The sequence below is a fragment of the Eretmochelys imbricata genome, chromosome 10 (genome assembly GCF_965152235.1).
Source record: "Eretmochelys imbricata isolate rEreImb1 chromosome 10, rEreImb1.hap1, whole genome shotgun sequence".
Classification (NCBI taxonomy): domain Eukaryota; kingdom Metazoa; phylum Chordata; order Testudines; family Cheloniidae; genus Eretmochelys; species Eretmochelys imbricata.
In genome coordinates this window covers 62,749,838-62,821,926 of record NC_135581.1, presented here as the reverse complement: position 1 = coordinate 62,821,926, position 72,089 = coordinate 62,749,838, and the positions used below count along the sequence as shown (strand labels likewise).

At 44.2% G+C, this 72,089-nt stretch overlaps 1 protein-coding gene across 5 annotated transcripts; it reads right to left on the bottom strand.

Annotated features, from left to right (window-relative positions):
* Positions 1-13,645: 13,645 nt before the first annotated feature.
* Positions 13,646-47,337, bottom strand: LOC144271036 (tropomodulin-2). 5 transcript variants are annotated; one of them, XM_077828095.1, is made up of 10 exons: positions 47,212-47,337; positions 43,207-43,363; positions 27,648-27,770; positions 24,052-24,131; positions 21,187-21,193; positions 18,108-18,238; positions 16,410-16,517; positions 16,012-16,155; positions 15,544-15,688; positions 13,646-13,731 (listed from the first exon to the last, which is right to left on the bottom strand). In XM_077828095.1, the coding sequence occupies exons 1-10, from the start codon at positions 47,335-47,337 to the stop codon at positions 13,697-13,699; spliced, it is 1,056 nt and encodes a 351-aa protein (XP_077684221.1). In that variant the 3' UTR covers positions 13,646-13,696. The 5 variants fall into 5 exon arrangements, with proteins under 5 accessions (XP_077684221.1, XP_077684220.1, XP_077684218.1 ...); XM_077828094.1 differs by lacking the exon at positions 21,187-21,193 and adding an exon at positions 19,777-19,789 and having other exon boundaries at positions 18,108-18,252; positions 24,072-24,131; XM_077828092.1 differs by lacking the exon at positions 21,187-21,193 and having other exon boundaries at positions 24,045-24,131.
* Between the last annotated feature and the right edge of the window lie 24,752 nt (positions 47,338-72,089).

Genomic DNA, 72,089 nt, shown 5'->3' with positions numbered 1-72,089 from the left:
ATTTGTTGGCTTCTCTTGCTTTCTGGTACACCTGCTACAGTTCCTTAGCTTTCTCGCAGCACTGCTGCTGGTCTTTCTTGTAGCCCTTCTCCTCCATGCCCCAAGCGTTCTTCTCATAGATATCAACATTTCTATAGCTGGATCGGCACTGTGCTTGCACAGCTTCTTCTCCCCACAGACCTAGGAGATCCAAAAACTCCTGCGTAGTCCAGGCAGGAGTGTGTCCGCAGCATGTAGTCAGCATGGTCAGCTAGGCAGTTGCTAGGTGTGCTCTAGAGCTGCTAAAGAAGCTCTGCAAGCCAGGCAACCAGAAAATAGAATTTCAGAAATTTTTGCAGGGCTTTAAAGGGGAGGGGCGTGTACCTGGCTGCAGGGCGGCAGAGTGCAAAACGGTGACCAGTGCGGTCAAGGTGGGGCCTTGTGAGACACCTCCTGGAGGCCACTAAAGATGATGTAAGTAACGCAGTGTCTACACTAACAATGCATCGACCCAACTATGTTGACCTAAATGCTACACCCCTAGCAGAGGTGGAGTTAAGTCGGTGTAGTGGGTGAGTTACAGCAGCAGGAATGAAATTTTAGGGTGGATGCTTACAGAGTTAGGTTGACATAGCTTCCTTGCATTGCCCTAACTCTGTAGTGTACAGCAGGCCCAACATGCGCCTTTGCACAGAACTTCCCACCCGCAGAATGCTTCATTCCCAGCGACATCCATACTCACAGCTCCCCAGTGACTTTTAATGAAGGGCCAACTGCAGCGCAAAGCAGCGAGAGGATTGTTCCCTCTGGATCCATGAGTGGAGGGAACACACCAACTCTGGATCTCTCCCTGTCTTTGTAGCTGTCTCCTTGCAGCTGCTCCCGTTCCTGGGATCCTGCCTTGGGAGAGGACAAAGTGGCTGTGGGAGGGACAGCACTGAACACACTCATTCACCCCGTTGACTTGGCAGGGGATCTGCTCCAGGCCAGGGGCTGTCCTTACGGCTGCATGGAGAGTTCCTCCATGATTAGCCCCCCCCCATTTACAGAGGATTTGAGGAGCAGTGACTCGCAGGGGAAGCTCTTTAACTGGGATGATGGTTAAACCTGGCCTCATGTGGAAAGCCTGTCCCCTATGTAGTGCCTCTCTTTAAACCCCAGGGCCTGCCCTCTTTTCTTTGTTGTGCTGATTGCAAACAAGCCAGCGAGCAATCTGGACGAGGCTTCCCTTGCACTGTGAATGAGGTGGAAATATTAAGAGCCTGGGAAAATGGAGGGAGAGGAATCCAGCCGTTAATTAAAAGCTCTGAAGTCTGAACAATACAAAGATACCAAGTTAAAAGCTCTGTTGTCATGACGACGTCGCCCCCAGATGCTCTCGGATGAGTCACGCTCCCTTTACTGTTCTACTTATGTTCAAAAGCTGCTTGCATATGTATGTGATGGGAGCTCATCTCCCAGCTCAGCTGTGTACAGTGGGCACAGGCTTCACTGAACCAGAGGGAGAAAAAGAAAAAATATGGCTGAGATCTGGAATAATTCTACTGGAAACAAACAGGTGGCTGGTAACTGAATTTAGTCTAACAGGGTAAGGTACCGGGCAACTCAATCTAGCGGCGAGAGCAGGGAATAGGGTTTCAGCGAGCTGGCTTTTATTCCCAGATTTCTATCTGTGACTTACTGTGTGAATTGGAGCAAATTTATTAAACCTCTCTATGCCGCAGTTTCCCCCTCTGTACTAAGGAAGGGTACGGTCGGTACTCACCTTTGTGACACGCTTTGAAATCTTTAATGAAGAGTGCAACACAAAGTGCAAAGGATTAGTATTTATTAACGATCTAGGCATGCCTGGAATCGTGTGACCCGATGCCTGTATCAGCCAAACACATGGCCAAAAGGGGGAGTATCGCAGGGAGTCGCCTCCTCTTCTAGGGCATTTAAAAAATAAAACGGTCTTTGATCTTACAAGGATGTAGCCCTCATCAGAGGCTGTGGCCTAGGCATCGATGACCAGCTGGAGTTGGTGGTTTCCATCCATTTCTTCAAACCAGTCCTTAATCCCCAGAAAATCCACTCAGTTGTTACTGCTTCATTCAATAGCTGGACTGGATACAGGAAAGGCGAGAGGGAATATTTCCAGCCTAGGATACTCACTCTATTTATTGCACCTGTTTAGAAAAGAGCATGCTGAGTTTAAAACAGGGTCCCCATTTCTGACCCATGTCTCCCCCCACCCCTCATTAATTCATAATGACACATTCTGTAATCCTGCCCTGGCTTCTGCTTTGTCCCGCAGAATGAACGACCAGCCCCCACCTACCAAACCCCACTCCCAGCTGCCCCGAGGAATCATTTCTTGAGACTCCAGAGAACTGTAGATTGCTTGGGGCTAGACTGGACACCAACCCCAGCATTTGTTTCAAGGCTGGCCCTTCTTGGCTCAGGCCTGCTGTTCACTAAATGTGCCGAGCTGATTCCTTCCCAGTTTCCCTTTCCAATAAGGAGACGTTAATTAATGCTAGGTGACAGTGAAACTCCAAGGGGATTCCATATGCATGAATCCCACACTTGAAAACCCCAGGGGCTCATCACCATTTATCCTGTGACAATGAATAGCAGAGAACAAGCAGTGATTTGGTGCTTGCTTGGGTTTCCCCTTGCAGTTAATGAACATGGTAAGATTCACACACAGCCTGGTAACAGGAAATCGTGCACGCTCCTCTGCTCTAGCAGCAGGAAGGGTTTATTTTGAACCCTTAAGAAGAGGTGCAGTAGGCCAGGGCACTATTAACACCCCCACCCCCCCCGGCTAAGGGACCTGATCCAACACCCTTTGTAATCAATTGAAAGGCTCCCACTGACTTCAGTAGTCATTAGATCACCATCCTCTATGCAGGTGCCCAGAACTGCAGGTTGGGTGGGGAATTCCATCTGCCCCAAACTCTGCTGTGTCTTGGGGATGAGATTTTTACCCTCCGGATCCCATCCAGCAGTTAAATCTGATTTGGACAAAAACTCCCTTTGGCTTCAGTGGGAGATTTGCCTAGTTTAGGATGGCAGGATCAGCCTGTCAAAAGAGTCAAACTTTTCTTGCAAATTCATTAGCAAGCTGAGCCCTCACTTACCAAATTCCAGCTAGGATGGAATGTTTAAACTCACATTAAACATCCTGAAAAGAGGAACAGTTGGTTGTTCGACAAAAACCTAAGTGAGAAGGATACTACCAGCATTGCTGTGGCCCAAATGGTCAGAACTGTAGATGTATGCACATATCCGGATTTCTAAGCACAATTACAGCGAGGGAATGGGTAATGGTCGTAATTATGTATGCAAAGCATCATTTAGATGGATCAGCTGACCGTTGATTTTTGAATGGCAGCTAACTGGACATTTGCCTTTGCAGCGATTGTGTGCACGGAATCAGGGACTGAGCAGTTTTGTAAGTTGTGGTCCTATAATTGCAAACTATGGGCCTGATCCTGTCTTCCTTGGGTACCTGAAACTCTGAGGCCTCAATCCGGCAAAGCAGTAAGCACTCAAGTGGGAGTTTAACATTAAGCTTATGGATATTCCCCCTGAAGTCAGTGGAACTACGTATGATGTTAACACTAAGCATGTGCAGGATTGTGCCCCAACTGACTTTAGGGGAGTGCAGGATCATGCCCTCTAACTCCTGATCAAGGACAGTGTTTGTATTACACAGCTATTAAAACAACTTTCACTGACTTACTCATTTAATTAAGAAGTCAGAGTGAGAGGTGCAAAAGAATGAGACTCCCATGTTGTTAGAGACAACCTACGATTTTTCACATGCACGCTCCACTAAAATTGCAGTCTACCATGCAAACATCTGCTTAGAGACTAAGCACAATTGTGAACTTTCCATTAATAGCTGTCAAACTGCTTTTAATATTATGGCTATAACATACGGACACCAATACATGATGACATTTGCATTAAAACTTTTCACCATTTTGGTTTTCATGAACCTGCATATTGCACTGTAGAAATAATCTTTCAAAAGATGTACCCTCCCAGTCTCTGTGATGGCCACGTGTAATGGGGAGGGACGTGTAGCATAACCTCCCATTGCCTTTCTTTCTAGATTTTTGCTGGACGTTGGGTACTTTTGTCTGACTTGCTTACGTATATCAGACTTTCATTTTCTTCTATGATCCACTGCATCAGTTCTTCCACATTAGTGCAGATTAGAGATGCAAACATGACATGGGGGGCAAATTCAGAGCTGGGGTAACAGGGTACAATTCCATTGACTTCATTGGAGTGCTGCTTAAGTCACCAGAATGCAATCTGGTCCAGGGTCTCCCCCAGCACAGGTACTGTGTCACTCGAAATGCATGACAGAGCCAATGGGTCAAAAGGAAAGCTTATTACTGTTGTTACCCTCAATTGCACTTCTTAATACACCCTACATCCAACAAAGCCACACAGCAATAATCGTTGAGTAAATTATTTAGAAGGTGATTATTTTTCAGAGGATCCCCCTTACTTTCTAAAGTTTGGGCTGTTCCTGGTCCCATACTCTATATACTGGACAGTATGAAGCTAAAGAAATGTTAAAACAAAAAACCAGCAGGCAAATTAGAAAATATACAGGAATGTATTAAAGTGCTAGTATGCCCTCTAGTGGACAAAGGTAGATACCAACAGGTCTTTGTCTGGTAACAGTGAGGAGGAAATCCCTCCAAAGTGGGTTCCTGCAGACCTGTGTTGTTATCCCTCTGTTTCACCCAGCAGCGTGGAGGTTTAGTGAAATGGTTGAAATGCCCATTAGACTTCCAATAAACCCTAATCAGTGTGCGAAATGAGCCCCCAGAGTGTGCAGCTGCCGCCTTGGGTATGGACTATCAGGAAATGCTAACAGTGGCTTACTGGATAAGGACCACTCAGTCATTTCCTAGCTCTGTACCCTCGTTATCCTGCAGCTCCGAATGCTGTCTCACATTCATGTTCTGTGCAGATGGGAACAGGACGGAGTTAACAGCAGATAACTTCGTATCTTTGTTCATTTATACAGCACTCACCTGTACAGCTTGACTCGCACTCCAAAGGGCATACGAGTGGGGGCCAGAGCCTGTAGTGATGCAAGATCTAATTTGCACGATTTGAAATGTAGCTTTTGGATTCTACACCATTCAGTATGTTGAAGGGCTTTCCATACCAACTGAAATCAGCAAAGACCAGAGAGACAAATGATCTGTGCAATTGCTTTAGCCTAGTTGCCCTTTCTTGCTCACCAGAGTCTCTCTCTAATGTCAGACTTGATTAAATCAGGCAGCTGGCTCTAAGAGGCAGCCAGACCCTCATTAAGGGAGTCCCTCACCACATCCTGCTTTTGTTTGTGCTCATCTGCTTTACTAGAATGGGGAAGCATAGCATGAATATTTTAAAGCATTTCATTGTGACTTGGATCCTTCCGAGCACAACTCTGCTTTAAAAATGCCACTCAGGCAGGAATGAGATGGAGGTGGGGGGTGTTGTTTTTGGGGGTTTGCTGCTGCAGAAAAAAAACAAGTGTTAGCTCAGCCTCCTCTGTTTCAGCTGTAGTGGATGTTCATCAGTTTCTAAATGGATGTTAGGGTGAAGAAGAAGCCTGTTACGACAGAGAGATTTACTGATTTCTGTGCGGAGATACTGGCTCCTAGTGGCATTGTGTTAATTAAAGATACAAATATTAGAATATTTATAGGAATGTTACATTCCCTCTCTCTGCCCCATCCCCCAACAAGCAGCAATGAGAGCTGCTTTTTGGATACCAGCCTTCAGAGGGGTTGGCTGCAACTTGTCCCTGGGAATGGAAGTGGTGCCCCGGATGCATATGGAGAAATTGAGACACACACACAGACAAAGAAATTGACCAGAGCTACTTTAAATGTCACAGAAGCCTTGGCAGAGTCATATCCCTGCCACTGGAATGCTGGATTCAAGCTACACCAAACATTTTCATGTCAATACAAATTGATAAAATTTGTCTTTTTGATCGTTACACAAAAAGACGTGGGTGGGGAGCCCTTACTGCTGTGAATGACAGCAGAGGGAGGCGAAGGTCCACAGGTAAATTCAGCTTGCTGCATTCATGCTGCCATGAATTTCACTCACATGGGAAGGATTCTGCACCTTTTGTAGGGGCAAAACTCCCACTTGATTTTACTTTGGCCTGTAATCACTGGTGCTCAGGCCCCATATAGGACAGAGCTTAGAGTCAACAGGAATGAGGGCCAAGCAATCAAGACACATGCTCAAAGATTATGTGGAAATAGCTTTTTGTAAGTGAAGAATCATCTGCTGTTTTTACATTACTCTTTAATTTTGAAAAGCCAGAGGAGCAGGATGAGAAGTTGACTCCTAAAATGGAAACTCAGACTGAGAGCATGGGCTAGAATAACCTTTGGCCCCAGTCTTGTAGCCCATTCACAGCCAAAACTCCCCTGACTTCAAAAGGAGTCATGTGGTGAAAAGGATGCAGGACCAAGCACTACTCTCCAAAGAGCCCTTTGCTTTTGTGTGAAAGAGCCAAAGGCAGAAAGCAATAATCCTCTGACCTTTATAACCTCTTTTACTCAAAGATCTCAAAGCACTTGTCTCACCAATTTCTTCTCGCAACTCACTCTCCCTTGTGTTAGCTGTTTGCAGCAGCTGTCTCATTAGCACTGTTTTCTGCCATTAACAAGCGCTCCTCCCATAATTTCTTGTGAAGTTCATCAAAAGACACAGTAGCTGTTCTGTGAGATGACCAAAAGCAAAGGAGAAGCAGTGAAAGTAGGAGTGGGAATAAATGCAGAAATTAGAAGGCCAGTGAAGATTTTTCATGTCTGTCTCCTCACAGCCTGTGTCTGGGCAAGTGGGTGGGAGTAACGTTAATTGGTCAAGGGTAAAACTTGGCCTTCAAGCAAAGCTGCAACAAAAGGGTGATGGCAACTGTGCTGAAGCTTGGAGGTGACGGCATCTCCTAAAGCCCCTTACACTCATCTACAGGCATTCAGTGTTTCCCCTGCATCTGTCAACACAGCCCTGCACGTGACCTGCCCTATGAACTGAGAATCCCGAGCTGGGATACTTCCCCTTGCACTACCTTGGAGAGCTGGCAGGTTGTTCCGCCTCTCAAGGCTTGCCTGTGAGAAGTCCACAAAGAATCCAAAACCCAACTGGTCCAATTCAAAACGAGGGTTACTCAGAATAGAAAGAGATCAGATGACAACAGAATAAATGGCTAGTGACTTATCTAGGCAGACACTGCCAAAGCTTAGGCCAGGTGGGTCCATTTGGGTCTAGGTACAGAGACTAGGAAATAGCTTGTTTCTAGAGAGCACTTCACCGCTTCCTTCTGACGCATTCAGCCAGCATGGGGACAACTTCAATTTCTCGCTTTCCCCCTTTCCTCTAGGAGGTTCCTAACACCCCCACAAGACTCCCATGGCACGCAGCCCTTTCATCTTCTCCCTTAAGCTTATGTTATTGCTGCCACTCCAAGCCACTGAGGTATCACTAAGGAGACTGAGAGACCTGGGGGTGACCCATGTGACCCCATTGTTCACATGCTCTGACAACCAGCCCTAGTGAGCAGTATCAACCCCCACCCCGGGACTCGCGTGGGGATGGGAATGCTCCCTGTGCTGGCTCCTGGCTGCTTGCACTCCCTCGTTCCCTTCCCTCACAACACAGAAAAGCAGCATTTCTGCCTTGCATGCTTGCAAGAGTGGGGAGCAGGAATTGGATTTGTCTTAGCATTTTAAACTGGGGCACCCAAGCTGCACTGGCTGCCTGTCAGGTACCCAAGGGCTGCACTCAGTTTGCAATAAAGGGACAAACCGCAGCTGCCCTCATCCTTATTATACAAGTAAATCTAGCCTATCATCCCACTATTGCAGGCAAAATAAAATCTACTGGTGGTTTAACGGAGGGAGGATCAGTGAATGTTTAGTTATTAACGTCATGTGGGGCGAGTTGCTGAGCCTGTTGTGACACGAACTCAAAAAGGCTTGCTACAGCTAGCATGCATGTGATTTATTTAGTCCAGAGATTGAGTAAAAGCTTTGGCTGGAAATCTGAGCCCAAACAGTTGGAAAGTGTTTTTGAGATTTTTTTTTTCTATTGAGAAAGTATCTGTAGCACAGTACATGCTCTGGTTCAGTCAGAGCTATTTCAGTACTGTAGGGCATTCCTGGAGTGGGTTCCTCGAATGTGGGACTTGCTCCCACCTTGCTCTGCCTGATCTTGGATCTGATAGCCTTCCGGGCATGCTGCACTCCCCACTGGGCTGTGGGGGGTGGCATTGGCTAGGAGGCTGGAGGGTTTTTCTGGGTAGTTATTTATGTAAGGGCAGTCCTTGATATTGTATTGTGTATTTTAAGATATGGGGAAGGCCCCTAGGGCCAGATTTACACAGTCCTTTATTTGCCAAAAGCTGCAGCTTGGTTTCTAGTGGGATTTACAGAAGCACCTGAGCAGATGCAGTGCCTAACTCCCACTGCCCGTAGAACGCTGAATGAATGCCTGTAGAGGTCTGTACACACTGGAAGAAACCAGTGTAAAAGAATAGAGGCAAATTCTGTCAGGGGGCCGCACAGATGACCACTGAAAGATCACACTCAGTGGGGAGTCATAGGGCAGATGTATTGCACCCAAGAACCCGTGGAGAGCCCATTTTGCAGGCTCTCCATAAAATGAGCTATGGAGGGATACTCCAAGGCGAAGTATGGCACACTGTACGGTTTTGATGCAAGCTCCAGATTTGGCAACAGCAGCCATGTGTTAACAACCACACACGCACATCAGCAATAACCCGTATGAGGCTGTTACTGGCCAGTGTCACCACATATAATTGCTGTGACTACAAAGAGCTATTTGCTGTATAAAAATATTCTACAGAAGAAAATAATGTGGTCGTCGTCGTCACTGTCCCTTGACCAGAGAGAGGCTCTATTGCTAATCTGATAAATGATTGATTAATCTCGTAAGGGATACGAGAGCTGCTTCTTAGATTTTAGAAAGCTCTTTTTGACTGTTCTGTTGGATCAGTTTTCATCCCTGCTGAGACATATTGGGAAACTTCGATCACTAACACATCTGCAGAGGCCAGTGAAGTCTGCAATGAGAACAACTGAGATGTGTTTTAAAATCCCAAAGCCAAGAATGTGAATGGGATTTTAGATCTTGCACAACACTAAAATGAGGGAAATCCATCCAGGGCCAACCTGAGTTCACAACTAAAACTTCTAACAATCTAGCCACCTTTTAGCTCAGATGAGATCTTGTACCAGCATGTTATTATGAATTGGACTTCTTTCTTTGAACCAATACTTACCACTGTTGTGTACAAACCTACTGTTATAATTCACTGCTTGGTTACAAGCTATTGGGATCATAAATGCAGACTATTGAAGCTGAGGTTATAGAAAACATTAGTTGTGCTTCTACAAAAGAGTCCCTCTTTTTCCTGCCTCCTCTGTTTTTTGTGATGTACTTAATCTGGGACCCATGTCATTTTAGAAAGGTCAGTAACTCACGTTTTGGCCTTGGAATAGCTCTGGGGTAACATTTTCAAAAGTGCTTAAGTGGCTAAGGAGCCTACGGCTCATTTTTAAAAGTGACGTAGGCACTTTTAAAAAGATATTTAGATGCCTAAAGATGCAGATAAGCCCCTTGTAGGATTTTCAAAAGCATCTACATGCCTACTTCTCAAGAGCAAGTGAAAGCCGTGAGGGTGAGGAAAGTTGCTTACTCCAGGACAATACATCGACAGCCACTTAGCACAGCTGCAAGTAAACACAGAAAGCCAATCTCCTTATGAAGGTTTATTTATAAAAGCCAAGATGTTTGGGAGTCACGGCTACATATGCTGGTGATTCCCATTCCCTTGTGTAAAATGCACCACACTGTGCACATGCAACCATTTATATTCCAGATCAAACATTTTCTTCTAGTGTTTAACACAGACACTTTACGCTCCTTAGTGCACTCTACAACACGCACAAATGTTAGGATATGCACATGTTGAGTTTTTCCATGAAAAATGTTATAAAAAATACAAACAAAACCCAAACTATCAACACGAGAAGCAATGGGCAAATGAGCCCAGCTCCTCCCAGTTGTTCGTTTTGTTTAAAAAGGGAGGCCTCTATTTATACCCTGGTGTCAGAGCTAATTGATTGGGAACATGACATCTGCTTGGAATTGTACTTAAAAATGACCTAGTCAAATATTAATCCCCTTAATACTAGTAGAAGGGATTTTAATTGACCAACTGCTTCTGTATAAGATTAATATTTAGATCACTGATAACTGCACTAGATTAGCTATAACTATAGTGAATACACCCTTATATTTTCATACATTGTTTGTCACTATGTTCACTATAAAATGTTTAAAGCTAGATCATGGCCAACCCTCATGTGGATGTGCAAGAAGGGGAGGTCCCCCCATGACTCCTATGCAGTCACTTGTCGCCACTGCAGTCCCTGTGCTTTCCTGAGGCCAAGGACTGTTCCCTACAAGTGCCCCCTGGGGAGCAAACCCTCCAAAAGAGATAAAAAGGGGCAGAAGGGAGGCTCAGCTATGACCCCAAGCCAGCTGGAAGGCCAGAGAAGGGATGTCATGCACTGGATGCACCCCCTGTGTATACCGGAAAGCTCTAGTATACACAATGCCTCCCCAATCCCTTTCCTACCCCACACCCAGAGTTGTGTGTCCCGAGGCCACCCCCAGCCTGCGCACCATCTGGCTCTTAATAGGAGAAACTCTCAAGTGCCTGAAGAGTCTTACTCTTAGAAAACAGCTATATGTTCACGGTGCCGGCAGTCATGGACGATGGAAGGAAGGCGAGACTACCCGCACCTCCCAAAGCCTGTTTCCTTGTTTAGCCTACCAAGTGGAATGTTACAAACCGTTGATGACATGAATGTGGCCACCTCACAATGGCTCTGCTCAAATAGACACAGGGGGACATGCTGCCATACATCACAAAGCAATCCTACCAATCCACCCATTCTAGAACTGCTGCATGCAAATACAGTGTCATTTACACTTTGAGTGGAGGATCAGACTATAAATACATCACGCTTGTTTTTGTTCTGAACGCACTAGATCCCATTAAAAAACATCACTGGTTTAAAAAAAATCATTAAAATGTAAAAAAAACCAGCCAGATGTACTTGGGAACCCCCGATCCTTCCTTCCCCCCCCCAAAAAAAAACAAAAACAAAAACAAAAACAAACCCGAAGAAGGGAATAGGGAAAAGGTCAGAGTCAGAACAGATTTCTTTTCAGGCTGAAGATTGTCCATATCAGAAATCTTTGGCTTTGGGGATAAGGATAATTGAATCAAATTTCTTCCCCCCATCTGGGGCCTGATGTTGCAAACCCACAATCATGCGAGAGCAGTTGTGACGCATGCAAGTAGCCCCATTGGCTTTAAGGACTGCTCGCATAATGGTATGCACGATATCGGACCATGTGAAGGAATTCAGTCTCCCTTTTTTTTTTTTAAGACTATGTGGGTCAATGTCCATTCTTACAGCAAATTCTGCCTGGGGATGGGGAAAACTCTCTGGTAATTCCACAGGGTCCTCTCATAGAATTTCTTTCCCATTCTTCCCTTGAGGAGGAGGAGTTTCTAACCCTGTACTGGAGGAGGGAGGGGGCCTTGAAAGCCCCCCAGAACCCTAAACCGCTCAGGGAAGATGGTTGTACTGCAGATACCACTCTTAGGCCCTGATTTAGCAAAGCACTTATGCTTATCTGGAAGTCACTAGGACTTAAGCATGTGCTTAAGTGCTTTATACAACCAGGGCCATAGTGCAGAGACCCAGCCCTCCCCCACGGCACCCCTCAGGAGCAGTGCTCCCCCACTGCACCCCTCAGGAGCATTGGTCCCACCCGTTTTACAAGAGGCATAGATGGCACAGAGGGTGAATTTATACTGTCTGAAGCAGCACTGACTCGTAGACAGATTTCTGTTCAGGAATCTGCCAGGTTCATGGGGGAATATCCCACACACCCTGACTGCTCCCCTGACTCCATCCCCTCCTGATTTACAGATCCCAGCCCAATGTCTTCTGCAGGCTCAAAGATGCCAGAGCACCATTCGTTCCCTTTCCATATTCCCCTGGCAAGAACTCTTTTGCCAGCACAAATGATGGGGGGGGGGTAGGCCGGAAAGAGGGCAGAGAGGCTAATGTTTCAAGGGTACCACAGGTTGTTGGCCCCAGTTAAACACCTTTAGCTTTCTGAAAGAATTAGTATAGCTAAACCCGTTAATAGCATACTTCCTTAATTCTTGCATTACATTTAAATATGATCAAAGTGAACCCCTGGCTATTTAACAGACTCAGATGTTGGCAAAGACAATATATATATATATATATTATGGCTAGAACTTAATGTCTGATACTATAAAACTATACACAATACAATGAAATTATATTGCCAACTAAACGCTTCACACAATCTTTTCACAATACCCCACTGACTTGTTCTAATGCTGTTGCATGTTGGGTTTAATTGCTGCTGTACAAGTATCTTCCATGAGTTCAGCACAATGTACAGAATTCTGGGTTAACGCCCTGCTTCAGCAAATCATTGGAACACGTGCTTACGTCCGCCCTTATTCAGCAAAGTGCTTAAGTACTATTGCTAAAGTCCCATTGGAATCAGGCTTAAGCACTTTGCTTCACAGAGAATTAGTGTTGATTCAGATGCTAAAAATGTAAACTAGGCGATTGGTACATGTTACTCTTCTCCGTCCATCTCCGGGCAGAACTGCTGCGGCCCTGGATTAAATATTTTACTCACTCTTTATCTAACAGGTCCTGAGAACAATTCTGTCATTTATACTAATAAATGCACATAAATTAAAAAACAGTCAACAGTGTGGTTCAAACCAAAAAGAGCTCTGCTCAGTATACTGAGATTAATGAGATTTATAGCTGTAAACCTGGCATTCTGTTTTTTTTTAAAAAATCCTCAATGGATTAGAAAAACAACAAAGTGACATTGTTAAGGTATTCTAGGTTTGGCAACACTAATATTTTTACTTTACATCATGGAATAAGAATACATGTCAGTGTAATATTGATGACGTGATCGACCTAACTTAAAACACATGTAAACAATAGGCTTTGACAATACTTACAAATGCATCCCACAGCTGGATCCACACAGGCAGAACCCTGCTGCAGTCAGCGGGGATCTGTACAAGTGCAGAGTTCCAACAGCACAGATCTGAATGCAGAATTGGGGCCTAAGGGTGTGATCCCGCAAACCGGTATTGGCATAAGTAGTCTCTACTCACCTGAGCAGCCCATTGACTTCAATGGAATTACACAAGTGAGGATTATTCACATGCTTAAGGCATTGCAGGACAGGGTGGTAAAGGCCCATTTTATATAAAGAATCCTTTATCAATGTAAAAGATTCAATGTGATTCCAGCTGATGCTCAGTAAGACATATTTCACCCCTAAGTTGTGGATATCAGCGTCATATATTCCAATAACACAATCATATTTTCATAAACATTAAATATGAAAGTAAACAATTTTAATGATTAAAGGGGACATTAACGGAAATGAGCAACCTTCATTACAATGATTTTCCAGTGTCTTCCCTTCTGACCAGTGGATGTTGTGAGATTGCTGTTGTGTCGGCTGCCTTCAATATGTCGGCTGCCTTCAATACCTCTTCGCATCCTCCAAGGCATGGCTACTGCCGGTCTGCTTCCACTCGCTTTTTACGAACTATGCCAGTAAAATCAAAAACCATCTCTCAGAGTTAACTTACTAAGCACCCAAGCACATGTCTCAATGTGACACTATTTGGGACTAGAAAACTGGGTTATTCGTACTTCCCTTCTCAAGGACCCAGTTAAGGAAAGTGCATAGTACCCTTAATTCTCACTCAAATCAATGGGAAGGTTGGCCCATCAGTATCTTCTAGGAGGTACAGGATTGTGTCCAGAGATTTCACAGATTCATAGTTTAAGGGTAAAAGGGGCCTACATCATCTAGTCTGAGTAACCATGTAACCACAGGCCACAGAATTTCACCCAGTTATCCCTGTATTGAACTCCAAACCTTGAGTTTGGCTAAAGCATATCTTCCAGAAAGGCATCCAGTCTTGATATGAAAACTTTAAGCAATGGAGAATCCACCATTCCCCTTGGTATTTTGTTCCAATGGTTAAATTTAGGTTATCAGTATGGCTTGTATAACCTGTTTTTTTTTGTTTGTTTGTTTTTTTTAAAGGCCATATTGCTCCAACTAAATTGATACAGGTACTGTGGGTGTGTGGGAGTGCTAGATCCTTCTCACTGGATTCATTTAAGTGTGATGTAGCCAAAAATCAACAGCTGTTCCATATGGTAACACTATATGAAAATATGCATGGTTAAGTCATTTGATGTCTTTGTGAGAAACATATCTGTATGAAAGAATCAGACTTTTTATGATATACTTTCACATGGTACTGATTACTAACAACAAGGAAAATATCAAATCAGACCCAAAAGGAAACATTTTAGTCTCAGAATAGATTTCTGGGTTGCATGGACCATTGGATAATACAGCAAACCTTAATTAACCCACAGATCTGCATTGAAAATGGATTATTTGGGGAGGATGCAGTTTAATGAAGCACACATCAATGACATTCTACTATTGTTTTCTGAGCTGCGCTACTCCGGGTGACGTCTTATTCCCTGCAATAGAATGGAGGAGTCCCCCGGCACTCAGCAATGCACTGTAAGAGGGCCTGGGAAGTTCTAACTAGTCCATTGTGCTGGTGCTCCTTGCATTCCACAGCGTTAGCTATTCTGTAACCCTGTTCAGTCTGCACTGAGCCATAAGGCCAGATTAATGCTGTTCATACTAGATAGGCTTTGGCGTTACCAAACTGCACTGGGAGGCCATGTCTGTGATGCTGTGTTTCTAAAATACAGAACAAAACAGGCAAAGCTAGAAGAATACTTCTCATTGCAGCCTGGCTATGAACTTCCTTTAATGTAAACATTAAAGCTCTTGGCGAACAGACCGCATTATCCCAAAGCCTTTGCAGTGCAAATGTCCGTCATTTTGCCTCTGCTTCCAATGTTTTGCTTTTCCAGATATATGGTTTTATGAAGTATTCTATTGTACTAAATAGGCAGTGATATTTGCCAATGCAAAACAGCGTAGATGTAAACCTGGAGAAGGCAAAATACTAGAGTAATTGTCTAAATGATAAGGATGAGAGATTTAATCAGCCTTTACCCTGCTGGGGACAATTAGAATTTCAGGAAATAAAGTATATCATGGGAATTCAGCAGGATGTTTAAGTATTGCCAAAAATAAAGTATCTGCACCAAAGCATGCATTTGCTAATTTTTTGCTAAGTCCTTACTGGGGCAAACCCAGACTGAAGTCAATGGGTGTTTGCCTGAGAAAGGACTCAGTAAAAACTGATTAATGACCTCAGGATCTGGCACTATTTGACTATTTTTTTGTCTACAAAATGTATAAGGAGGGCAGGAGCTGGCCTGAAAGAATTGCTGATGAATGTCTGTAGCATCTTACCTAGATCGTTATTTTTAGTGATAGCTGCAGCTACCCTGGTTCTTGGACCTTGCTTTGTGAACTGGTATCCAAATTTGAGAATCTTGGAGTTCTCCTCAAGCATCTGGGCAATCTCCATCTCTACAGCTGTCCCCAGCTGCTGCCTCTGTTGGGTGACACACAGTGAAAAGAAAAGGAAACATCTTCTCACAAAAGAGAGAGAAGTGGTTACATTCAGTAATGTGCTACAAACTGGAGAAAGAACCCCATCTCTGGAGAACTTCCTCTGGGCTTTCTTTTTAGCATCGGTCAGTTTTCTTTTCTGTTGCTTAGCAGCATGTGCTTGGGAATGAGGTGCAAAAAAGGCTGATCCATAGGATTTTACCTTGCCTCTTTGATGGATCCCAAACCTAAAATATTATAGAAGAACATATGGAACCTACCTAGAAACTAAACAAAGCAGGCACCAGTTTACTGCCCACTCCTTACCTGGTTGTCAATTTTGATCTCCGTCAGGGTTTCATTCTCTTTTAGTGCATCAATCAGTGCCAGAATGCCGGCCCCAGTGATGAAATTGGATTCTATATTTAGGCTCTTCAGTGTCTTGTTCACTTTTAACATATCTGCAAAAGCCTGAAGAGTCAGGGAAGATGTGGTGTGAGTTTGAAACTCTGAAAGCTTCAGATAACACCAAGAATCTGAATTGTGGTTAGTACCTAGAAAAGCACTGCAAACAGACTCATGGAGGTAGAGTGTATTCCTAGAACAGAACAGGTTATAATGCCACTGTGCACAGTCACAGGAGACATCTGAAAAACAAGTCCCACCTAGAGACAAATGCAGCCTTAGTGAACAATTCTGTCTTTTCAAGTTGTGTTTCAACTTACAACAGCAACAGGGTCATTGCTTCGAGTAGCTGTGAGGCTGAACTTCTTCACGTGGGTGTTGGTTTCCAAAGCCTTGGCAAATTCTTTCAGCGTCGGAATTGGGATGTTCTACAGTAAGACAAAACCCAGTAAACATTACATCCAACCATATCACCAGACATTTATTCTGATGATTGCTACATTAATTAACACTGCCTCTCTGTACAACTTCTTAGCCATTCCCCATGCTCTACAAAGCCCGTCAGGCCAGAGTACTGTAACTTGCTCAGCTTTGTGGCTGCCCTTGAAGACTGCTCAGCGCCTTGAGCTAGGGCAGAATGCAGCCATCACCTTTTAAGCAAGGCAGGCCAAAGCGAAAACACTGCTCTGCACTGTTTTTTATATTCATTTCTACGTACAATGAAAGGTGCTTGTAAAGTCCTAAAAAGTCTGAGAACTGATGATCCTCTAGGCATCTCTTCTACCATGCACCATCCTGGAAATTAAGACTGGTGGCAATCTCTTGCTGTCTGTCTCCAGGGTTGAAATCCTGAAGGATGGCCATAATATTCTCATGGGCAGGCCCCCATCATCCGCATAGGCTCCCTCTTGCAATCTAACAAAGCCTGAGTTTGGCCCCATGGGATGGAGCGTAAAATACATCTGTTCAATCTGGCTTTTTAGCTGGGACACAAATTTGCTGCTGGCTGCGAGGAGGTCTATTGGTTGTGGATTTGTTACCTGCAGGTGAGAGTGAGTGGTGACCTGTGGCATAGTTTTGTGCTTGTATTGTTGGATCACTGGTATTGCTTATTTTTTTCAAATGTACACTCGTGCCCAGAAACCGTATAATGAGGGGTGAATAACCAATCCATAAACCCTTAGTACAACATGCAGTGTCAGCTTCGGGCATGAGCCTAAATCTTGATATGGAATTAGACACCTGGAGGTGAGATTGCTACCAAACAAGCTGTACTGATAAAAAGAAGGATACAATGAATCAACTCAACATGCTGGTCCTTTTAGAAAAGTACTTAGTTTTAAAACAATATGAAACAAAAAAGGGAAAAAAATAACGAGCTACTATTTGTCACCACCTCTGAGCTCAAAGCAAACACTAACAAAGCTTTATCCTATTCCTAGATCCAACCAGCCACTCTGAACTGTGCAGACAAAGGCTACTGCTCCAGCTCAGTGTGGGGGCAATGTTCAGCGTCTGAGCATCCCAACTTCTCCCTTTTCATCTGTGGGCTAAGTGAATTAGGCCAACAATTGTGCGGTACTCCCATAGGTGCTGGAACAAGGGGTGCTGCTGCACTTGCTGGCTTGAAGTGGTTTCCATCAGATACAGGGTTTACAGTTTGGTTCAATGACTCTCAGCACCCTCCCTATACAAATTGTGCCAGCACCCCTGCGTGCCCCAGGAGGTCTCTTGCTTTACCAGCTGTTAGAGAAATGAAGGCAGAAGGGAACCCTTGCTTGGAGTTCTAATTGGCAGCTAATTCAATGTCAGGTGCTGGTGACCCTTGGAATAACTGGGACAATTCCTGTCTGCCTCTCTTTCTCTCCTGAGTCTCCTGTTCCTCCCAAATATTGTAAATGCAGCAACATGTTTGAAAACAAAACCCCATGCTTCTAAACAAAACTTTGTAAATCTTGTCATCTCAGATGAACCCTCCTGCAGCAAAGAGAATGAAGCCACAATCCCTATCCAAATACCTTTATGTTATTCAGATTGACTTCAAGGAGGCTAGGATCATTTGCTTTCATCCTTTGCAAACTTGCTTCCACATTGGTTGGATTAGGTGGTTCCTCGAAAATTGGCTTGACCTTTTCACCTTTGACCACATCTGAAACACAGGATCTAATTAAACATGCATCATCAAAAATAAACTGGCTTTTCTGAACTCTCGCTTATTTTTGGGTTGAGGCAAGCTGGATGTTTCTGTGACAAATCTCATGTTTGTGATGAATGCTTGTGAGCCGTCGAGCATTGGGAAGGAAGGGTTCTGGATTTCTGACTAGTGTTTCTCTGAGCTGCTGATGCTTTTGTGGCCAGTGAAGAATGGTATCATTCAGTTGGCTCTCCCACTGTTTGTTGTTAGTTTATGTAGCTATACGCAAGAAAGAAAGTGCAGCTAAAGTGCAGAGATGAATAATTATTGAGATACACTTTAGAACACTTCTTTTCCTAGGTTGTGGGAAAGTAGTAGAAAATACTTTTCCCGGGGGGCAACTTTCTAGCAGACCTATTAACACAGCCAGATGAGGGTGACATGAAGTGTCTGGTATGACATTCACTGTGCTATATACACTAGAGTTAGGGTTATACACCAAACTGTGACCAGCGCTGTCCTCTCCCCCATTCTTACATCTCTCTGCAGGGGCTGGCTACAATGAAGTTGGGAGCACAGGCTTTCTCTTTCCTGGTGCCTTGCAGTGCTCTTACAAAGGGTAGGAGCTAGGTAAGGGCATGGCCACATCTCACTCCCCTCTCCACACTGGCCAGCAGAGCTGGCTTGGCATGGAAGGAGGATAAACTGCACCTCCTCCAGGCATGGTGTAGATCGGGGTTGGCAAACTTTTTGGCCGGAGGACCACATTGGGGTTGCAAAACGGTATGGAAGGCCAGGTAGGGAAGGCTGTGCCTCCCCAAACAGCCTGGCCCTCACCCCCTATCCAACCCCCCCGCACTCTCTGTCCCCTGCTCCCTATCCCCTGACCCCTATCCACACCCCGCCCCCGACAGGCCCCCCCCACCCCATCCAACCCCCTGCCCCACTCCTTGTCCTCTGACCGCCCCCTTCCAGGACCCCCATCCCTAACTGCCCCCCAGGACCCCACCCCCTATCCAACCTCCCCTGCTCCCTGTCCCCCCCTGGGATCCCCAGGACCCCACCCCCTATTCAATCCCCCCGCTCCCTGTCTCCTGACCGCCCCACACACCCAAACCTCCACCCCATCCAACCACCCCCTGACTATGCCCCGGGACCTCCTGCCCCTTATCCAACCCCTCCTCCCCCTTACCATGCCGCTCAGAGCGGCAGGACAGGCTTATTGGAAAGCCTGGGAGGTGGGCGGGCACAAGCCACGCTGCCCGCGCAGCTGCGGAGGACGAGGGACAGCGGGGAAGAGGCAGGGAGCTAGCCTCCCCAGCTGGGAGCTCAGGGGCCGGGCAAGGTAGTCTCACAGGCCGGATGTGGCCCGCGGGCCATAGTTTGCCCACCTCTGGTGTAGGTGCGTCTGCCAGGGTGCTGCCAGGAGGAGACTCTGGCTGCAATGTATCCCCTTTGCAGTAGCTTTCAGCAAATCTAATGAACACCTATTTTCCTTGCAATTAAAACCAAACCCAAACTGTGCTCTTTGGGGTGGACCCTGCCTTTCCAGCAGATCTTTGCCATCTCCTGGAAGTTCTGGCCCCATCACCACAAAGGAGAGAGTATGGTAGGAAGTCTGCACCGGAGAACCTGCAGGCACGGTCAGGTTAGTTCCAGCCCCTTCTGAGCATCTGTCCTTGGGAAGGGAAGCATGTTAACCTATGGTATGTGACCGGAGTCCTGAACTGTATCATTAGGGACAAATTCCGTCCTCAGCTTTATGTGCAAAGCTCCCAGTGCAGTCACTCTGAGCCAACCATGTGCATCCAGCTCTGAGGGAAGCATGAAGTCTATTGCACAGGATATAAAATACCAATACTGAAAGGAACCCAGGGTTTATGGTCCTGCCATAAAGCCTGCAAAGGGAGATGCGCTTGTGAAAATATTTGGATATGTTCTGAGAAAGAGCCCCTTTCCCTCTAAACAGACAGTGCTAACACCAAAGACTACGATGAGGAGGCCCCTTAGCCTCCACCTCCATCTCTGACATTAGCAGCCCCGCTATAAATTCAATTAGCTCTTGTAAAATTGCAACATCCGCACATTCTAAATAATAAAACTATCAAAGCATGAAAAGCAGTTCTCTGCCAACACAGAGATTTATGAAGTCTTTGCATATCCCTGCTCCAAAGCGATATGATTTTTAATGTTGGCAGCCATGTACTATAAAAGAAAATCGATCATTCCAGGAGATGCATAAAAATCCTAGCATACAGCACAATTAATACCTATAATTCCCCTGCTTATAATTGTGGAGATGAATAATAAACCTTGCCCACCCAAGCTGCTACAGTCAAGAAAGGAATGTGTTACTGACCACAACTGTGTTTAAACATGGTTATTTTGTAGTGCAAAAAGTCATGTTCTATTCAAGGGGCTTGTGCTGAAACCTGAAAGTTTACATGCATTTCCATGAGGTGCAATGGGTGACACTTACCCTGTGCACTGGGCTAGGAAAAAGCCAATACACCAATTAAATCACACCTAAGCTCTTTGTAGAACTTAATTGTTACATAAGTCTTGAGCTGGATTTCACTATTTGAGCAGATTCCAACTCCTTTTGCTGTGGAGCATGTCCCAGTCCACTCCCCACAGGACCTTCCAATGCCTCCATAAATACTCCAGTAGCAGCCTTCAGAGAGTTACTAATGTTGTTGGAGATTGCTAATAAAATGCACTTGGAGAATTCACCACCTTTTGGATTCAAAGTAAAAATTACACCAAAATGTTTTTGCATTTGTAGCAGTATTCGACTAAGCTGAGAGCCAAGGCCCAGCCATTGAAGGACTATTTGTTAGAGATTGTAACCCTGTCCACAGAGTAGACTTTCTACTTTACCATGTCATGAGTAGTTAGCAGTGATTTTCTCCTCCTGTTGTGCTGCCTGCCACTGCCCATGAATTTTATCTTATTTCTTTAACTAGGGAACTGTTTTGTCATGTTAATAATCAGCTCTTGAAATGTGTTCCCCCTTTTTACTGAAAAATTACACTAAGCTAGGAAAAGTTATTGCTTTTGGACAAAGGAACAAAGTGATCTGACAGAGCAACTTTGTGATTGGAGTATAGTTTACCAAACCCACACAGTTGACATTTTGACTCAGTACAACAAAAATAATCTCAAGTTTATGTGAATTAGTACCATAAGCAGTTGCATGTTCTGGGATAGCCTGCAATTTGAACAGATTCCCACTGGGAAGGGTTGCAGAGATATCTCAGTCCTGTTCTGCCTACCTCCATGCCCTCCTCTTGGGTGATCTCTTCACACAGATAAGGGAGGAGATGAAAAGTCTCTGCTGACAACAACTGCTATTGTCACAGCCCATACAAGAAGGGATGCTTCTTGTGTGGCTACCTTTTCCTGTGTACTCAGGCAAGGGCCCATCACAATCTAGTATTGAAATGCACAGAAGGATGCAGGATTGGAACCTTGGATCTGAACAGCTGTAAACTCAGGATGTGCAAAGGCTTTGGATCCAAACTTTGCAGCTACTCCTTAGGGTTGGCATCTGCACAGTTACTGAGAAATGACCAAATGAGCCAAACCCTTGGAGCAAAGAACTCCAAACATTAGGGGAAGTTCAGATCTTGATCTAAACTCTGCAGCTCAGGATCATCTCTGATGAAAAGCAATTAATAAGATTTGAATACTGTTTAGTTTTTTTAATAATTATGACTGTTATTATTTTTCTGAGTGCGTACACCTCCTGTAGAATGTACTTAATCCCACAAAGAACACACAACAGTCAAATAATAGGATCATTTAAACTGTGCGGGGTATTATTTTGCAAGTCCAACAAAAAAGCACAAGTGACAGATCAGATGCAATAATAGGGAAAGCATTATTTTCAAGTACCCTCCTCACAGTGCTGAATGCAGCTTGGTGGACCTGACATATTGTGAACTGTGCTAGAAACACATCAAGCATCAGGTTGTACTAACCTGGAATTGTCTCAGCTAGGGATGCTACCCAGTTAGTGGCCCACAGCTGTAATGGTATCCAAATCATAGAATCATAGAATATCAGGGTTGGAAGCGACCTCAGGAGGTCATCTAGTCCAGTGGTTCTCAAAGCCGGTCCGCCGCTTGTTCAGGGAAAGCCCCTGGTGGGCCAGACCGGTTTGTTTACCTGCCGCGTCCGCAGGTTCGGCCAATTGCGGCTCCCAGTGGCCACGGTTCACTGCTCCAGGCCAATGGGGGCTGCAGGACGGGCGGCCAGCATGTCGCTTGGCCTGCGTTGCTTCCCGCAGCCCCCATTGGCCTGGAGCGGCGAACCGCGGCCACTGAGAGCTGCAATCGGCCGAACCTGCGGACGCGGCAGGTAAACAAACCGGTCCAGCCTGCCAGGGGCTTTCCCTGAACAAGCGGCGGACTGGCTTTGAGAACCACTGATCTAGTCCAACCCCCTGCTCAAAGCAGGACCAATCCCCAACTAAATCATCCCAGCCAGGGCTTTATCAAGCCTGACCTTAAAAACCTCAAAGGAAGGAGAGTCCACCACCTCCTGGGTAATGCTTTCCAGTGCTTCACCACCCTCCTAGTGAAAAAGATTTTCCTAATATCCAACCTAAACTTCCCCCACTGCAACTTGGGACCATTACTCCTTTTTCTGTCATCAGCTACCACTGAGAACAGTCTAGATCCATTCTCTTTGGAACCCTCTTTCAGGTAGTTGAAAGCAGCTATCAAATCCCCCCTCACTCTTCTCTTCTGCAGACTAAACAATCCCAGTTCCCTCAGCCTCTCCTCATAAGTCATGTGTTCCAGTCCCCTAATCATTTTTGTTGCCCTCCGCTTTCCATTTTTTCCACATCCTTCTTGTAGTGTGGGACCCAAAACTGGACACAGTACTCCAGATGAGGCCTCACCAATGTCGAATAGAAGGGAACGATCGAGTCCCTCGATCTGCTGGCAATGCCCCTACTTATACAGCCCAAAATGCCGTTAGCTTTCTTGGCAACAAGGGCACACTGTTGACTCATATCCTGCTTCTCGTCCACTGTAACCCCTAGGTCCTTTTCTGCAGAACTGCTGCCTATCTATTCGGTCCCTAGTCTGTAGCCATGCATGGGATTCTTCTATCCTAAGTGCAGGACTCTGCAGTTGTCCTTGTTGAACCTCATCAGATTTCTTTTGGCCCAATCCTCTAATTTGTCTAGGTCCCTCTGTCTCCTATCCCTACCCTCCAGCGTATCTACCACTCCTCCCAGTTTAGTGTCATCTGCAAACTTGCTGAGGGTGCAATCCACGCCATCCTCCAGATCATTAATGAAGATATTGAACAAAACCGGCCCCAGGACCGACCCTGTGATGTGTGTATGTACAGTGTGATTGTGATTGGATGAGATGGTCTGACTTGCATAATGATCACATGGTCATTTCTCAGTAACTGTGCAGATGCCAGTGCTCTACTTACTGTCTTTGGAGCTCCACATCCATATGCACATGGATGCATGGAAACATAGATGCCTTTGCTTCCCATTGCACTCCCACACTTATGATCCTGTGCACTCCCAATCCTCTCTGCCACCACTATCTAGCAAGCCTTGCTTCTGAGGAAAGCTGAGCTCCCTGCTAGAGTGATTTATTTGTGTAACACACTATTGATAGTATGAATTTTTAATTTAAATTATATTCATTTAAGAGCTCCTCCTCATGATTAATGAGGGTTAATGAAGGATTGGTCCAGTGATACTATACTGATTAGACTAACAACCCCCAACTAACTATATAACTACCTAAGAATACAAGCAGACTGCAAAGGAAATCTGTTTACTTACTTCTCACACTTCCTTTTCCATCTTTACTGCTGGTTCCTTCTTCATCAAACTGTGGATTGTTGACCATGTTGTGCACCCCAAGAACAGCTATAAACATAAAAATGCCAGTAGTAAAATCCAATGTTAATAAAGTTTGCAAAGGAAACATGCATTTTACAAATTCCAATTTAGTTCCCTAGCTAGATTATCAATCAGAGTGTTGTTATTGTCTTGGGTCATATGTGTTCATAGGTGAGGCTTGGTTAACCTCTAATACTGTAAGTTGAAAGTTTGGAGAACTTGACTATAGGTTCTTTCCTACAAATGCACCAGTGGAGCATGCATATTATCTGTCTATATCCTGGTACTCTTACATTCAGACATGAACATCTTAACCATCTTGGGATTTCTGTGGGTGCTAAAGTATGGGGCAGGGGGAAGAAAACATTTAAACATAATGGAAGACACCGCAATAAGGATTTATATGAGAACTAGAAATAGGCTGAAGAAAGAAACCAGACTTCAATAAAAGAGGCAGCAAATAAAAATTATCTTAGTACAGAGGCAGTTTCCACAGTATTCTATCAGAAACAACATAATGGTTAGGTATCTGATCCTTCTCCTCGGATTAGTTGCCTGCTTGGACCTGAGGGATCCTTTCACAGGTATCTATGAATCAAGAATGCATGACTCACTGTGGCTTTTTACCTCTACAATCAGATTTTCCTTACACAGACACTGAAGAGAGTGACTGTCTTCAGATAAAGAAAAGGAGTACTTGTGGCACCTTAGAGACTAACCAATTTATTTGAGCATGAGCTTTCGTGAGCTACAGCTCACTTCATCGGATGCATACCGTGGAAACTGCAGCAGATTTTATATACACACAGAGAATATGAAACAATACCTCCTCCCACCCCACTGTCCTGCTGGTAATAGCTTATCTAAAGTGATCATCAAGTTGGGCCAGTTCCAGCACAAATCCAGGTTTTCTCACCCTCCACCCCCCCACACAAATTCACTCTCCTGCTGGTGATAGCCCATCCAAAGTGACAACTCTCTACACAATGTGCATGATAATCAAGTTGGGCCATTTCCTGCACAAATCCAGGTTCTCTCACCCCCTCACCCCCCTCCCAAAAACCACACACACAAACTCACTATCCTGCTGGTAATAGCTCATCCAAAGTGACCACTCTCCCTACAATGTGCATGATAATCAAGGTGGGCCATTTCCAGCACAAATCCAGGTTTTCTCATCCCCCCACCTCCATACACACACAAACTTACTCTCCTGCTGGTAATAGCTCATCCAAACTGACCACTCTCCAAGTTTAAATCCAAGTTAAACCAGAACATCTGGGGGGGGGGGGGTAGGAAAAAACAAGGGGAAATAGGCTACCTTGCATAATGACTTAGCCACTCCCAGTCTCTATTTAAGCCTAAATTAATAGTATCCAATTTGCAAATGAATTCCAATTCAGCAGTTTCTCGCTGGAGTCTGGATTTGAAGTTTTTTTGTTTTAAGATAGCCTAAGAAAGAAAATAACAGAACGCCACTAGCCGTCACCTTCAGCCCTCAACTAAAACCCCTCCAACGCATTATTAAGGATCTACAACCTATCCTAAAGGATGACCCAACACTCTCACAAATCTTGGGAGACAGGCCAGACCTTGCCTACAGACAGCCCCGCAACCTGAAGCAAATACTCACCAACAACCACATACCACACAACAGAACCATTAACCCAGGAACTTATCCTTGCAACAAAGCCCGTTGCCAACTGTGCCCACATATCTATTCAGGGGACACCATCACAGGGCCTAATAACATCAGCCACACTATCAGAGGCTCGTTCACCTGCACATCCACCAATGTGATATATGCCATCATGTGCCAGCAATGCCCCTCTGCCATTTACATTGGTCAAACTGGACAGTCTCTACGTAAAAGAATAAATGGACACAAATCAGATGTCAAGAATTATAACATTCATAAACCAGTCGGAGAACACTTCAATCTCTCTGGTCACGCAATCACAGACATGAAGGTCGCTATCTTAGGTCGCTAAGGTGCCACAAGTACTCCTTTTCTTTTTGCGAATACAGACTAACACGGCTGTTACTCTGAAACCTGTCTTCAGATAATATCACTTGTGACTATTACACTGCCATTGTGGGCTATTTGCAGCCCTCTGTTTAGTAGGGCCATTATACAATCATATCTTAGTCTTTATTTGTGCTATATGTTCTAATACAGTGAGTTGGGTACTGACTACAGCTGAGAAGAAACTGGAATTTCCATCCCAGGTCAAATTCTGATATTTCTACATTTGTTTTGGCTGAATTATGTTCCGCAGTCATACAGCTCCCATGATTCACCACAGGGTTTGGTCAGAGGAGAGACTGCAGTGCATCATGGGAGACGTAGTCTGGCAAAGGAGCTCTGCACACAGGAGAGAATGGGGGCATGCAGCATCTGAACTACAACTCCTCTGTGGCAATGCACCACCTTAGGCAGATGTCATTTAACGTTGAACGGACTCAAAACAAAATGTTTTAACTCAGTTCAACAAACTGAAATATTTTTAGATTTTCCCAATGAAAAATTGAAAAAAAAAATCAGTAAAGTTGAAATTTTCCATGGAAAATTGTATTTCTCTGAAAACTGAACTTTCTGTTTAAAAAAAAAAAAATTCAATGGAAAATTCCCAACCAGCTCTAGTACTGACCATTGTAAAACACAAACAAAAAACCTAATGTAGAGCTGCATTTTATTCTTCGTCTTTTCATTCACACCACTGGTAACGGTGTGTGAAATAAGGGTTGAATATGGACCAGAAATTTTGTAGATAGCATATTTTGTGTGAGATGCACATTGGGTGTAGCTGGACAGGGTTCTGGTTGTTTGAAAGATGTTTGTGGATACACAACATTGTGTCTTTTTTGCAAAATAGTGAAAACAGTTGCAAATGCTCTGAATGATATTGAAGGCCCAATTCTAGAAGGTGCTGAGCACCTCCAATGATACAGCGGGAATTAAATGCAATTGGAGTGAAAAGATACTCAGGGCACATCTACTCTTCGAGCTGGGGGTGTGAGTCTCAGCTTGAGGAGACATACTGATGCTAACTCTCATCAAGCTAGCGTGCTAAAAACAGAATGTAACAGCAGCAGCATGAGCAGCTAACCACCTTGAGAATGTCCCTAGGGTCTTGGGTGGGTCCGTACTTGGGGCACTTACCCCTCCTGCCACCCATGCTGAGGCATCAACACTCAATTTTTAGCATGCTAGCTCGATGATAACTAGCACGTGTCTCCTCAAGCTGCGAATCACACCCCCGCTCAAAGTGCATGCAACTAAGTGCATTAGAACGATGCAGGCTTGAGCCCATACTAACACTTATGCACCAGTGTTTGCTCCACATTTCTAACATCTGTGCACATTTTAGAGGCCTAGATTCCATAATGGCTTAAAAATAGGGTGAGTGATAGAGAGGCTGAAGATAACCCGGTCTAACCAGTGTAAGAACAGAGCATGCAGTGACAACTCAAACTCCTGGTGGAAGAGGCAGGCAGTACTGGACTGAAGAAGATTTTACACTTACAAACACATTAACTAACCTGCAAGGTCATAGAGCTCAGTATCAGAGGCACCAGCCAGGGCTTCTTCTAATTCTGGCTCCAGGGTTACCTTCTCCTCAGTGTGGGTTTCTATGGGCTTTTCTTTAGGGATAAATATTTTTCCTAAGGAGGGAAAAAAATCCAAAAGTGAATACTGAATTACTGTGACAACTCCTCCCCATCCTGACAGTACAGGGAGGAAACCTGTGTAAATAGTATTGTTCTCTATTGTGTACCAATGTATGTTTCCCTATTAATTTCTACACCTTCAGCACATTTCTACTGTAGGTTGGGGTAGTTTATTTTTGTGGAGGCCAAGGTCCTAAAATCTATACTTTAGCTTTGGAATCTCCTGTGCCCAGTGGCACATGAGACAACCCATTTTTTCCACTAGTGTCTGTCTAGAGCAAGATATTTGACTCCATGGTAAGCTGTCTGCATGATGGTCACATTCTTTTTGATCATCCTGCAGTAAGATATTCTTTGTCCTCCATCCCTTTTCTTCCCTCCAGGGGGGATCCAATCTAAGGTATAGCTTGTGCTTCTGATGGCACAGCCAAACCACTGTAGTTGTCTCTGTCTGATTATTGAGTCTGAAGTCTGCTGACCTATGCAACACAACACTTCCACATTGGTTAGATCATCTCACCAATGAATCCCCAAGATTATTCTTAAACAACACTGGTGGAATGCAGTCAGCTCCTGTTATGTACTTTCACCATCTGTTACATTTCTGAGGCAACAGTAGTGCTGGGAGGACAATAGCATTGTACAATCTCATTTTAGTGTGTAGATTTATCTTCTTACTCTTCCAGCTGTTTGACAAACTGGAAAAATATCCACTGGCTTTGTTGGTTCTTGCCCTCATTTCTTTAGTGAGCTGACCATTAGCAGATATTGTACCTCCAAAATAGATGAAGTCATCAACTCTTTTAAACTCTTCTCCATCAGTCACTCATTTGACAGGGCTGACAACATTCTCTCCTGCCTTCATGATCGTGGTCTTCTGTGTACTGATACAAAGTCCCACTTTGACCACTTCTGCTTTTATGCTCAAAAAGAGTCTTTTCATTCCATCCAAGTTGGGAACCAATATTATATCATCTGCAAAATCTAAGTCTCGCATATTATCTCTTGTCCAAACAATACCAATGTTCTCGGCAGCAGCCATCACTGTTCTCATCACAGTCTATAACAATGCACAAGAGTAGTAGGGATAGTATGCAACCTTGCCTTATGCCAGTAACAACCTTAAACCGATAGATTTGAAAAGTTAAAGCCACAGACTGATGACATTGAAGAACAATGGCAGTTTTTCAAAGAAGCAAGTGTTGATGCAGCCAGGACTACAGTGGGGGCGAAAAGCTGTAAGAAAGAAGAATGGCTCCAACCAATCCCTGGTGGTTTGTTGAAGAGAGGGAAGAATTAAAGAGAATTCAACAAGCACAGGACCACAGCAAAAGAGTTATTCTGCAACAAGAATATGCAGACAAAGACAAGAAAGTTAAAATATCAGCCAGAGGAGAGAATGGATGGAAAATAAAGTAAAAGAAGCTGAGGAGGCATACAAGAAAGATAATTCTAAAAACCTTTTTCTAGTATCTAAACAATTGACATCACAATTCTTGAACTGTTGTGGCATTGTGAAGGCTTGAGATGGTACAATTTTAACTAGAATAAGAAGAGAGAGCCCATTGGATGCAACATTTCCAGGTTATGCTTAACCAGTCAGAACCACTAACACTCATTGAGAGATGTGATGAAACAGTGGACTTACCTGTATCACTAAAAGCAATCACCTTTAAGGAAGTAACTAAGGTTATAAGGCAACTGAACAGTTAGAAAGCACCAGGCTTAAGATAGATGCTGAAACGTGGTGGAGGATTCCATGTGCAGGTTGGACAGAATGGTTCAGGAAAGGAGATCCAGCCTAAAGATTGCAGAAGTGTTATCTGCAACATCCCTAAAAGGGGATCCATTTATTTATGATAACTAGAGAGGGGTGTCAGGGAACAGGTCAGCTAGGCCCAGCTTCTGGCCTGCTCCCTGACTAACTTTGCTGCTAGGCAACCAATAAGCCCAGCTACAATGCCTTGGAACTGACAGAGCCCCTGACTGGCTGCTGGTTTAGCTTATAATACTGGCCCCCACAGCAAGTCCGCAGCTTCTCAATGTCTACCGTGCCTGCAGCTGTACTTGTTCTTGGTCCAGTCCCTGATCCTGCTTTCTTTCAACCCTTGTTCCAACCCTGTTCCAGCCTGCTTCCAGCCCCTGCTCCCCTCTGGCTTCAGACTTCCGGTTTTATCCCTGACTCCACCTATGGCTTATGGCTCTGGTTTACCCTCTGGCTCTGGCATTTGGTTTCTGCCTTCTGGTACTGACCCTTGGCCTGTTTTCTGGACACTGTCCATCCTGGACCCAGCTCTAACTAGTAGGCTGAACTCTTGCTTCCATCAGTAGGCATGACCACCCATGGCCCAGTCAGCTACAAGAAGTGACACTTCTATTTGTACCTGGAAAAGTGTTTTGCATTATCATTTTGAATAGGATAAAAACTGCTATTGATAAAATTGATACCCTGCAGTGTCAGTGGTTGGGATTTTCAAGCACTCACCATTGGGCATTTACTTCTATGGGTCTAGAACCAGGCCAGTGCTGAGTGCTAATCCCAGGGATATGTGGGTCTGTTTAAGGACTGTGCTTTCTGAGGAACTGAAGGCAATTCAAAAAATCCCTCTGCAGGAACCTTCCACTCAACAGAAGCCTGTTCAAGGGCACATAAATTGTGAAATCATTCTTAGGGACTGCACTACTTCCTTCAGTAGCCCTGTGGATTTCTTATTTAATCCAGCACTCTGTGATATTCATTGTAAAAGACACTTCCCAAGGCCCATATGCTGATCCCAGGACCACAGGGCATAAAACCAGGAGTGAAGCAGATGTATTTGCTACTTCTCCCCATAAGCTATGGCCACTATTTGAGCTTATCACATAGGTACCGGGGGAAGGAGGATTCAATTCCCCAACTGCCTCTGTGTAATTTCCAACTTTCCCAAAGGCATTCTGCCCCTTCTGTCTCATCAGCCAATCATATGATCAGTCTTCCCATGATCACCTGCGCAAGGCTGGGGAAGCTGAGCTGGATTTAACCCCATGTTCCCCAAGGACCAAGTAGTTTAGCCTGCCACAGACCCTTGTACAACCTATCCTAGACCCTTTCAATTCTTCCCCCACTGTATACTGCTCTAATATAGGCATTAGCAGGTGTTTCCATGTAGCATTTCTCAAAGGCCAAGACCATCAATCTCTATGGTACTTCCAGTCTATGACAGCTGCATCAGAGGAAAATCTAGGTCACTTTCATAAGGAACTGGGCAACATTAAAAGCCAAGCCACTATCTTATGTTGTAGTCACTACTATACTCATTTAAATTTTGAAAACAGACTACTGTCATTCGTAAGCAGTGGAGTAACTGCACTGAATAATACCATCGATCTGATAAATCAGTGATTCCCAATTTGTTACTGTCCATAATGCTTTTAGACTCATTTAGAAGAAATACGGCTGAACAGTTCCCTTTGTGCCTTAGCCCAAAACAACTAAATGTATATCAGGCTTTAGATAATCCCTTTGTACTGAGACTGCAATGACCTTTGGGTAGAGGTGGATTTGGTCCATTGTCAGTTCTAAATTGTCTTATTTTCTGCAAGTTTTGACACTTGCAGAAATGCTTGGAGTATATCCTGGGCCTTTCTGACACTGCTCCGAAAGAGCTTAATTTTCATTTGTCTCAGTGATGCCATTTTGTCACCATAAATAAATGTTCTTCTGATATTGCTCCTTTCAGTTACACATTGCTGTGCCTTTCGCTTTTCAATAGCTGCATGCTTCTATGGCTTAAATCTTTTTCCATGATGGTCCTGATTGGCATTTTTAGGCAGATAATACCCAGATTAATGTATCTCTTCCAGCAAGTCTGCCTGCTCCAATCTCAGGCCTGTCAGCCTCTATCAATGAGTTTAAAGACTGAATGGGCTCAGAAACTCTTGAAATGAATATTGAGGACATCCTGTCAAGTTTACTTCTCTTCTTGCCCACAAACACTTCCATTCTTTAAAGGCATCTTCTTATTACAAAAAATCTCTATTCTACAAGATGAATTGCTTAAAATACCAGCTGACAAGTGACTGATAAAATAATATTTTGTGTTTCTGTTGCACATTCTACACAAGAATCTCAGAGTCCTTTATAGGCATAAATGTATTTCACCCTCAGTACATCCCTGTGAGATAGGTTAAGTCACCTCATTTTACAGATGACATGATTCAGGGACATCCCAGCAATATCAAAGAAAACAGTCAAGTGCAAGTTTTGTGTGCAAAGTACTTGCAGCAAGAAATTCTTAACTCTCTTTCCAAATGAAGGCAGGTTACATTTGTCAGGCTATCCACAACTCAGAACTGTGCTGATAGATGTGATTTGTAGATATTATGCTGAAGAAAAAGCAAATGCTCCTAGCCACACCATAAGATTTAAATCTCCCTAGGCTATAGCTGATCAGACTTAGTGTCTGGTTGTCATCACGCACCCATCTGCCTTCAATCATCTATGCACCAGGATGACCTAGAAAGAGCAAACCCATATTTTTCAATGGTAGAGGACCAAAAGTAATCAAAATATCTAAGTAAACTATCAGTAGAGTGGGCCATTGGCTGTAGAGTATTCTTCCTTAAAGAAACCTGATAGCGACTTAAGCCCATTGACGTTAGGTAGACTAAAGACCTTGAGGGGACCTGACTTGTCTTCATCCATGATGGTGATACCAGTAGGCTACTGACCTTGAACTGAGCAGCATGAACTAGCCAGGCAATGCCCTAAACTCCAGAAATGAAATCACAAACAAGGACAACAGGGCTGACAAATGTTGACAATATTGTCTATATCTTCTTGCCTGGTCTCCTCATATCCCTCATCAGAGGGACTAGAGAGCCCTAGACCTCAGAAATAACTGTCCCAGTTGTCCGGCTGCATAGTTCCTAGCAAACTGTTCAACCTCTCAGCCACCTTCCAACAGCATAAAGAGGAATCATTGCCATAACTAAGTTCAACAATAAGGACCTAAGAGTAGGTCAGAGCTGCCATTTCAGAGTTCTATATTGATAAAATGCTGATGAAATAATCTTTTGAATGGCTTACTGCACACTCAGCTTTTGTATAACCTAAACAAAATGTGCATTTGATTTTTGTGCCTCTCTACACACTTCTGGATCTGTGTACCACCCCACTTAGCGTAGGCCACCTAGTGTAGGCCAAACGTCCTGTTGCACAGTGAGAAATCCATACTGATGAAAACAATACTGTGTAAAATACAAATGGGAGTTTTGGTTCTCATTTTTTCCATGCAGCTTGTGTGTATGTATATGTGGGTGTGGGTGTATACATATATATGTTTGTGTGTGTGTATGTATATTTATATATATAAAATATAAAAAGCATTTATCAGGCATATGTAATTCTCAGATTGCAGCCTGAGTCTTTTTTGTTCTCTTTCTCTACATTTTTCTGGTTATTACTTCTTACATTTGATGAATCATTGAAAAAATGAAGTCCTATTTGATTACGGAATGCTTGAATGACCTTTGATGTGAAATTCACTAATCTTGGACCTCTGCCTTACATGAATTACCCACAAGATTCACATTTTCCATCTAAAGTAAAGTATTCTTTCCTTTTGATGTTTACTTAAATTCCTCTCTAAAAATGCTCTATTTAAAATGTAATTAAATGAATTCTTACCAGCAATACACTGAGTTATAAACAAGAAAACTGGCCAGGCTCAATTCTGTTGAAAGCTGCAAACCAGCAATATAAAAACAGCCTAGTATAACTCCTGTCACTTTAATACACCTTTCCATCAGGAACTACTTACCGTTTAGCAGATTTTATCCAAAAACAGATAAACAAACATACAAAAAAACTCACAACAATCTTATGTTAAAAGATCATTATGGTTGCAAAGTCAAGCACTCAAAAGTTCTCACAGTCTCAAAAATGGCTGTCACAGAGTGGCTGGCTGGCTCCTGAAACTGAAGTAGGTCCAGCTCTGCTGTGTCAGAACAAGTGCTTCCAGTTGGGCCAGTTATGGAGGGGGAGCCGTGTCTGAGTCTATAAAGGGTCAGAGAGCGATCCAGTGAGTCAGCACTGGCTGAGGAAGCAGCAGCAGCATCACCGACCACTACCACTGTCACTACCAGAATCCTCTGGGAGGGGAAGCAGTTTTGTTTAAGTTTGGACAGGAAACTTGCCTCAAAGGGACTGTGGGTGCTGCACTGTGTCTTTGAGAGCTTGGGAGACGCCCTGCCACGAATGTGGTGGAGAATGCGGGCACTGCAGTTCAGTCCCTGATAGGGGGGAAGAGTGAGGATTGTTGGTGCCAAGAAAAAAAGAAAGCGGGAAAGTGAAGCCTCAAGGATTGACTCACCCCATCTAGCTTGGGTAATTAAGAAGATGGATGAGGTGATGGTGTAACAGCAGCAGCAGACAGCTGTGTTATAGTGGCAGATCCAACCTATAGTCCTGCAGTTGATGAACAGCCTGCAAAAGCAACAGAAGGTACAATTTGCCACTCAGCAGTGGTAAGAGGCCCATTTCCAGCAACAGGAGTGGCTGCAGAAGCGGCTGGGCCAAGAGACATAGGGATATGTGGCTGGTGATGGAGAGGAAAGCTCAGGCTGGCTGGTAACTGATCTTGTGAAGCTGGGGCCAGGTGATGACCCAGAGGCCTTCCTCCGTATCTTTGAGAGAATGACAAGTGCAGCATGGGAAGAATAAACACAGTACCTTCCTGATGGGTGAGACACAGGAAGCCTACTGAGCAGTAAGCGACAAGCAGGCGGGCATCTAGCCTGTGTTGAAGGCTGCCATCTTAGATAGACTGAGACTGACTCCAAAGATGTGTAGGATCCAGTTTGGGGTTGAAACATTTCCCTGGGGAGCACAACAATGGGTAGTGGCTCAAAGATTATGGGACCTTGTTGCTTGTGGCTAGGCCCCGAGACCAGGTCAGTAGAGAAAATGATGGACTAAGTCATCCTGGAACAGTTCCTAAGGGCCCTTCTCATGAGACCTCAGATCTGAGTAAGGCAATATTAGTCTGCCTCAGTGGGTGAGGCAGTCGAATAGGCAGAAGCTGTCTCTGATGTTGAAGGAGATGAGCATGGCAGAGCAAGAGGAAAGGGAAAGTCATATGGAGGGAACAGGGAAAGTCATATGGAGAATATAGCTGCCAGACTCTAGCAAGTCTCTAATGAGCATGTGCAAACTAAGATTTTCAGAGGCTTATAACTCAGGCAAATTTTCATGAGAATCACAAAAGGCTCAGCCCTGACACCAGGGTGACACTCACTGTACAATTTTAAATCCCTGCTCTACAACACAGAGACTCATCTAAACAGCTGGAAAATTTACTTTGGATCAACAAAACAATGTCTCCCCCCTTCTCCCAATCTTGTTCTTGGAAACAGCTAGACCACTTTAGCTGAAACTTTAAAAAAAAAAATCAGACACTGGGATAGACACTCAGCATGGGAAATTTCAGCCTGAACAGTTTAAGTTTGGCAAAGTTATAAGCAACTGAAAACAGGGTCTTATAATGGAAAGTATTGGGCAGCCCTAACCATAGGCTTCACCGCTAACAATATTGTAAAGGGAGTCTTTGCTAAAGGTTACAGTCGACACTGAATATAGGTCTTAAAGCTCCAAAAAGCCTGAAGAAGCTGCCAACATTTCAGGAAAAGCAGCCAACAGTATTTTAGCTTTGGAGAGTAAAAACTGACTTTTGTTTATCATCCCAAAACAAAATAAATAAAAGATACTCTCCTCCAAACAAAACCTTCCACCAGCCAGAATCTCCTATTAAAATACTTAAACTTTCCACTCTTTTCAGCTGTTTGATATTTTAGTTGGGTTTCTCCTCCCGAAGGCTAAAAACCCTTAAACTTGAATCCATTATCAGAAAAGCACCTATTGTAGTAAAGGGATGGGAAAAATACCCATATTCATTCTGAAAATGACTGTCATTATTTTTATTGCTGAACGCTGACCGTATTCTTGGCACTATGCGTACATGCAAGATCGATGGCCTCTTCTTGGGGGGGCAGGGGGCTGACAACAACAGTTTGGTGAAAAAAGCTCTTGTGTAGTCATTATTTTCCTCCTTTTTTTCTTTTGTTTTTTCAGCTGACTGAAAAATGTTCACATTTAGTCATATACAAAGAGTGTGGATTTCCCCTTCCCTTCCCAGCACTAGTCCTCCTGGGTCTGATCCACTGGAGTCTTTCCACTGACTTTGATGGGAGTTGGAGCAGACCCAACATGAAACTGTTTGGCAAGGAGCAGGAGATATTATAAAAAACAAGGATAATGCTGAAGGACTGACTGGAAACAACAGTACTGGATGGAAGCAAGGATGTACTACTCAACTTTTACTACTTATATTCTAAATTTGAATGGTCATATCTTAATATGTTTAATAACTGGCTTATTTTTCAGTTACTGTTTGTTAGTGTCACATAGGGGCAACTTCTGCAGGGGAAGCAGAAGGGGAAATGTTGTTAATAATAAACAAACCCGTATTCTGATAGCACCAAGAGACCTCAAGTAAGGTCAGGGCTCCAACAGGCTAGGTACTGTACATACAGAGAGTAAGAGAGAGCCCTTGCCACGAGGAGCTTGTTGTCTAAACAAAGGCAGAGAGAAAGGTAGGATTACTTTTAGATAGTAAAATCTACTAAAATTACCTTTAGATGATACTACTTTAGGTAGACTCCTTTTAGATACAGGAGATGGGAGAAAGGAAAGATGACGTGACTTGTGCAGTTTGTGGCAGAGCTGAGAACTGAACCCAGCTCACCTACCTGAGCCACAGGATTATCCTTTCCATTCCCGAAACCTGTTCAATTTTAGCTACAATATGGCCCCTACGTAGTTTCATTCCTGTGTCCTCCCAAAGGCTTCCTTTTTATATGATTGCGCCTATGTAGTATCATCATCAGTGTTTAACATTTTGGGACTTAATCCTGCCTTTCCTGTGCACCCAAACTCTCATTAACTTGCAAGTGATGCAGGGACAGGCCTCATAATTGTACAAATGTGGCTGACCATCGATCCAGCTCTATTTATGTAATGCAGTGGGTCAGTATGCATATCTCCTGAACTGGAGTTTATTGACTCTAATATAAGAATTACTAGAGCATCTGTTACAGATAGGAGCTAGTCCAAAAACCTATAAAGTAAACATTACAGATTGTCATTCCCTGTGGCTACAAAAATCAGACGTATCTCCCACCATCTCACTGCTGCTCAACAATAATGAACCCCCTGCTAGTGAAACGGCCAAACTAAAAAGATGTTTCACATCAGCTCTTGAAAGTCACCAAACCTCTGCTTTTGGCAGCCTGCAAGTGGGAGCAAATTCCAAAGTTGAGGAACCTCCAGAAGCAGTGCCCATTTTTTACATGCTTCAGGCTCAAATCTGGGGACAGACAACCAATACCATTTGGACAGTGACAACTGCTATCATGGGACACGTGGAAATGTGGTTTCTGTGGCAACTGAATTCTTGGCCATCTAGGGTGCAATCCTCAAAGGTGCTGAATACTCGGACCCTTATCCAGCAAAGCACTTAAGCATGTGCTTAACTTTATGCACATGAGCAATCCCATTCAAATCAATTAGATTACTCACATGCTTAAAATTAAGCACATGTTTAAGTGCTTTGCTGAACTGGGTGCAGAGCACTCAACATTTTACAGGATTGAACCTTTAGTTCCTAAAGCAATTTATGTAGCAAGTTAACAAGCTAACCTATGGCAGAGGCCCAAAACTATAATGCAAGCCATACACTCAGTTGTTTTTGCCAAATACTGCAAGTCCCACATAACATGATTACAATAAGCTACAAGGCAACTCTCCATACCCTTAAGTCCCCTTTGAGCTAGTGTTTAATACTTCCTGTGTTCTGATTCCTCTGAATGTCTCCCCATTAGCTTTGGAATTTGTTTTGGCTTGTTGTGTAGCATAATCAAAACCTTATGGCAATGTTAAACATATAAGAACCAATGCAGGCAACTAAATTTCATCTTTCAGCCATCTGGTTGATGCTGGATGCTTCTTTGTCAAGAACTCCCTGATGAAAAGCTAACAAAAGAAGGCAGAAACACCGGATAAGGAAAAATGATGGACCAAAAACAATTTGAGGAGAAGGGGGAGGAGCTGGATTTTAAAATACATTTCTTTTTTCTTTTCAGCTTGCCACAGACCTTCCATGGCAGGGTAAGCTTTGCATAACACCCATAGCAACGTGTAGAAATGTCACTTAGCAAGTGGAATGCTTCTTCCAAAGGTTAATCTTGAAAGAATATATTTCCTAGTGGAAGACAAATAGCAAAGTGCAAAATAGTGACAAAATCTTAAACAAAGCTTGATGCACTTGAATCCCACTGACATACAGACATCCCTCAAAGGGCACTTGTGCTAGATGGCATATTGGCTTCTGTGTCTTCCGTTTCTAATTTTCCAGAATCAGAGGCCCAAGATCTTAATTTTTAATTCACAGGGTAACCTTAACATTAAGATGAAACTGTAGGGCCTGAGTCTCATTTTCACTAATGCCTCTTTATACTGCTCCAGCAGTGTAAAGGGGCTGGAAAGTGGGTCTAAATTATATGCACACCCACTTTCCGGCCCCTTTATGCTGGCAGTAGAGTTTAAAGGGGCCTTAGGGCATGTGACTTTTATTCTAGAATAAGAGTGTCCCCCTGGGAAGCTATCCTGGAACAGCCGTTGCAGAATAGTTTACAGCAATAGCTATTCCAGTCAATTTCCCAATGTAGAGAAGCCCCTAATGTAATTGAGAATCAAGCCATTACTCTTTTAAAACATTCATGTCATAGTTTCTTATTCAATGAGTTTTGCCAAGTCAAATAAGTCTGAGACTAGGAACGCTAGTGCTAAGATCTACAGCCGGCTCGACTTGCTCCTGGTCCTTACACAACATTCATCAGATTTAATCAGCATCACATTAGAAAAGGCTCATTTTACAGCTTGTAAAAAGCCCACAGTGCTTGTTTACATGGTAGATGGGTGTCTCAATAACATTTTATTGTATTCAAATTACAGAGTGCCACACCTATGGAGCCCAGAGGGAAGGAGGACAACAAAATAAAGCAGTGAACACAGGATGAAATACTGGCCTCACTGAATTCAATGAGAGTTAAGCCACTGACTTCAGTGTAGCCAGGATTTTGTGTGTGTGTGTGTGTGTGAGAAAACAATCTCTGTAGAATGCTCCTATTAAGACATGCACTTTAGTCAGATGACAGTGCGCGCAGGCTCCAGCAGTCCCAGCATGAGGGAATGCCAGGCTTAAAGAAGTCAGATTCTTTCCTGAAGTCATGCACTCTTAAACCAGCACACAAATTGGTGGACAAACCATCAAGTTCTCAGACGCTATGGTGCTGAACAGGACATAATTGTCTTTATTGATCTACAGTAGTTAAATAGATACGTCTTAAAATAATATAGGAATATAGTCAGTCTTAATAAAAGAAGGCACAGATATTTTGAAGAGATTTGGCCACCAACTTCAATGAGAGTAGAGCAGAGTTCCCTGTTTAGATAATTGCCAAATAGTTACATAAAGCAGTGGTCATAAGGTTTCTTTTCATATGTTTTAAACTCCTAACGCTCACACTAGGGACTCAATCTGGGACAAAGAGCCCAAATGAGGGACATGAGAAATCAAGGGAATAATTGCCTTGGCATAAAAACACTGGTATAACTTCACAATTCTAATAACCCCCTGAATTAGCATTTGTGATGTATTTAGTTATCACTAAATAACTAAGATAAGAGCAGCTTTGTGTGCAAGGGAGGCTGAGCTGGTTCTATGCCGAGGGACAGGTGAGAAGTACAGTTATTTGTGGTTTGTGGAACAGTGATGTTACTAAATCACAGAAGCTGTAAATTAATAATCAGGGTTAATACAACCAGGACACGTTGAAGAATCGTGTGTTTTTAAGAGTATCCAAAGAAAACCTAAAGATGAAAAACTACCCAGTATCACAGTGCAGAGTGACACCATGGTGGACAACGCAATGATTACCCTTACACAGAGCAAGTGCAATCTTGAGGGTGGTGTGAAATCCTGCGCCTCATTGGTAGCAATTTTGTGTGTAGTGTGTGTCAGGTCTGCTAGGGGATCCAAACAGCGGAAATTCTCAAATTCTCTAATGTAGACAGAACAAAAAAAGAAACAAATCTTACCTCTAAATCAACACTAATCATTAAAAATCAGACATGCCTGTGACAGAGCCAATGTGAATATACACATGCCCAGGGTGGACTGATTTAAAGCAGAGTGATTTAAATCATCAACTTGAATCATGATTCAAATCAGCAAGCAGGAAACCTTGATTTAAAGTATCAATTTTAGTCATGTTTTGTATTTGTACCTTTTAGTTACTTTCCTAAAGAAAGGTTGATTCTCATTGATTAAAACACATTGATTTGTAACTAAATGTAGCCTGTAGACTGAATTTAGTACTTCTTTTTGCTAACCAGAAGGATATGCAGCATCTACATACATTTATTTAAGTAACTATAGCGCTTACCACATTTATTCAGATTCTTAATTTTTTACACCTTTTTATGTTAGAAAATGTTATTGTATGTTGTTTAATAGATGATTTTTTACTTGTGATCTGTGTCAAACTTTAGATGGATGTAAATTGGAATTCAGTTAAAAATCCACAAAAACAGCATTTTAAAATTATTTTATTAGTTAAATAATACTACCTTAAATGTGCTGGATACATAAGAAAAAAGTTTATCAAAATACATTTTGTATTTAAAACTAACTACTTTATTAAACAAAGGAAGTATCATCTGTAGTTAGTGAATTGAACTGATCGTTTCTAGTCAACATATCCTTCAAGATTTTAGAACTAGTAGATCTTGTCCTTTCAGACCTAGTTTTTATTCATCCAATATATATATATTTGGATGAGGAAAATAAGCTTTCCTGCTTTTTCAGCACCCAATCTGTTTCTCAACTTTGAGCTAGTTATTGCCCTGAACTTGCTGAATAACCTGAAATGAAATAAATATTCTTTCTGCACCTCTACGGAAGAGGTTATTGGTGTCAAAAGTTCTGGTTTAGCACTTCAGCAAACTCTGGTTCCAAGTGCTTAGCCAGTGACTTCCTCCGGTTCAACAATTTGACTTGCTTTAAAATTTTAGCAGCTAGCATTTACTGCTTAATATTATTTTTATTTAATTTAAATAATTTTAATAGATTATGGTAAATGTATATGTTGGAGACTCTAGGGTATGGCCACTAGTTAAGTTGAGGGGATGGAAGGCCATAAGGGTCGAGGAAGTCTCCCTGCTGTAGGCCTAAGGGCTTCTTTTCAACCCCCCTTAATAGAACTCAGGCCTGGCTGGTTTGAGTAAGTTCTTTTGCTCTTAAAACAATGTTGCAGTTGTAGATAATGCCTTATAGTGTAAGGTTTGCTGACACCAAGTTAAAGATAACAGGAGAGACAGCGACAAGGCCAGACAGGATATGCTGATTGTTTAAGTTGCTAGGAATGCTTGTTAGAGATTGCAGGAAACAAACATTGTTGTAACCCATATAAGGAAGGCAGAGTATTTGTGCAAAGCTTTGATTGGGTGATGTGTAGTGCAGTAGCATTAAGGAATATAAAAGTGTGTGTAATGACCTGCTCTGATGTGCAGGATTTGAGATTTCTCTCCCTGTACCTTTCTTTGGAATTCCAAATAAACTTTTCTGCTTCTCCATCCCATTGTGTTTATTGGGTGACGCATACCGGGCAATGAACCCCTGCTGTTGTTTGCCTCTGGGCACTGGGTGCCGGCAACATATAGCTTAATTTAGGTTGCCATAATTTGAAATTATATTTTAAATAGGGTTATTTTTTAAAAGAAAAATATATTTAAATTAAAAATATAATTTTGTTTTTTTAAATCCATGCACAGGCCTGATAAGAAGACTCATTAGTCAATAGTAGAAAGGAAATTTGTAACTGTTTAACATGATATTAACAGATTCTGCATAAGAGGTCACACAAGAGGAGGGGTTGGTAATAAATCCCTTCTCAGATAGATTGGTTTTTCCTTTCTAAACAATATGTGCCCAATTCTGACCTATTGAAATCAATGGGATACTTACCATTGACTTCAATGAACTTAGGATCAGGCCTTACGTCATTAAAAATAAAAACTGGATAAGGTGCTGGAGAAGAAAATAGGGAAGACAATGTGCAATGATCTAAAACAATGCTTCAGTTAGAGAGATCTAGGTGTCATCGCTCTTTGAAAAGATTTTTTTATTATGTCTGTTTTTAAAAAAGGAGGAAAATGAAATATAGTAATAGTAACAACACTTAACATACAAATAGCACTTTATATCTTCCAAGCACTTTTGTAAATAGTAATTAGAGACCAGTCTTGGTCCTATTAAAGTCAATAATTTTGCCATTTACTTCCCTGGGGGTCAGAGTAGGTTGTTAATCATTTAGTCATTCAGTTGGCTGGGTATTTAAGCATATGGCTAACTTTAAGCATGCCGCATTGAAATAAATGGAACTACTCACATGCTCAGAGTTAGGCACATGCTTACGTACCTTGCTGATAGGAGGCCTTAGGCAAGTGTTAATATTATTTTCAATGTACAGATGAGGAAAATGAGGCAGTGATGTTAAAGGGACGCAGTATATTTGAAATCTAGTCAGCTGTTTAAGGAGTGAATTTAAAAGTAGTTCCAAATGCCACTCCTGCCTAAGTCATCTTGCCAAAGTTTGGGGTTTTACAATCACGCTTTCCTGTGTTTTAAAATGTTTTTCTCTCCTTTGTGGCTATATGACAAACCCTTATAAAAACAGAAAGAATGATGAAACTGAATGTGTGAATAGTGCTGTCAAATGTAAAAAGAAAGCAACTGGAAAAATAATTGTTTGCTCTAATCTCTTTCCTTTACAGTGATCTTAAGTGATACTTATAGCAATAGCAGGTAACAATTATTCAGAAAGGAGTGTGATATTTGAGTTGACAGTATCTATATAAGGGTCTGATCCATAATAGTAATCAAGCACATGCTTAACTGTGAGCACAACTAGACCCAGTGAAGTCAATGGGAGTGCTTAAGTGGTTTGCTGAATTGGGGGCACAGTGCCCAGCACCTGGCCGGATTGGCACCTAAATATATTCCCCAAGCCCACAGAGGGAGTTGCTATAAGAACTGGGATTAGAACTCCAGAGCTGTTGGCTCCTACTCTTGTGGGCAGGACACTAGACCATAGATAAAACTAGTGTTTTATTAGGTTAGCTTTAAAAAGTATTTTTGGGTCTAAATTAAAAGCCTATGATTTGGCCTCCGTCCACCTCCCCCTGGTTAATTTCCCTGAGAGGCCCCACAGCTTGTAATTAATATGTTCAAATACCACGTTATTGCAGGCATTGGTGAGGGTGAACCATTACCTTTCTTCTCCCCTGTAAAGGGCACAAAGTCTTCCCTGTCTTTGTGTTCCAGTGCTTGCTTCTCCAAGTACGAAAGGAGTCGATCTCTGTCGAAAGGGCCTGTGGCAGCTTTACTGGTCTGGTCTTTTTGTCGGAAGCCGGCTGGCAGAAGTGCATTCTACCAAAATATATGAGATACAGATACAGAATCATAAAAATGTTGGTCTGGGAGGGACCTCGAGAAGTCCTCAAGTCTCATGACAGCATGATACTATTAAAGCACAGACACCTGCTGCCAGATTTTCAGATTGCATAAATTGTCATAGCTCCACTGACATCATTTGAGTGATGCTGATTTAAACTAGCTGAGAATCTAGTCCCTGATGAGGAAGCTTTTGGTATGTAGCATTTCACAGAGTCAGGGAATCACAGAAATGTAGGGCCGGAAGCGGTCTCAAGAAGCCATCAAGTCCAGATCACTGCGCTGAGGCAGGACGAACTAAACCTAGACCATCCCTGAAAGGTATTTGTCCAACCTGCTCTTAAAAACCTCCAGTGCTGGGGACTCCACAACTTCCCTTGGACACCTGTTCCAGAGCTTAACTATCCTTATAGTTAGAACGTTTTCCCTAATATCTAACTTAAATCTCCCTTGCTGCAGATCAAGCCCATTACTTTTTGTCCTGTCTTCAGTGGACATAGAGAACAATTGATTACTGCTGTGTTTATAACAGCCCTTTACATATAACAGCCCCATAAGAAAACTCTTATAATTCTTATAATTGTAACTCAGTCTTCTTTTTCTCAGGACTATACATGCCCTGTTTTTTTAACCTTTCCTCATAGGTCAAGTTTTCTAAACCTTTTCTCATTTTTGTTGCTCTCCTCTGGACTTTTGCCAACCCATCCACATCTTTTCTGAAGTGAGGCACCCAGAATGGGACACAGTACTCCAGCTGAGGCCTCACCAGTGCCAAGCAGAGTGGGACAATTACCTCCCATGTCCTACATACAACACTCCTGTTAATACACCTCAGAATATTAGCCCTTTTCACAACTGCATCACCCTGTTGACACATATTCAATTTGTGATCCACTATAACCCCTGGATCCTTTTCAGCAGTACCATCTAGCCAGATATTCCCCATTTTGTAGTTGTGCCTTTGATTTTTCCTTCCTAATTGTCTTTATTGAATTTCATCCTGTTGATTTCAGGCCAGTTATCCAATTTGTCAAGGTTGTTCTGAATTCTTTTCCTGTCCCGCAATGTGTTTGTAATCACTCTCAGATTGGTGCCATCAGCACTTTTTTTTTACAAGCATACGCTCCACTCCATTATCCAAGTCATTAATGAAACTATTGAATAGTACCAGACCCAGGACTGACCACTGCAGGACCCCACGAGGTACGCCTTCCCAGTTTGACAGTGAACCATTGATAACTACTCTTTGAGTACAGTCTTTCAGCCATTTGTACACTCACCTTATAGTAATGTCACATAGACTGCATTTCCCTTGTTTGCTTATAAGAAGGTCATGTGGGACTGCATCAAAGGCCTGACTGAAATCAAGATATATCACATCTATTGTTACCCCCTCTATCCACTGGCCCAGTAATCCTGTCAAAGAAGGAAATTAGCTTGGTTTGGCATGATTTGTTCTTGGCAATTCTGTGCTGGCTATTCCTTATAAACCTATTATCCTGTAGGTGCTCACAAACTATAGACAGAGTGATGCTATGTTTCTATAATGTTCTGAATTTAAACTCTGCTATAGGGTACTTTTTTTTTTAAGTGGAGCCATTTCTTTACATAAAATTTTTCAGTGGCAAATAATGTGCAGCAATGTATTGACTAGATGTAACTATTAAAATTACATTCTCAAGTACTTTCAGACAAATATATCTGACCCCTTATTAACTGAGTTTTTTTACTGTAGTGCTAAAGGACCAACTGAGACCCACTGTGAAAACTCTGTACAAACAGAATAGTACAGTCCCTGACCTGAAAAGCTGATAGTCAAAATAAACAGGACAGGTGAAGGGTAGAGGAAAGAGTTAACTTCCTTCCCCTTCTAACTTTACCTACTCTTCTTGGTGTCTCTTTCTCTTTCTAATTCTCCCCTCCTTTTGTTGTTGTTCTTCTTTTCTATTTCCACTCCTCTTTCTCCATTCCCCGCACCCTTTTATCCCAGTACAGATGATTACAAGAGTGTAATATTCAGTAAATAAATTGAGTGTACAGAAAGTACTTGCTGGAAAATATGGTTGGTCACTGCCATTACTGGCTAATCTTCAGACAGAGTGCTAAGAAATTGGAAATTATTAACCTTTTTCTTCATCCTTATTTTCCCTCCAGTGTGAACCAGATTTGGTCTGCTAGTTTAGGAAATAAAATCATTTTGACCGGCCAAGGAGCCAGGTTGACTGGATTGCTAGCAGTATGGAATGTCCTTGAATAATTTGTAGTGTCCTTGAAAGTACTTTCAAGTTCCATTCCATTCTATCTTATTCAACATCTTGGAACCAGTATTTTCTTTTGGTGAAAACTAGCAAACTGATAGCTAAATTCCTAGGTCAATTTGAAAGCTTTGATATTATGCAAGCACCCACAGTGCAAATTTCCCAACAGCAGCCATATCAGTGACCTCAGTCCCATCTTTCTTTAAGTGAAAGGTAATCTTTTCTCCAGGTCACAGGTTTCTAAGCATACTGTGAATGCCATTTGCAAGTCTGCAACACTACCATATTTTCTTAATCTAGAGCCCTAGCGATATGGCTGATGTATAATTGAGTTGAGATGACTAGTATTTGGCTCAGTTAAGTCTTGGCAAAGCAAATTTTCCCCACTTAAAAAAATTTGTAAGTGGAAAATACAGAGCCAATATAATTCAGAAGTTCAGAAGAATGTGATGTTCACAAACAGATGATGATGATTTGATTATAGCTGTGCCTATAATCCCCAACCAAAATAAAGCCTCACTAGGCTAGGCCAGGGGTCTCAAACTCAAATGACCACGAGGGCCACATCAGGACTAGTACATTGGCCCGAGGGCCGCACCACTGACCACCACCCCCCCGCTGTCCCGGCCCCATCCCCACTCCACCCCTTCTGTGAGGCCCCGCCCCTGCCCTGCCTCTTCCCACCATTTCCCTGCCCCCATTCCAACCCCTTCCCTGAAATCCCCACCCCAACTCTGCCCCCTCCCTGCCCCCAGGGGGTGCAGGAGGGGTGCAAGGTGTGGCAGGGGTCTCAGGGCAGGGGTTGGGGTGCAGGAGGGGTGTGGGGTGCAGCAGGAGGCTCAGGGCAGGGGGTTTGGCTGAAGGAGGGGTTCGGGGGGCGGTCCGACCCAGCGTGCACCAGGGGCAGGGCAGACTGCCTGCCCTGCCCTGCCCCCGTGCCGCTCTGGGAAGTGGCCAGGACTTGGGGGGGGGGGGGCGCACAGGGGTCTGTGTGTTGCCCTGGTCTCTCCTCCAGGTACCTCCCCCGAAGCTCCCATTGGCCGTGAACCACGGCCAATGGGAGTTTCGGGGGATGCACCTGGAGGAGCAGCCAGGGCAACACACAGACCCCTATGTCCCCCCTCCCCCAGGTACCGGCCACTTCCCGGAGCAGCGCGGGGGCAGGGCAGGGAGGGAGCCTGCCCCGCCCCCAGTGCACGCTGGGCCGGAGCCACTCTAGGTAAATGCTGGAGGGGGGGCTGCAGGGAACTGGCGGGCCGCAGAAAATAACCCTGTGGGCCGCATGTTTGAGACTCCGGGCTAGGCACTATACAAACACATAGTAAGAGAATCTCTGTCCTGAAGAACTTACTGTCTAAATAGAGAAGGGATGGCACAAAGACTTGCCCAATGTCAGACAGCACATCAGTGGCAGAGCAGGGAATAGAGCCAAGGTCTCAGAGTTCCTAGTCTAGTGCCTTATCCTTTAGAACACTTGATCACCTCTATGGGCCTGGAATATAAGTAATCCTCAATCTTTTTTACTTCATTTTGAAACATCAGTCCCGTTTCTGTCCCGTTACCTACCTCAGGGTCAAGGTCATCAAGAACATGTTCCAATTGTTTCAGCTCTTCCTCCGATAGTTTGCTGAGAATTTCATCTTCATTGATATTCTTATATTTTTCTAACTCCTTTCGGAACGGCAGCGACATGGCTCCTGCAGCAAGGTGTTACTCAATGCTTTCCAGAGAAATTTCAACCATTCAGGAGGCAATCTTCTTGGTCTTCCACTCACTGTTAACAATAAGCAGTTGTCAGTGTCTCCTTTTACACTAGACACCTATAGCTCAGGGGATCACATTTGTATTTTATTTATGGATTAATTTAAAAAAGGAAACATTTTCTCTGACTCAGCGGTGTCAGGCTACATCGACACTTGAACTAAGGGTATGTTTCCAGCTCAAGCAAACATTCACGCTGGCTCTCACCAAACTAGCATGCTACACATAGTAGTGTAGCTGCGGGGTACCCAGGAGTATGTACCTATGGGGTCTGGGTGGGCTTGTACTCTGGATGGCTAGCCCACGCAGCCATTCACCACTGCCTGGGCTACCACAGCTACACTACTGTTTTTAGCACACTAGCTTGATGACAGAGTGCAAATATGTCTACTTGAGCGGGGAATCACACTCCTAGCTCCAAATGTAGCCTAAGAGTAGGGACAGTACCATGCCGACCTATGCAGCAAGTATCCTAGCAACAGGAATTAATTTAGGACATCCTATCTGCAGCTTCAAAGGGAAGCTTTGGGCATCACGTTAATCGAGAACCAAGATTATCCTTCACCTGGGAGATGAATTTGTTTTATGTGGCGTCTACAGAGAAGCATCTGTTTTGTTCTCCTGGCTAAAGGGAAAATATGGTGAGTGTCATGTGATAATGGTAAAAACTCATTTTCTTCTAACACTGAACAAGGAACTTTGTTAGAATAAGGGAGCAATATTATTCCTAAAGCTACTCTGTCTCTTCTCAGCTTCATTGTAGAGTTTCTGTCTAGGACCTTTCCCATCCCATTCTGCCTGGGTTCCTGACAGGTTTTAAGAAACAGTTCACATCTCCTCATGGTAACGCAATCAGCTTTCCGGCACACTGGTTCACAGTCTTATTTTAGACTTCTTTGCTGTCTGCATTACAAATGGTGACACTTTTCAGCAAAACAAGAAATCCCGCTGAGGGAAATTGCCAATTTTAATTTAAAACATCATTTCCAAATAATTTCACTGCATGTGCACCTCTAAACATTCAGACTGTGGGGACGAACACAGTAAGTCCTTAACATTTCATGAACCTCGTGTTTTTAAAACTCAACTTGTCGATTTTCAGTTGATTCTCAGCAGATCAATAACAAAAACAAGTAATTTATTATCACGTGGCCACAACTATTAAGATAATTCTCCTGTGATTTGTATGTGGTGGCTCCCTGCCTCTGTTCATTCCCTTCTTTCTAGCACTGGTAGCACGGCTCGCAATACTGTGTAAAAGCTGAAGAGGGAGCAATCTTGCTCCTCGAAGCAGCAGTAAATGTATGATGCATGAAGCAGTTAGTGGCAGAGTCCAAAACATAATCCAGGGCTCCCAGATCCCTACCGTACCTATTAGAACCCTCCCAAACTGAACTATATACAGTACTAGCCATGCAGATTACAGACAAGATTCTTGAATGCACAAAATTCAAAGTAATGGTCAAGCAACTGACATTTACTCATCAGATTTATAAAGATGAACCCTGTGGTCTTTGTGCAATTTTACATGAGAATTTGCACGATGATTTTTGTGTGTGTGCAGTTACTACGAATGCATGTACAAAACAGACATTTGTGTGTGTGAATGCATATTTAGGCATGTCACAATTTGTGTCCCCAACTGTAGTTAGTGCACACACAAATATAGGCACACAAAGGTGCAGAGACTTCAGGAGTTTAAATTTTTGCAATTTTGGACCATTAATACATAAGAAAGTAATGATCTATACAGAAATATGATAGGGAAACTATAACACTGAATTTTCTGGACCAGGTCCTCATCTGTTGTAAACTGGCAAAACTGCATTGACTTGAAACCAGTTTACGCCAGCTGAGGGTCTGGTCCTTTATCTTTTATTCAGTCAAAATCCTAACCAAAGAGTTCATTTAATTATAATCACACTCTTACAATGTTTCCTTCCACCTATAGTTTTAAACTAAAAACTGAATGAGAGCATTAGAACCAAAATAGAAAAGTACATGGCAGAAAAATAGATGAGTTCAATAAGCATTTTCAATACATCTCTTTTGGCCATTGATCCAGTTTCTGAATAGAAGTCAATAGTCCACATGACAGAAGAGAATAATTTATAGGAGAGGTTACAGATTTGAAAACTCCAGAATTATATAAACATCACATGTTGGGTCTGGACATTTAAAAAAAAATAAAATAAAGGCAAATCTGTTAAAATATTAATAGAATTACCTTATCATCCTGCCACATGAAAGAGAACTTTTTCATTATACTCCACCTTCCATTACAATATAACAATATCATAAAGTCATTTCTGGCTTTAACAGTACAACTAGACACATTTTTAGGGTTCCTTTAAGAGGTTTAGTAATCTTCTGACCTGTCACTAAGTTCTCAGAGTTGTAAAAATTCCTTTCAGAGTAACAGCCGTGTTAGTCTGTATTCGCAAAAAGAAAAGGAGTACTTGTGGCACCTTAGAGACTAACCAATTTATTTGAGCATGAGCTTTCGTGAGCTACAGCTCACTTCATCGGATGCATACCGTGGAAACTGCAGCAGACTTTATATACACACAGAGAATATGAAACAATACCTCCTCCCACCCCACTGTCCTGCTGGTAATAGCTTATCTAAAGTGATCATCAAGTTGGGCCATTTCCAGCACAAATCCAGGTTTTCTCACTCTCCACCCCCCCACACAAATTCACTCTCCTGCTGGTGATAGCCCATCCAAAGTGACAACTCCCTACACAATGTGCATGATAATCAAGTTGGGCCATTTCCTGCACAAATCCAGGTTCTCTCACCCCCTCACCCCCCTCCCAAAAACCACACACACAAACTCACTATCCTGCTGGTAATAGCTCATCCAAAGTGACCACTCTCCCTACAATGTGCATGATAATCAAGGTGGGCCATTTCCAGCACAAATCCAGGTTTTCTCACCCCCCCACCCCCAGACACACACAAACTCACTCTCCTGCTGGTAATAGCTCATCTAAAGTGACCACTCTCCCTACAATGTGCATGGTAATCAAGGTGGGCCATGTCCAGCACAAATCCAGGTTCTCTCACCCCCCCACCCCCATACACACACAAACTCACTCTCCTGCTGGTAATAGCTCATCCAAACTGACCACTCTCCAAGTTTAAATCCAAGTTAAACCAGAACATCTGGGGGGGAAGGGGGGTAGGAAAAAACAAGGGGAAATAGGCTACCTTGCATAAAATCCTAATACACATGGTGAGTTTTAGAAAAGTTTATGCAAAAGTAGCAGCCAAAGTGGTTTACTGTAATCATTTGCTTTTTTTTCTTTTGTTTTTGCTGCTGAATTCAGCATTACCTTTACAAAAGGCTAAGCAATTCACATTGTAACCAAAATCCTCTTTTAGATAATTAAAGCATTCGTGCCAAATATATTACATTTACACTGTTGAGTCAAATTCAGATGCAGTACAGCACTTCTGTACATAGACTGCAAGGAGCCTTCTAAAAGTTTCATTGGTTAAAGTCATTAAACTCCTAGCACTTCAGGGATGAAAATTAATTGGGATGAAAAACTTCTTTAAGGAGATTACATCTTTTTAAAACTGTATTTAGTGGTTTAAAGGCTGATTTCATTAGAGTTTAATCACGTCCCTGGGAAAGACAGAGTTGTAATCCAGAGGTTGGAATATTTTATCAGATAGAGTTAAGGAAATGATTGCTTTGAGGAACAAAACAAGCTACAACTGCTGAGGTCCCAGTGCCTTTATCATTCTGAGTAGTAAATATTTGTACCTCAGAGTGGGATGGATTGTGTGACCCTTATTCATTTTGGTGAAGATTTGGCATCTTTGTTGATATACTCTTGGCTGAGTCTAATTAAAACTCACCACTGCCTACCACCCATCAACACAACTCTCTGCAGTCCATCACCACACCTCCGCCTGTCAACCTCAGGATTGAGGTGCATTGGCAAGACAGTAGATGCTGTGATTGTCAGAGTCTACCTTCTAAGAGTAAACAGAACACAGTAGTCTCCAAGATTATCAGTCTAGCACTTCTCACCAGCCTTGATTCAGCACTTCCTTAAATCCATCTCTATTAAAGATAGTACTTAAGCATGTATTTAACTTCACTGGGGCTTAAGCATATACTTTAAAGTGCAGTTCTGAATAGAATCATAGAATCATAGAATATCAGGGTTGGAAGGGACCTCAGGAGGTCATCTAGTCCAGCTCCCTGCTCAAAGCAGGACCAATCCCCAACTAAATCATCCCAGCCAGAGCTTTGTCAAGCCTGACCTCTAAGGAAGGAGATTCCACCTCCCTAGATAATGCATTCCAGTGTTTCACCACCCTCCCAGTGAAAAAAGCTTTTCCTAATATCCAACCTAAACCTCCCCCATTGCAACTTGAGACCATTACTCCTTGTTCTGTCATCTGCTACCACTGAGAACAGTCTAGATCCCTCCTCTTTGGAACCCCCTTTCAGGTAGCTGAAAGCAGCTATCAAATCCCCCCTCATTCTTCTCTTCCGCAGACTAAACAATCCCAGTTCCCTCAGCCTCTCCTCATAAGTCATGTGTTCCAATCCCCTAATCATTTTTGTTGCCCTTCGCTGGACGTTTTCCAATTTTTCCACATCCTTCTTGTAGTGTGGGGCCCAAAACTGGACACAGTACTCCAGATGAGGCCTCACCAATGTCGAATAGAGGGGAATGATCACGTCCCTCGATCTCCTAGCAATGCCCCTACTTATACATCCCAAAATGCCATTGGCCTTCTTGGCAAGAAGGGCACACTGTTGACTCATATCCAGCTTCTCGTCCACTGTAACCCCTAAATCCTTTTCTGCAGAACTGCTGCCTAGCCATTCGGTCCCTAGCAATGCATCCCTGTAGCGGTGCATGGGATTCTTCTGTCCTAAATGCAAGACTCTGCAATCCTCTAATTTGTCTAGGTCCCTCTGTATCCTATCCCTACCCTCCAGCGTATCTACCTCTCCTCCCAGTTTAGTGTCATCTGCAAACTTGCTGAGGGTGCAATCCACACCATCCTCCAGATCATTTATGAAGATATTGAACAAAACCGGCCCCAGGACCGACCCTTGGGGCACTTCACTTGATACCGGCTGCCAACTAGACGTGGAGCCATTGATCACTACCCGTTGAGCCCGACAATCTAGCCAACTTTCTATCCACCTTATAGTCCATTCATCCAGCCTATACTTCTTTAACTTGCTGGCAAGAATACTGTGGGAGACCGTGTCAAAAGCTTTGCTAAAGTCAAGGAACAACACGTCCACTGCTTTCCCCTCATCCACAGAGCCAGTTATCTCGTCATAGCAGGCAATTAGCCCTTGGTGAATCCATGCTGACTGTTCCTGATCACTTTCCTCTCCTCTAAGTGCTTCAGAATTGATTCCTTGAGGACCTGCTCCATGATTTTTCCAGGGACTGAGGTGAGGCTAACTGGCCTGTAGTTCCCAGGATCCTCCTTCTTCCCTTTTTTAAAGATGGGCACTACATTAGCCTTCTTCCAGGCGTCTGGGACTTCCCCCTATCACCATGAGTTTTCAAAGATAATGGCCAATGGCTCTGCAATCACATCCGCCAACTCCTTTAGCACTCTCGGATGCAACTCGTCCGGCCCCATGGACTTGCGCTCATCCAGCTTTTCTAAATAGTCCCGAACCACTTCTTTCTCCACAGAGGGCTGGTCACCATCTCTTCCCCATGCTGTGCTGCCCAGTGCAGTAGTCTGGGAGCTGACCTTGTTCGTGAAGACAGAGGCAAAAAAAGCATTGAGTACATTAGCTTTTTCCACATCCTTTGTCACTAGGTTGCCTCCCTCATTCAGTAAGGGGCCCACACTTTCCTTGACTTTCTTCTTGTTGTTAACATACCTGAAGAAACCCTTCTTGTTACTCTTAACATCTCTTGCTAGCTGCAACTCCAGGTGTCATTTGGCCTTCCTGATTTCACTCCTGCATGCCCGAGCAATATTTTTATACTCTTCCCTGGTCATTTGTCCAGTCTTCCACTTCTTGTAAGCTTCTTTTTTGTGTTTAAGATCAGCAAGTATTTCACTGTTAAGACAAGCTGGTCGCCTGTCCCTGTAACCTCAATAAGGATTCTTTAAAATACAGCCAGCTCTCCTGGACTTCTTTCCCCATCATGTTGTTCTCCCAGGGGATCCTGCCCATCAGTTCCCTGAGGGAGTCAAAGTCTGCTTTTCTGAAGTCTAGGGTCCGTATTCTGCTGCTCTCCTTTCTTCCCTGTGTCAGGATCCTGAACTCCACCATCTCATGGTTACTGCCTCCCAGGTTCCCATCCACTTTTGCTTCCCCTACTAATTCTTCCCGGTTTGTGAGCAGCAGGTCAAGAAGAGCTCTGCCCCTAGTTGGTTCCTCCAGCACTTGCACCAGGAAATTGTCCCCTACACTTTCCAAAAACTTCCTGGATTGTGTGTGCACCGCTGTAATGCTCTCCCAGCAGATATCAGGGTGATTGAAGTCTCCCATGAGAACCAGGGCCTGCGATCTACTAACTTCCATGAGTTGCCGGAAGAAAGCCTCATCCACCTCATCCTCCGGTCTGGTGTCTCGGTATAGCAGACTCCCACCATGACATCACCCTTGTTGCTCACACTTCTAAACTTAATCCAGAGACTCTCAGGTTTTTCTGCAGTTTCATACTTGAGCTCTGAGCAGTCATACTGCTCCCTTACATACAATGCAACTCCCACACCTTTTCTGCCCTGCCTGTCCTTCCTGAACAGTTTATATCCATCCACGACAGTACTCCAGTCATGTGAGTTATCCCACCAAGTCTCTGTTATTCCAATCACATCATAATTCCTTGACTGTGCCAGGACTTCCAGTTCTCCCTGCTTGTTTCCCAGGCTTCTTGCATTTGTGTATAGGCACTTGAGATAACTCGCTGATCGTCCCTCTTTCTCAGTATGAGGCAGGAGCCCTCCCCTCTCGTGCGCTCCTGCTCGTGCTTCCTCCCGGTATCCCACTTCCCCACTTACCTCAGGGCTTTGGTCTCCTTCCCCCGGTGAACCTAGTTTAAAGCCCTCCTCACTAGGTTAGCCAGCCTGCTTGCGAAGATGCTCTTCCCTCTCTTTGTAAGGTGGAGCCCGTCTCTGCCTAGCACTCCTCCTTCTTGGAACACCATCCCATGGTCAAAGAATCCAAAGCCTTCTCTCCGACACCACCTGCGTAGCCATTCGTTGACTTCCACGATTTGACGGTCTCTACCCAGGCCTTTTCCTTCCATGGGGAGGATGGACGAGAAGACCACTTGCACCTCAAACTCCTTTATCCTTCTTCCCAGAGCCACGTAATCCGCAGTGATCCACTCAAGGTCATTCTTGGCAGTATCATTGGTGCCCACGTGGAGAAGCAGGAAGGGGTAGCAATCCGAGGGCTTGATGAGTCTCGGCAGTCTCTCCGTCACATCGTGAATCCTAGCTCCTGGCAAGCAGCAGACTTCTCGGTTTTCCGGGTCAGGGCGGCAGATAGATGACTCAGTCCCCCTGAGGAGAGAGTCCCCGACCACCGCCACCGGCCTCCTTCTCTTGGGAGCGGTGGTCATGGAACCCCCAACCCAAGGACAGTGCATCTCATGCTTTTCAATCGGCGGAGTCTCCTTCTGTTCCTTTCCCTCAGATGTATCATCTAGTCCACTCGCCGCATTAGTACCTGTGGAGAGAACATGAAAACGGTTACTTACCTGTATCTGTATTGCTGGTACATGGATGCTCCCCTTTCTTCTTCTGGAGGTCACATGCTGCCAGATTTCTTCACCGTCCTCCTGTCCCCGCAGTGCAGCCTGCTCTGAATCTTCTAGAGATGCTTTCCTGAATCTGGGCCTGAACTGGTGCACAATTTCATAGGGTTTTTTTAGATACTAAATTACCTGGAAATGCATAACCTGTTGAACAATTCCTATTAGTATTTTAGTTTTTGTGGGTGTAGTTACATTTTCTTCAATTAGCTCTGGAGTAATGTTATTTGTTTTACAAATAGAGAAACATATTCTTAGCTCTTATAATAGATTAGAGAAGTTAATAAATATTGTAAATGTTTTCTAATAACTTTTCTGGTTTAAAAAATGGTGTGTAAAATTACTTTGGGATCTAACCCCCAAAATGTTTGTTTCTAGTGAAAACCTTTAATTCTGTGTTCTAGTGAGTAATGATCATTTAACTATATTTATTTTTTTCTATGTGCCTGACCCTCCTAGTCAAGGCAGTCATAGGATAATTATGCCAGGAAGAAAAGGAAGAATTCAGAGAGCTGGATTTGGCTTTTATTTTGACTGTATTGGTGAAAATCGTTACTCACCCTAAGTAATGGTTCGGGCTAAATTTTCAGCACTGCATGCAGCTCATTTCCTGATTAGCTATCTAAATTATGGAGATGCAAGAGACTGTTGTACAGAAACTGCTCCCATTTTTTCATTTTATTTAGTTAAAAAAAGATTATTAGTTGAAAAAAAACCAGACATAGGAGGTTACTATTTTAAGTGCTTTATAACTAAAAATTAACAAGATGTTGAATCAGACTGGAGACCCCGCTCTGCAGGACGCAAGGGAGATAGACGTGCCCCTCTATGCTATACGTTTCTGTGCTGATCTGTTCTGTTTTATAGGAACTCCTCGATTAACATTGTAGTTATGTTCCTGAAAAAGGCTACTTTAAGCGAAACGATGTTAAGCGAATCCAATTTCCCCATAAGAATTAATGTAAATAGCAGGGGTTCGGTTACAGGGAAAAAAATTTTCCCCAGACAAAAGACTATATACATACATATATATATATACACACACCACACACACACACATATATTTACACAGTATACGTTTTAAACAAACAATTTAATACTGTACACATCAAATGATGATTGTGAAGCTTGGTTAAGGTGGTGGAGTCAGAGGGTGGAAAAGGGTGGGATATTTCCCAGGGAATGCCTCACTGCTAAATGATGAACTAGCACTCAGCTGAGCCCTCAAGGGTTAACGCGTTGTTGTTAATGTAGCCTCACACTCTACAAGGCAGCAGAAATGGAGGGAGGAGACCCAGCAAGGCAGAGACAGACAGAGACACACACCGTGTGTGTGTGTGTGTGTGTGTGTGTGTGTGTGTGTGTGTGGCCGTGGTTCCAGTGGGAGCTGCGGGGGCAGCACTCGGGGTGGGGGCCGTGTGCGGAGCCCCGACTGCCCCTATGCGTAGGAGCCGGAGGGGGGACATGCCACTGAGCCACAGCATGCTCGGAGCAGGGTGAACCCTGGACCCCAGTCCCTGGCAGAAGCTCGAGAGCCAGATTAAAACACCTGAAGGGCCAGATGTGACCTCTGGGCCGTAGTTTGCCCACCCCTGTGCTAATAGGTCTGGCAGGCTGGAAAGCTTTTTCACTTTTAAGTTACTTCGATTCCCTCTGGAGGAAGACTCACCAGGCTGCAGCAGCTAGCTGTGGGAAGCCTGCAGGAAGGATCAAACAGGGATAGGAAAGGGTGGACACTAAGACCCAGGGGTGCCCCAAATTTTCAGGTGCCCTATGCAGCTGCATATGCCTAAGGATGGCCCTGTGTGTGTGTGTGAGAGAGAGAGAGAGAGAGGGAGAGACAGAGACACACACCGTGTGTGTGTGTGTGTGTGTGTGTGTGTGTGTGTGTGTGTGTGTGAGAGAGAGAGAGAGAGACGCGCATTGCCCCTTTAAGTACACTGACCCCACACTAAGTACACTGCCTTTTTAAGTAGATCAGCAGCTGTTGCCAGGAAGCTCCCTCTGTCTTGAGCCCTGTGGTGTGGTGTCCTCTCCCCCCCCCCGCTGCAGGAGCAGGGGGACACCCTGACATTAGCACCCCTCTTTCCCTCCTCCCCCCACGCTCCACACAGCAAGCAGGAGGCTCCGGGGAGCAGCTCCAAAGCAGAGGGCAGGAGCAGCACATGAGCGGGGGGGGGGGGGGGGGCAGCTGAACTGCCTGGCAATTGATAGCCTGCTGGACGGCTGCCACACAGGGAATTTAGGGGAGCTGATGCGGGGCTGCTGGTCCACCCTAGTTCCAAATCCCCACCAGCTGGCTCCCATGGGCTGCCCTTCCTGCAAGCAGCTGACAAAGCAGGTGACTGCCAAACAACGTTATAAGGTTGCATTGTGCAACTTTAAATGAGCATGTTCTCTAAGGGCATGGCTACACTTGCAGATGTAGAGCGCAGGGAGTTAAACCAGCCCTCGGAGACCGCAGCAGGAAAAGCGCTGCCGTGTGTTCACACTGTCAGCTGTAAGCCCAGTGGCGTAGCCACATTTGCGGCACTTGCAGTGGCATTGGGAGCGGTGCATTATGGGTAGCTATCCCACAGAGCACCTCTTCCCATTCTGGCGCTGTGGCTTGTGGGAAGGGGGAGGGGGTGTGGGGCATTCTGGGTCCTGTCCCAATGCCCCGTGATGTATCGCTTCTCTTCCCAGTAATCCCTGTGCTTCCATCCACATTTGGCGCCATCTTTCAACGATTTTTGTACTGCACACTCTGTCTTCTCTTTCGGTCTGGAACAGATCCTGAACTTGTGAGGAATATGCAGATGGGTCTCGCCAACACGTCATGAATTGCAGTCGAGTTACTCCTTAAGCTACAAAGTGACAGTGAAGAGTCTGACGATGATGTCGACTCGCATAACGCATATGACATGAGATTGCTTGTGGCATTCATGGACATGCTCACCACAGTGGAACACCGCTTTTGGGCTCGGGAAACAAGCACTGAGTGGTGGGATCACATCGTCATGCAAGTCTGGGATGACGAGCAGTGGCTGCAGAACTTTTGGATGAGGAAAGCCACTTTCATGGGACTGTGTGACGAGCTCGTCCCCACCCTGCGGCGCAAGGATACAAGATTGAGAGCTGCCCTACTGGTGGAGAAGCATGTAGCTATTGCAATCTGGAAGCTGACAACTCCAGACTGCTACCAATCGGCGCTAACCAGTTCGGAGTGGGAAAGTCGACCGTTGGAATCATGTTGATGCAAGTTTGCAGGGCCATTAATCGCATCCTGCTCAGAAGAACTGTGACTCTGGACAATGTGCATGACATTGTGGCTGGTTTTGCACAAATGGTTTTCCCTAACTGTAGAGGGGTGATAGATGGGACGTATATTCCAATTCTGGCACCAGACCACCTAGCCTCCAAGTACATAAATCGGAAGAGGTATTTCTCGATGGTTCTCCAGGCACTTGTGGATCATTGTGGGCATTTCATGGACATGAACACAGGCTGGTCTGGAAAGGTGCATGACACACGCATCTTTCAGAACACAGGACTGTTCAGGAAGCTGCAAGTCAGGACTTTCTTCCCAGACCCGATGATCACTGTGGGGGAAGACAAAATGCCCATTGTTATCCTTGGAGACCCCACTTACCCTTTGATGCCGTGGCTCATGAAACCAGACACAGGGAGCCTTGACAGCAGCAAGGAGAGGTTCAACAACAGGCTGAGTCGGTGCAGAATGACTGTGGAGTGTGCTTTTGGCCATTTAAAGGGCCGCTGGCACTGTCTGTATGGGAAGCTGGACCTGGCCGATGACAACATCCACACGGTTATAGCTGCGTGCTGTACCCTCCATAACATTTGTGAAGGGAAGGATGAAAGCTTCACTCAGGCATGAACCACAGAGGTTCAACACCTGGAGGCTGAATTTGAACAGCCAGAGATCAGGGCTATTAGAGGGGCCCAGCCTGGGGCTGTAAAGATTAGGGATGCCTTGAGGGAGCAATCTGATGCTGAAAGCCACCAGTAACGTCTGGTGCCCTGCACAGTAGTGAAGTGCAGCGGTTCCAGTGCTAGTAGGCATCTGTTTTTAAGACGTATGATGCACTGACTTGCAGTGCCTATTGCTTTCCTGGGCTACACTATCTTTTACTTAATGCAATAAAGAATGTTTGCCAAGCCAAAAAATTAATTTATTGAAAAGAAACACAACTGCTGGAGAAACACACATGGCATGACACATCTGTGCTGTGTGGGACGAGGGAAGGGGGCGGGGTGGGGAACGGGACAATCCCAGATTTGCGTATGTCCTGGTATCATATTCAGCCTTCCTGTCTGGAGTGCCGTGCAATGAGTGCTGCATTTCAGACTGGCTAAAATGCATGGTGATAGGGGTTGAGTGCAGTGGGTAAGGGTCGTAGTTTGCAGGGCTGGGTGGTGAAGCTACAGGTGTTGGAGGCAGCTGGTGGCGATAAGAAACCGGATGTTGGGGGAAGTGGGTTGGCGGTGACATGAGGGAACAAGGGAAAGAGTTTTGGTACAAGGGTTGTGGGGGGATCTGCTCCATCTGCAGTGCTGTGAGCACCTGCATCGAGTCCGCTTGGCACTCCATAATGCTTAGGAGTTGCTCCGTGCTTTGGTGCCAGCAATCTACATTCTGCTGGCAGAGCCTCCTTTCGGTCTCTCGCCACTCCTGTACTTTTTGATTTTCAGGAAGGGACTGCTGCATGACTTCATGCAGAAGGTCCTCCTTGCGTCTTCGCAGCCACTTCCTGATTCTTTGCAGCCTTTCGGCCGTTGATAATAAGGACGGCTGGGATCTCAAGGTTGCATCTGTAAAGCCAAAATGCAACAATTAACAGAGGCAGCATTGTTCACACCAGACAGAGCAATGACTCGGCCGAACTTAGAGACAAGCACAGTGCACACAATAGCAGAAAGTGCCTGTCCCAAAGTGAGCGCACATAACCCACAAGAGCCCCAAAATGGTAAGCACAGGGGCAAGGGGGACTGATTGTTTCAGGACTGTACTGTCCTCTGGGGTTCTGTGCCCTGGGGAGAGCCAACAGCTGCAGGGGGCCCCTATACTGAACACTGTCCCCACATTTTCCATAGGATGAGTTCATCCTGGAAGATATCTCACTGCTGAGGGTGACCTGGGAAGCAAGGGAGGGTCTTCTACTACAATGCAGCTTCTGCCCTGGCCCTTATGCCGCTTGCCTGTGTGCAGCAATGTTCCCCCCACCCCTCAGGGCACAGTGGCGCGGACATGTTAGCCTTACTGGGACAAGGAGCACAGTAGTTCTGCCAAGGAACCTGCACAAGCGGATTGCCCAGCTTCTGCATGAGGTCTTCGATGAGATCACTGAGGCCGATTACCGCGACGTGAGAGAGCATATCAACGCCCTATTCCGCATCTAGGCATGCACGCAGCCCTAACCCTTCTTTCTGCAACCCTCCTCGGCCCAGGAGCCTGCACCAAACAACTACCTTCCCAAAATAAAAGCCACTTACCAGGCACCTCCTCTGCTGTTTGTTCTTCCCCAAGCACCACCCACTGCGACTGGCTACCTTCCTCCTGACTTGAAAACAGCTCCTGGCTGCATGCATCTAGGGATGCCGGGCCGTCCTCTGGCTCTGGGCTCCCCTCCTCCTCAGCACCCTCACTCCTGCTTTCCTCCTGCTGCTTTGTTGCTGCTACGGCCTCTGAAGTGTCCATGGCGCTCTTTGGCGTGAAGGTGGGGTCACCCCCAAGTAGCGACCCCACGGTCGTGGGGGCAGCACCGGAGCGGCGGTTTGCCTCACGGGCTTTGTGGTAGGCATTCCACAGCTCTTTCACTTTAACCCTGTGTCCTGGTCATGGCCCCTTTCTATCATGGCCCTTGATATCTGCCCATAGGTGTCATAATTCCTATGGCTGGAGCACAGTTGGGACTGGACAGCTTCCTCTCCCCAAACACGGATGAGGTCCAGCACCTTGCCATTGCTCCATACTGGGGATTGCCTGGTGCATTGTAGGCATGGTCACCTGGAAAGATGCGCTGAGAGCACTACATGCCTTGCTGAGCAAACAGGAAGGGGAATTTCAAAATTCCCAGGGAATTTAAAGGGAAGTTCTGACGGTTGGTCACCTGAGGGCAGGGCAGTAGAGTTCAAAGTGATGACCAGAGTGGCTAGAACAGGCATTGTGGGACACTTCTGGAGGCCGATCAGAGCGCACTAACAGACCAGGGCGACCACACTGGCGCCGCGGCGCTCCAGCCGGGGCGCAGCAAGCTTTATGCTTCTCATGGAGGTGGATTACCAGGAGTGCTCGAGCCACGGAGTCCGGGTGCTCTACGTGCCTTGCCAGTGTGGACACCTCAGGAGTTAGAGCGCCCAGGGCTGATTTAATGCGCTCTAACTTGCAAGTGTAGCCAAGGCCTAATTGATCAGCAATGTAACAATGAAACCATGTTAACCAGGATGATGTTAAGTGAGGAGTTACTAGAAATAGGTTCTTAAACCGAGCACATCACAGTAGTGTTTGGGCATCTTCCAGTACTGCATTAAGTAAGATGACTCTCTTTGGTCCCATGTGGTTTGTTCTCTCATCAGCTCTGCAGGGGAGAAATGTGTGCAGTGGAGTGTTTTGTTTTAGTGAGGTGGGTTGTTTGTTTTTGATGTCCTTACTTCCTAAGGGAGTTCATTCCACAGTCTGAGACCAGGCCCCAAGAAAGTTCTGTCTCCTGCATAGATGAGTTTTCCCTTTCCGGTAGAAAAATACACTGTGTCAGAAGAGTGAGTTGTCGACCACGGCCTTCATCGCAGATCTTCAGTCAGTCTTTTAGATATAGTAGACCAGGTCATGGAGCACTATGAAGATAAGGACTGACACCTTGAACTTGATTCGATATTCTATGGAAAGCTAATCTGGAGAGCGGGGGACAGGTTTGATGTGTTTGCGATAGCCAGTGTTGCTGAAGAGATGTGCTGTCATGTTCTTTAGTAGTTGTATAGTCACTTCGTCTGCACCCCATCCTGCACACAACTCTTAGGTGGTAGGGAAGGTCCTCCATGCCTAGGTGGATTTAACCCATAGTTCTTCAAGGGCTTGATCCTGAAAGGTGCTAAGAAGCTTCTGAAGTCAGTGGGAGTTGAGGGTGCTCATAACCTCCAGGAGTTGATCAGCACCTTGCAGGATTGAACCCTAAATGACTCTCAAATGAAGCTGTCAAATCACTGTTCAAACATTAATTAATTAAATGTCCACCCTGGTGAAGTGGATATTACCATCCCTGTTCTAGGGATGGGGAAATTGAGACACAGAGACCTTCCCTAGATCACTCAGCAGAATTGGAAATTGAACCCAGGAAAGCTGATCTCCATTCTTATGGGATGACTACTAATAAACCACACTGCAACTTCATTCTGTTGATGCCCTACAATCTCCACACTCCTCCATTCTTACTTTAAATTGGAGAAGGCACAGAGAAAAAATATGTGAATGATTAGCTTAATCTTCCTTTTGTTAAGGGGTGACTTGATCACAGTTTATAAGTACTTACATGAGAAACAAAAAAATTGATAATAGGCTCTTCAGTCTAGCAAATAACGATATATCAAGATCCAATAGCTAAAAGCTGAAATTAGGTAAATTTAGTCTAGAAATAAGGTGCACATTTTTAACAGTGATGGTAATTTACCATTGGAACAATTTACCAAGGATTGTGGTGGATTCTCCATCACTAGTAATTTTTAAATCAAGATTGGATGTTTTTCTAAAGGATATGCTCTAATTCCAACAGACATTAATTCAGGAAAGTTCTGTGGCCTGTGGTATAAACAGGGCAGACTAGATGATTACAGTAGTCCCTTCTGGTTTTATAGTCTATGAAAAATATTTTTAAAGGAAGATCTAGTGAACCTGCTCTTGCCATTTAAACTGAAACAGGAAAAATATCAACTTAAAAGAAGTCCACATATTGTCAATGCATAATTATTCATCCTAATCCATAACAAGGAAACAATTGCAATCAGTAAAATTTAATTTATCATCACAACCTACAGCAGACTATAAATTGATCGGACATAGTAAAGAAAACTACTTTGTTTCCAGTAGATACTTTCACGTCTCAAATAGATATGAATAAATTCAATATTATTTAAAAAATTTAAAATCTAAATTATTATATGACTTCATGGGAAACCTCTTCTACATCAAAGGGAGAGGATCCATTGATGTTTCATCTTCCTTCTTTTATTCCCCAATGATTGTCTTTTATCTTATCCGGATCAAAGAAAGTTTGAATTTGATTTCTATAAATAGCTAGAGACTCACATGGATACCTTTGCAATTTACATGACGGCTAGTTTCTTTATCAAGGCCCTGATCCAACTCTCATTAAAGTAAATGGATGTCTTTCATTTGACTTTAATGGGAGCTGTCAAGCCCTACATAAAGAAAGGTTTCAGAGTAACAGCCGTGTTAGTCTGTATTCGCAAAAAGAAAAGGAGTACTTGTGGCACCTTAGAGACTAACCAATTTATTTGAGCATGAGCTTTCGTGAGCTACAGCTCACTTCATCAGATGCATACCGTGGAAACTGCAGCAGACTATATATATACACAGAGAATATGAAACAATACCTCCTCCCACCCCACTGTCCTGCTGGTAATAGCTTATCTAAAGTAATCATCAGGTTAGGCCATTTCCAGCACAAATCCAGGTTTTCTCACCCTCCACCCCCCCACACAAATTCCCTCTCCTGCTGGTGATAGAACCTGGATTTGTGCAGGAAATGGCCTAACTTGATTATCATGCACATTGTGTAAAGAGTTGTCACTTTGGATGGGCTATCACCAGCAGGAGAGTGAATTTGTGTGGGGGGGTGGAGGGTGAGAAAACCTGGATTTGTGCTGGAAATGGCCTAACCTGATGATTACTTTAGATAAGCTATTACCAGCAGGACAGTGGGGTGGGAGGAGGTATTGTTTCATATTCTCTGTGTATATATAAAGTCTGCTGCAGTTTCCACGGTATGCATCTGATGAAGTGAGCTGTAGCTCACGAAAGCTCATGCTCAAATAAATTGGTTAGTCTCTAAGGTGCCACAAGTACTCCTTTTCTTTTTACATAAAGAAACTAATTGTCATGTAAAGTGCAAAGTAACAGATGCATTACCAGGATACAAAGCAGCTGCATGATTTTGGAATAGCGTATCTGACCTCTCTGAATGTTCAGCCTAAAAAACCTGTCCTAGTCTAATATCACCACAAAATAACTCTCCAAGTTGTACCAAGCATTCTCTCTCTCTCTTTCTTCAACATTTAGCCAGACAGTTGGCCGTAGCAATTGTTTGCCATTTGGTCCGTTCCTGCCCAACCGCAAAGGCTTGATGTCCTGAGAGTCCAACATCAGAAAAGACTTCATGAAACCATTGTACTAGGGGGTCTGTCTCTAGGCAGTCTCCACCCCTTGGTTGGTGGAATTTTATCCCAGATGTTACAAGCCACATGGAGAACAGCGTTCGGTGGAACGTCTGGTGGCATCCTTGCGACGTGTCCAAAAAGGGTAAGGCGCTGCCTGCGGACAATGGCCCCAGTCATCTGTAGACCAGAGCGACCATAAACATCTGATTACAGATGCAGCCATTAGGTAGGTATTAGGTAGGATTAAAGCAGTTGCTAGGAAGATAATGTAAGCTAACACTAAACTTGCCCTAAGGGGAAAAAACCTCTATTTAAAGAGAAACGGGTTTCTGTCAAACAGGTTTTAAACATATCAATCAAAATTTTCATGACATAATTCAGAGAAAAAAACAGGAACCCTTTATTTTTTACATGAAATGTTACCTTGTTGCCACAGTGCTAGAATTTAAGTTCTGACTAATAATCAAACACCTAACAAGTTAGTATGTAATAAATTAGTATTGTAATAAATTAGTCAAATAAAAAAGCAATGCTTCACAGACTGGACTTGCAAGCCCAGAGACTGTCTGTGTTAATGCATATTAGTTCTAATTTGTCTGTAGGGGGGAAAGCCATGTTTATACACATCTGGATAACTTTCAGCACCTGCTTTGAATTGAGAGATTGGTGCAGGAGGTATGTAACTTCAGCTGGTTACACTTGAACTCTAAAACATCCACCTGAATTTTCAGATAGGGAAGGCAGTAGCTAACTGTGTTTTTTTTTTTTTCTCTATAAATGTAGCCACTGAGCAAAGGGACACATCCATTTACTAAAAGCTAGCTAACAGAAACAGAAGCAGCACAGAGAAGCTCTCTTCAATGAATACATGTTAAGGGAATAAACATTTTAAAGGAATACCTGATAAATCAGTTTAGAGACTGAGGAAAAACTAGTCTGGGGAAAAAATAGGTTACATAACATTATTTATCATTTGCTCAATGTCACCACTGTGCTCATGCTGTACAAGACAAATAAAAAGGCAGTTCTGTCCTGAGGGACTTGCATTCTAAGAGCCAGATCCTCCTGTAAATCCTTACATAGTTGCTTAGGTTTTGACATACTAAGTAGTCCTGTTCCTGTTAATGGAATGACTGGAGTCAGAAATGGGGGCCAGAATAAGACAAATCACACTGGAAGAGCCAGAGGAATGTATCAATACAGTTTCCTTAATTTGCAGATTCCTAGGAAGGTTTTTGCAGACCTGGAAGCAAACAGAAGAGAAAATCAAAGAGGATCCTAGAGGATCAATCCTTACTGCCCTCAGAAAAGAAGGTAAGGCTGACAAAGGTAGTGTATTATTATGTATAAATACTGGATTATTCATTCACTTAATGTATTATATTGTAACGACAGGGGCCTTGATTAACAAGACATCTCACATGATCAGCCTTCTCTTTTTTCCATTTGGTGCCTTTGTGAGATTCTCTTTCACTTTCTTCCTCCATGCTTTTTACTGTTGTGGCAGGATCTGTAACTAAAGTCATTTTTGATCAGACAGAGAAAAAAAGGTGTAGGTCCTTTTAACACTTCACCGTACATCAGTGATCTATGTTTGCGACAGGCTGGGCCAAATGGTTCCATTTTGACTCTCCTGAGGCGTCTGAAATATTCCTGGTTCAAAACCAAGGCACAACTTTGTACTGCTGAAAGTGATCTCTTTATGTGTATCTCCCTTATGCTCATGGTTTCAAAACTAATCTCAATCCTGCTTTTTGTGTTTACATTTAAAAATGATCAAAATAAGGAACTTTATTTGGAAAAAGCAAGTGTCAATTTAGAATTCCTCAATACATGCAGTTTTCAACAACCTAATTTTCAGAGCTGTTCTTGGAGATCAGAAGACAATCTGTCTGAGGCTGGATTAACTGTATACTTTGGAGAGTTCCATTTGCTGGATGATTGTGGAACAATCATCCCAGTTTTACTGCACATCTGTTTGTGTTACAAGAATACTGCTCTTAATCATAATGGACCCAACCCCATTTATTGGGTCCAGTATCTAAGTAACTGATTTGTTCCACCTGTTGTTTCATACTCTTTTGTTCAGCTGTCTGAGGGTATTCAAAGAAAGTAAGGGATGTTTCGACTCTTTCAAATATGTCAGCATTCATAAGAGAAACATTCACTAATAATACTGGAATAGTTGAAAATATATTACTGTTCTGGTCCTTGGGACAGACTACTTGGTGCTGCTGTAGTTGGTGTGAAGCAGTATTTTCATTTTTAAGCATGTATTTTCAGGAATTTGTAAAATGAATGAAAAATTTCTCAGGTCTGAGCATAAAATTCAACATTTTTTCCCTACTAAATTTGAAAAATCCTGATGAATTATTTCCTTTAAAGTGCATGTGTCCTTCTCCCAAAGCAATGTTTCACACTGTGTGAAGTTTTGTTCTTTGTTTATAGAACAGTAGCAAAAGTGGAGGATTTTAGCATGCTGGGAAAACTGTTCCCAGAGAGTAGTTATCAGTGGTTCGCAGTCAGGCTGGAAGGGCACATCAAGTTGGGTGCCGCAGAGATCAGTTCTGGGTCTGATTCTGTTCAATATCTTCATCAATGATTTAGATAATGGCAAACAGAATACACTTATAAAGTTTGCGGATTATACCATGCTGGGGGGGGGGGGGTTGCAAGTGCCTTGGAGGATAGGATTAAAATTCAAAATTATCTGGACTAACTGGAGAAATACTTTGAAGTAAACAGGATGACATTCAATATGGACAAATCCAAAGATATTCCACTTAGGAAGGAACAATCAGTTGCACATATACAAAACGGGAAATGATTGCCTAGGAAAGAATACTGAGAAAAGGGATCTGGGGGTCATAGTGGATCACAAGCTAAATATGAGTCAACAGTGTAACACTTTTGCAAAAAAAAAAAGCAAACATCATTCTGGGACGGATTAAGTAGGAGTGTTGTAAGACATAAGTATTTCTTCCACTCTACTCTGCGCTGATTAGGCCTCAACTCAAATATTGTGTCCAGTTCTGGGCGCCACATTTCAGGAAAGATGTGGACAAATTGGAGAAAGTCCAAAGAAGAGCAACAAAAATGATTAAAGGTCTAGAAAACATGACCTATGAGGATAGACTGAAAACTCTGTGTTTGTTTAGTCTGGAGAAGAAAAGACTTAGAGCAGTGGTTCTCAGGGGTCTGGGGCCCTCTGGGGAGCTGTGAGTAGGTTTCAGGGGGTCTGCCAAGCATGGCTGGCATTAGACTCACTAGGGTCCAGAGCAGAAAATCAAAGTCCCACCTCGTGGGACTGCAGCTGAGGGCCCCGAGCCCCACCACCTGGGGATGAAGCTGAAGCCTGAGTAACTTAGCTTCGCATTGCCCCCTATGGTGTTGGGCCCCAGGCAATTGCCCTCCTTGATACCCCCTAACACAGGGGTCTCAAACACGCGGCCCGCTGGGTTCTTTTGTATGGCCCACATACGTAAGCTCCCTACGCCCCCATCCTCCCGCCCCTCTGCCTACCTCCAGGCCAGGGGTGGGCAAACTACATCCCACGGGCCGAATCCGGCCTCGGGATCACCCCCCCGTGGCATGCAGAATCATGTCCCTGAGGCCCTGGGAGAGCGGGGGGGGCAGAGGACTCCATGTGTTGCTCTCGCTTCCAGGCACCACCAACCGTAGCTCCCTTTGGCCAGGAACGGGTAACTGCGGCCAGTGGGAGTATCGGGGGAGGTACCTGGAAGCGAAAGCAACGCAGAGCCCTCTTCCCCCTCCCCGCCCCCCGCAGGGATGTGATTCCGGCTGCTTCCTGGGGTGGAGCAGAGCAGAGCAGAGTGGGGCCAGAGCAAGCAGGCAGCCTGCCCTGGCCCCGGTGCACGCCACTGCCACCCTGGAGCCACTCTAGGTAAGCGGCGCCAGGCTGGAGGCCGCACCCTGAACCTCTCCTCCATCCCAACTCCCTGCCCTGAGCCCCCTGCCGCATGCCGTACCCCTCCTGCACCCCAACTCCGTGCCCTGAGCCCCACACCGTACCCCAACTCCCTGCCGAGCTCCCTGCCACATGCCGCACCCTGCACCCCTCCTGCACCCCAACTCCCTGCCCTGAGCCCCACACCACACCCCAACTCCCTGCCCTGAGCTCCCTGCCGCACGCTGCACCCCTCCTGCACCCCAACCCCCTGCCCTGAGCCCCCGCCGCACCCTGAGCCCCTGCTGCACCCCTCACCCCTCCTGCACCCCACTCCCCAACTCCCTGCCCTGAGTCCCCTGCTGTACCCTGCACCCCTCCTGCATCTCAACTCCCTGCCCTGAGCCCCCGCCACACCCTGCACCCCTCCTGCACCCCCTGGGGACAGGGAGGGGGCGGAGTTGGGGTGTGGACTTCAGGGAAGGGATTGGAACGAGGGCAGGGAAGGGGTGGGAAGAGGTGGGGCAAGGGTGGGGCCTCATGGAAGGGGGGCTGGGCCGGGGGCAGCGCAAGGGGGGTGTCAGTGATGTGGCCCTCGGGCCAATGCACTAGTCCTCATGTGGCCTTTGTGGTCATTTGAGTTTGAGACCCCGTCCCTACGTAAGCCCTGGCTTTTATATGCACAAAAACAGCTGTTGTGGCACATCTGGGCCATGGAGTTTTTATAGCATGTTGGACGGGGGAGGCTCAGAAAGAAAAAGGTTGAGAACCCCTGACTGAGAGGGGACATAACAGTTTTCAAATACATAAAAGGTTGTTACAAAGAAGAGGGAGAAAAATTGTTCCCCTTAACCTCTGAGGATAGAACAAGAAGCAATGGGATTAAATTGCAGCAAGGGAGGTTTAGGCTGGACATTAGGGAAAACTCTCCAACTATCAAGGTAGTTAAGCACTGGAATAAATTGCCAAGGGAGACTGTGGAATTTCCATCACTGGAGATTTTTAAGAGCAGGTTAGACAAACACCAGGCAGGGATGAACTACATAATACTTAGCCCTGCCTTGAGTGCAGGGGACCGGACTAGATGACTTTTCGGGGTCCCTTCCAGTCCTTCGATTCTGCGATTCACACCATCTGCATTATAGGAACCTTGGTGCTACAGGACGTTGATGACATCACAGTTTTTGAGGTTACCAGTTTCTGTTTTAACACTTTTGACAATGTTGTGGCACCCTCAAAACCTAAAAACTGCTTATTGTTGAGGTCCCTTTTCACTAGCCTGTAAGGATTATAACACAGCAGGTACTTTGGGGACATACCATAGTATGAAGGGGTTATAACACAGCAGGTGTAAAATGTGTATAGGAGTAATATTCTTATGCAGTCTAGTTAAAGACACCTTCTCTCAGTCTTGGAAGAATGAGTCCTGAGGGACTGTAAACTCTTGTATTAGATTCTAAACTCTTCCGGTCAGGGACCATGTCTCCTCTGTATTGTGAGGCACCTAATATGTTATTGGATGCTGTAAAATGAAACAATTCAATAATAATAATAATGAGTTTTAAATAGGCTTATTTTATACATTAATTAGATCAAAGGAAACAAACTGGATGGAATCTCCAAAACCAAATCTTACACACACAAAAAATCAACAGGGTGATCAGCATCACAAAAAGGGCATGGCACTGTTTATATGCCCAAAGCTAATAGCATGGAATCCAATTAACAAGGTGGGGATGGTAATCATATGATTATACAGTAACTCCTTGCTTAACGTTGGAGTTATGTTCTTGAAAAATGCGACGTTAAGCAAAACGATGTTAAGTGAATCCAATTTCCCCATAAAAATTAATGTAAATGGAGGGATTAGGTTCCAGAGAAATTTGTTTTGCCAGACAAAAGACATTATATACATATACCGTGTAAGTTTTAAAAAATTTTAAACAAACAATTTAATGCAGGCATAAATTTTAAACAAACAATTTAATACTGTACTCAGCAATGATGATTGTTAAGCTCGGCTGAGGTGGTGAAGTCAGAGGTGGAAGAGGGTGGATCATCCGGCTGCTCCTCTTGCTGTTCTTCCTTAACCGTCACAACTCGAAAAAACATATCTAGAGATGGTTGTTTTGCTTTCCTTTTTTTTTCTTGGTAAATTTCTTTATAGCAAGTCATTAGATGACCAACTCCCCTAATAACTTTGGAGCTGCGTTCCCTGTCAGGGTCATCATCACTAAGGATTTGCAAGCCAGCTTCAATCATTTGGAAAGCTTCAGAAAGCCGTTTGGCAGTCAAATTTCGATGGGTTGGTTCTTCTTTTACTTCTTGGCCCTCGTCTTCCACTGCTCTCATCATGTCTAGTTGCATCAGATCTTCATTGGTTAGCTCTTCTCCGTGTGACTGCAGAAGTTGTGTAACGTCGGCTTCTTCCACCTTATCAAAACCCGCTTTCTTGGCCAAGCCGAGAATATCTTTCTTCATAGCAGGAACAACATCTTTAAATCCTTTTAAATCATTGACACATTCAGGCCACAGCTTCCACCACACACCGTTCATGCATGCCTGAGTAACTTCAGCCCAGGACTCACCGATGTTATTGATGCACTTGAGGATGTTGTAGTCACGCCAAAATTGCCGAATTGTAGGCTTGCCTTCTCCATCAGTGCCTCTGATGAGCTGGTCGAAAGTACGGCGTAAGTAATATGCCTTAAAGGCAGCAATGGCTCCTTGGTCCATGGGTTGAATGAGTGATGTGGTGTTTGGTGGCAGAAAGACGACTTTGACGCTTTCGCAGAGGTCGTCCAGGTTGATTGGATGAGCTGGTACATCATCAATAAGTAATAAAATCTTGAAATCAAGATTTTCCTTGGCACAATATTCCTTCCATGCAGGGATGGCATAAAGAGTCAGCCATTCTGAAAAAATAGCTCCAGTTATCCATGCCTTCTTATTGGATCTCCAAATGACCGGAAGGTGTTCCTTTGAAAGTCCCTTGAGAGCTCGTGGTGTTTCGAATTGGTACACGGTCAGTGGTTTCATCTTCATGTCTCCGGCAGCATTACCACCTAAAAGCAAAGTTAGGCGGTCTTTTACTGCTTTAAATCCAGGCGCTGTCTTCTCCTCTCGGGAAATGCACGTCCGTTCAGGCATCATCTTCCAGTAGAGGTTCGTTTCATTGACATTGAAGACTTGCTTAGGTGAATAGCCACATTCCTCAATTATTTTCTTGAGATAGTCGGGGAATTTTTTAGCTGCTGCAGGATCAGCACTAGCCACCTCACTGGACATCTTCATGTTGTGCAGGTGGAAGCGCTTCTTGAACCGATCAAACCATCCCCGACTTGCCATGAACATCTCTGTCTGTGATCCTTCACCTTGGTCTCTCTTTAATTTGTCATACAAACTTTTTGCCTTAGCTTGTATCACAGGCAAACTTAGAGGTATGTTCCGCTGGTTTTGATCCTCTATCCACACTGAGAGAAGACGCTCCATGTTTTCCATCAAACTACTCCTTGATCGACTTATTTTAGTAGCACTAAGCGGTGTTACACACCGAGCACTAGCCCTGATCTTGTCGGCATTACTCCGAATTGTTCTCACAGTGGTCGGAGTA

Coding starts and splice junctions, on each gene's coding strand:
- LOC144271036 (XM_077828092.1), bottom strand. CDS start 47,337: ATGTCGCTGCCGTTCCGAAAGGAGTTAGAAAAATATAAGAATATCAAT. Junction 18,239..24,044: donor TGGAAAAGGAAGTGTGAGAA/GTAAGTAAACAG, acceptor CCTGTGTTTCAG/ATGTGGTCAAAGGTGAAAAG. Junction 16,518..18,107: donor TCAATCTGAATAACATAAAG/GTATTTGGATAG, acceptor GTCTTACTGTAG/AACATCCCAATTCCGACGCT.